Source organism: Miniopterus natalensis, chromosome 1, assembly GCF_054644295.1.
Source record: "Miniopterus natalensis isolate mMinNat1 chromosome 1, mMinNat1.hap1, whole genome shotgun sequence".
In the NCBI taxonomy this organism is placed as follows: domain Eukaryota; kingdom Metazoa; phylum Chordata; class Mammalia; order Chiroptera; family Miniopteridae; genus Miniopterus; species Miniopterus natalensis.
The window spans coordinates 98,402,414-98,463,361 of NC_142081.1; the positions used below are offsets into that span (position 1 = coordinate 98,402,414).

The 60,948-nt window shown below is 47.7% G+C and overlaps 1 protein-coding gene across 4 annotated transcripts; it reads right to left on the minus strand.

Annotated features, from left to right (window-relative positions):
• Window positions 1-14,974: 14,974 nt before the first annotated feature.
• Window positions 14,975-55,289, minus strand: CD276 (CD276 molecule). 4 transcript variants are annotated; one of them, XM_016201642.2, is made up of 10 exons: window positions 54,996-55,289; window positions 34,138-34,257; window positions 25,872-26,213; window positions 25,386-25,700; window positions 24,469-24,807; window positions 24,005-24,301; window positions 20,494-20,628; window positions 19,405-19,446; window positions 17,951-17,986; window positions 14,975-16,407 (listed from the first exon to the last, which is right to left on the minus strand). In XM_016201642.2, exons 1-10 carry the CDS (start codon window positions 55,060-55,062, stop codon window positions 16,385-16,387), a joined length of 1,716 nt encoding a protein of 571 aa, XP_016057128.2. In that variant the 5' UTR covers window positions 55,063-55,289; the 3' UTR covers window positions 14,975-16,384. The 4 variants fall into 4 exon arrangements, with proteins under 4 accessions (XP_016057128.2, XP_016057116.1, XP_016057107.1 ...); XM_016201630.2 differs by lacking the exons at window positions 25,386-25,700; window positions 25,872-26,213 and adding an exon at window positions 39,746-39,884 and having other exon boundaries at window positions 54,996-55,281; XM_016201621.2 differs by lacking the exons at window positions 25,386-25,700; window positions 25,872-26,213 and having other exon boundaries at window positions 54,996-55,281.
• Window positions 55,290-60,948: the final 5,659 nt, after the last annotated feature.

The following is a 60,948-nucleotide window of genomic DNA, read 5'->3' on the forward strand; positions in this document are numbered from 1 at the left end:
TCAGAAAAGTGGGAATAGAGAGAACATACATCAATGTAATAAAGGCAATATATGACAAACCCACAGCCAACATCATACTCAATGGAGAAAAACTACAAGTGTTCCCATTAAGATCAGGAAGAAGACAGGGGTGTCTGCTTTCACCACTCTTATTCAACATAGTACTGGAAGTCCTAGCCACAGCCATCAGACAAGAAGAAGAAATAAAAGGCATCCAAATTGAAAAGAAAGAAGTAAAACTGTCATTACTTGCAGATGACTGTATATAGAGAACCCTAAAGATTCCACCAAAAAACTACTAGAACTGATCAATGAATTCAGTAAAATAGCAGGATACAAAATAAATATCCAACAATCAGTTGCATTTTTATACACCAATAATGAACTATCAGAAAGGGAAACTAAGAAAGCAATCCCATTCACAATTGCTTTAAAAAGATAAAATACCTAGGAATAAATTTAACCAAGGATGTAAAAGACCCGTACTCGGAAAATTATAACACACTGAAGAAAGAAATAAAAGAAGATACACATAAGTGGAAGCATATACCATGTTCATGGACAGGAAGAATTAACATCATTAAAATGTCTATACAACCCAAAGCAATCTCTAAATTCAACACAATTCCTATCAAGATGCCAATAGCATATTTCACAGAACTAGAACAAATATTCAAAAAATTTATATGGAACCACAAAAGACCCCAAATAGCCACTGCAATCTTTAGATAGAAGAACACAGTTGGATAAATCATGCTCCCTGATATCAAACTATATTTCAAGGCCAAAGTAATCAAAACAGCATGGTACTGGCATATAGGTCAATGGAACAGAATACAGAGCTTAGAAATAAACCCACGCCTTTAAAGTCAATTAATATTTGACAAAGGAGGCAAAAACATTCAATGGGATAAAGATAGTCTATTCAATAAATGGTTTTGGACAGATACATGCAAAAATGATACTAGACCACCTTCTTACAGCACACATAATAAACTCAAAATGGATTAAAGACTTAAGTGTTAAACTCAAAACCATAAAAATTCTGGAAGAAAAAATAGGCAGTAAAATCGACATTTCTCATAATGATATTTTTTCTGATATATCTCCTTGGGCAAGGGAAACAAAAGAAAAAGTAAACAAATGGGACTACATCGAACTAAAAGTTTTTGCACAGCAAGGGAAACCATCAACAAAATGAAAGACAACCCACATCTGATAAGGGGTTAACATCCAAAATTTGTAAGGAACTTATAAAACTCAACACCAAAAATCCAATCCAATTAAGAAATGGGCAAGGGACCTGAATAGACACTTCTCCAAAAAGGATATACAGATGACCAATAGGCATATGAAAAGATGCTTAATGTCACTAATAATCATAGAAATGCAAATTAAAACCACAATGAGATGTCTCCTCATACCTATCAGGATGGCTATCATCAATAAAGCAACAAGCAAGTGTTGGTGATGATGTGGAGAAAAGGGAACCCTAGTGTACTGTTGGTGGGAATGCAGACTGGTGCAGTCACTGTGGAAAGCAGTATGGAGTTACCTCAAAAAATCAAAAATGGAACTGCCTTATAACCCAACAATTCCACTTCTGGGAATTTATCCAAAGAAACCTGAAACACTAATTTGAAAGAATATATGCCCCCTATGTTCATTGCTGAGTTATTAACAATAGCTGAGATTTGGAAGCAGCCCAAGTGCCCATCAGTAGGTGAGTGGATAAAAAAGCTGTGGGACATTCCCACCATGGAATACTATGCAGCTATTAAAAAGAAGGAAATCTTACCCTTAGCAACAGCATGAATGGACCTGAAGAGCATGATGCTAAGTGAAATAAGCCAGGCAGAGAAAGACAAATACCATATGATTTCACTCATATGTGGAACCTAGTGAACAAAATGACCTAACAAGCAAAATAGTGACAGCTTCATAGATAGAGAGCAGGCTGACAGCTGTCTGGGGTGGGTGGTCGCTGGATGGGATTTTGGGGGGACTGAGCAAAAAAGAAAAAATAGAGAAAAAACTCATGGACAAGGACAACAATGTGGTGGTTGCTAGGGCGAGGGGCAGGGTGGGGGGAGGTATAGGGACAGGACAGAAGCCTGCTAGACTGGAATCAAAACAGGAAACCTGCACTGTTGAGGGGGGCAGGGAGGTATGGCTCAAGTGGTCCCTGGAGCTAGAAGGGAAAAGTGGGAAAGGTGGGGTGCAGAGGCAGGCAGATTTACCTCATCTCTGAAGACCTTGGGACACTCCCGTGTTGAAAGACCTCATACCAGACAAATGGACTGTTGTCCCAGGGTCTAGTCCACAGTTGGATCTGCCTGCTGCCTCCGCTGACTTGCAGCCTCCTGCTGCCTCCATCCAGTGTTGCCTGTGCCTCACAGTGGGTCCCAGCGAGGGACAGGCCAGGCCTGCCCTGCTGACCAGGGCTCCTCAGCTCTCTTCTCACTAAGTAAGACCCCTGGGGGTGTGGCTGTGGGAGGGCCCTGAGTCTGATCTTTCCTGGAGGCCCAGAGAGCACACCTAGCCCCAGGTTGTGAACCCCCACTGCCATCTGGTTGTCAGGGATCTGCAGGTATGTAATGAGAGCCCCTTTTATTAAGGAATAAGGAGCTTCAAGTTCCAGGAAATTACCTTCCTCTTCTCTCTCATTTCTTCCTCCTATTCCCCCTCAATTCATCAGATGCAAAGCAAGCATTGGCCAGTCATCCTTCCCCAAGGAGCTGACTGACACTGCTCTGCTTTTTTAAGATGTGTGCTCTGGACTATGGACAGCGCCATAGAGAACTGCTATGTTGAGTGAATCATTCTTTCACTGATTGCTCAGTGATCAGTGGAATTCCTAGGATGGCTGGATGAGATAAAGGCTCAATCTCCATTCAGAGTTAGAGCTCAGGGAGAGGCCAAGGACAGGCAGGACTCAGTCTGTAACCTGGGTCAAAGTTCAGTCTGCTCTCCCTGACTCAGCCCTCCCCCCCCCCATCTCTAGTGTAAACCATTCTTCACATACAAAATGCAAAACAACTTGCCACTTTCCTGCCATAAAACCTTCTATGAAACAAAACATCAATGGTTCGTCATGACCTTTAGGATTCAAAACAGGACATAGTCTGGTCTCCACTGCTTTCTGCCAACTTGGCCACTCCCATCCGCACAGCTTTAGTTCAAGGCAGACAGCTGCTCAGTCCCTGAAGCTTCTGGTTCCTCATGCCCCTGTGTTCATCAAGGCTGTTTCTCCACATGGGACTGACCCTGCTTCTCCTCAGTGTTGTGTAGTGTTTAGAAGCTGGAGCTCTAAAGTTGAGCAAAGATGAGTTCAAACCCTTGTTACCAAACAGAAAGTTTGTCTACCTGGCACTGGCAGAGCCAAACACTAAACACCAAGAATTGCAGTGGTATTATGAATGGTACTGAAGCAGGATAGTAAGAAGCTAGGAAAATTCCTTAGCAAGTGGAATGGGGAAATTGAGACAGACAGCTGAACTGGCTGAGCAATTTAGAGCAGATATGGAAGGTCACCTCCCTAGAGAGAACATGTAGGCCTCAGTTGTATTTCAGCTCCAGCCCAGAAAAGCAGCAAAACCAGGTAGGCAATGCCAGGACCAGCTGCAATGACTAATGACCCCCTGCCCTGACACTGACACTGGCCAATCAGTAGAGACAATGACCCTGAAAGGGCACACATGGAAAGCTGATGAATATTCTATTGAGAATTGCCCTAAACTCCCAGCTTTTTAAAACCCTCAAAACAAAGAACTTAGCATAGTCTCTCCTTCCTGGGAGCATGCCCTCGACTTTCCCTTCCCCTTCATCTTCCCCCACAGGCCTGCATCTCCTAAACTCTAAGGGTCCCCAAGATACTTGCAGCCAGGGTGCAATGAGCAGCAGCAGCTCCTCCAGGGCTAACCCCCAAACCTGTCTCCAAGGCCCCCTTTTCCCCAGCCGGGGCTCTCATGCTGCTTCTTCTAAGCTAAGCCCTTCCTTGTTTCACTGTCCCCAGCTTTAATAAACGTATACCCTCAAAGTCACCTGGACTCGTGTTATGAAGTCTCTCAAAGTCAAGAACCCACCCACTACTGGCTGGCCCTCTGCAGAGCTGCTCAGGGCCAGGTCCCCTGTCCAGTAACAGTGCCACCCAGGAGAATGGGAAGCTAATACTCAAGTCTGAACTCCCCAATGGTTTATAGACAAGGAGTTTTATGGAGTAAAATCACAAGTCATCATGAGTAAGGGGTTTGGGATCATGGGTCTTGCTGATTGGTCAACAGTGAGGTAGGGGAAGTAATTCATAATTTCAGGTCTGGAGGTCAGCTTAGGTTTCCCACAGTCAGGTTTCATGGGGATGTGGCCAGGAGTTATGCTTTAGGGCTCAGGAGCTGAAACACAATTTAGGCTAGGATGTTATCTTTAGCTTAACAGAAATCAAAAACTTGTGACCCTTAGTCAAGGTCTGGCCATTGTTTCTGGCTGTCTCAGGGTGTAAATGACTAGTAAGGGCAAGGGCTGAGGCTTACAGGGCATGCTGTGAAGAAACTGAAGAGAGGGCTGAGGATATGTGTTAAATCAAAAATCATACATTAAGTCAGGGCCCTTGGTTTCACCCTGCCACTCGCTTGCTGTGGGACTTAGCAAATAGCTCAGCCTCATCTCAACATAGGGCACAGTTACGACACCCAAGCATAGGCCAGGGTGAAGCTCCCAGGGTTAGCCCACAGGCAGGTTTTAACGCATGTCACTCATTGGAATCATTCCTTGTTCCCCATTGCATTTGACGCATCTGATTAGCACTCAGCATCCCATTCCTACCTCCTCCTAGTGGTCTTTCTGTGGACAATGACTGTGGCCAGAAAGCTAAAAGCAACACTTCCCGGCCCCCTTGCAGCTGAGGCTCTGTGTGTGAGCCAGGTTCTAGCAATTGGAGGCACTTTGGCAAGACTCAGACAACATTTGGGAGGCTATCTAACTGCTTTTGACTGTTTTTGGCCAGCAACGCTGGTTGTGGGAATGCAGCCATACTTCAGTGTGGAGCCTCCAGACTCCCAGGTATGGAGAGGCAGTGACGGCAGGGAGTCTTTGAACCCAGTGGTTCCAATGATTTCTCCCCTATACCCCAGACTCTTTTTGCTACTATAGGGGATTGCCACAAACTTTGAAGCTTAAGACAACTCAAATGTATTCTCTTAAAACTCTGGAGGTCAGAAGTCCAACATCAGTCTCACTGAGTTAAAATCAAGGTCAGCAGGCCTGCATTTCTTCTGGAGGCTCTGGGGAAAATCCACTTCCTTGCCATGGCTCCTTCCTCCATCTTCAAGCCAGCTCTTACTCCTATCACCTCAGCTTTCTCCCCACCCCCCACCCCCACCCCTCTCTGCTCTTTGGCCTCCCTCTTATAAGAACCCTTGTGGTTATATTGGGCTCACCTGGATAAAAATGGGGTAATCTCCCCATCTTAAAATTATTGATAATCACTTCTGCCAAGTCCCCTTTACCGTATGAGATAACATTCGCAAGCTCCATGAGCATTCAGTCTACCACAGTGCCTTTCTGATCATAGCCACAGTACCAGCCCCCTGGCTCATCAGTTCTGTGGTTTCTGGGAAGTCACTCGTCAGACCCAGTTTCAAGCCTGCTCTTCAGCCATTCCAAAGATTTTGTAAACCCCTAGTACCCTGTATTCAATCTCTTTCTAAAGTACAGTGGCTTCTGTTTCCTGCACCCAACAATGACTAAAATACCCAGTATCCTTCAGGACTCAGTTCAAATGTCATCATCTTTGGGAAGACGTCTCCACTTCCACCAGGGTTCCTGCTGCCTCCTCTGGAGCCCACAGCAACTCCAAATCAATATATCAGTGTTCATCTCCCTGGTGGGTCATGACCTCTCCACCCAACTATAGCACAATCTAGCATAAAAAAAGGCTGTATAAAGAAATGAACCAGAGGCCATCAGCTGAGAGCAGCTTCCTGAGCACCAAGTCTTGGATGCAGGTAGAGGCAGGCATGCCCTGGGAGGATGGGGATCAGCGAGGGTGGAGGCGGGAGAGGGCAGCAAGCAACACAAGGGGGGGGGGGAACCTGGGATAGGATGTCATTTCAACCTCACAAACCACCCAGGCTCAGAGGAAAAGCAAAATGTGAAATAGTACATTCTTTAGCTCCATGGCTGCTGCCCAACCTGGGGCTTAGTGGCCCTGAATCCAGAATGCAGAAACTAACGTGTGACAGAAGGGACAGACAGGCCCCATATACAAGAGACTGTGAAGAGTCAAATCTAGAAAATAACCAATGAGCAGAGAGTAAGTCTCCCTTGACTGGAGGCTGAAGAGGCAACAAGCTAAATGGTGTCCCATTCACGGTAGGCCCTGACTCAGTTCACCAATGGTCTAGCCTCAGAACCCAGAGGAGCATACCCATGTCTGGTTGTAAATAGAGAAATAGAGCAAGGGAACTGTTCCTTAAAAGTGTCAGATGCATGCAACAAATCAAAGAAAACTTTGAGAGCTGCATTAGATGACATGTATATGAAGAGGGGACGCAATAGGGAAAAACAGCCCTGCAGAAGGCCGCCTCTGCTGTCAGGCAAGAATGAAAGAGCCCTGAGCTGGAAAACCTGAAGGTTCTGCCCTGCCTGTGACTGTTGCATGCTGTGACACTGTCAGACCTTCTGCCCCACCTGGGCCTCAGTCTTCTCCACCTGTATAGAGGGAACAGTAGACTGTTGCACCAAAGGGGCTCATGGAAAGATGGAAAACAAGTAAGAACCGTGCAATCTGAGGGGTCAGCAAGGGCAGAGGAGTGAGAGGCAGGTTCTGGGCCATGGCAAGAGAGGGGCTGGTGAAAGAGGCCTGGGAGGTCTAAGGAGTCACTGATGAGGTTTTAACAGACAGGATTGGGCATGAGTGAACTGAATGGGCTGCCCTCCTTTATCTCAATTCTCAGCACACTTCAAATTAATAATTAAAACAGTTCCTGTCAGATCCAGCCCAACATGTAGAGCAGCTCCAGGCTTTAAGCAATGGCGATGAAAACAGCTCTTGCTAGAAAGATACTTTTCTAGGGGTGAGTGGGATGGGGATAGAACCTTCCTCCCCAATGTTTCCATCAGATGCTCCCCTCCATCTCCTCTCCAGAGAGATAGGACAGGGCTTCTCCTCTAGCCTGGGGAGGGGTGGGGGTGTAGGCAGGGGCATCCACTTCCCCACCTGCACAGAAGGAGGTGGGACAAGGTGCCATTCTAGCTGATGGGAGCAGGCTGCACAGGGATTTGTGCAAGAAGGGAAGGCAGGGCTCCTTGGAATTTCAAAGACCATACAGGGGGCCAGCTGCAGATCCTGAATCCTACCCCCAACATGTGCACACAAGGCGTTGCTATCATAGCCTTTCCTCTTAGGGCTGCTGGGGAGGCGCTAAGCTCAGCCACCAACTGTTTAGTGGTCAAGGGACCCAGGCCCCTCCACACCAGCCCATGATGTCCACCACTTCTTCAGAGCACAGCCTTTCCCCATTCCCATCAAGGAGATGGGGCACTCACCCAGGAGTCCTGGCTCCCAGCTCCTGGGCTTCTCAGTTGCCTAAGGGCAGAGCTTGGAAGTGCTGTCCATGGTTCTAGAGAAACCTGCAGTTTTCAGGCTCCTCCCTTGTAAGATATTCCAGAACCTCACTGGTCTCCTCACTCCCTTGACCCCTTCCCTGGGAATCCAGTCATTGAGCCCTGCTCAGTTGTCACATCTCCTCACCTGCCACCAAGCCTGCCCTCTCCTGCAGAGATGAAAAGGATCCCCACTGCTTAGATCATTAAGGGAGAGCCCCGAGTGCCCAACTTGGGGCTTCACTTTGTGAGCTTGCCCTGAGGAGCTTGGGAATCAGAGCTCATGCCAAAGTTGCCTATCAGAAGAAGAAAATCATTTTAAAGTAATGTTGTGCTGCTTCACTGAAGTTGCTTCATAAATATTTTAAAGGTGTTTATTAGGAAGACCACAGGAACAGAGAAGTGGCTGCTGAGGCTGGGAGGAGAGGCCTCCGCTGCTGCTGCCATAAAACCTTTACTCCTTCAGAGGTGGGCTGTGGGGGCTGCAAAAAGGAAGAGCCCTCTTTGTTGGGCTGTCCCACTCCTCGCAGGGAGAGGCTGAGCAGATACACATTTCTCTCCTTGCACTGAACCCAACAGAGCGATGTAACAGAGTCCTATGGACATGGCACTGAGTCAGAGCAAGGGCTTTCTGGGTCCTCCTCTGACTTTGCTCCCAACTGTTGGGCAGTTTCTCCCCTTCTCTGAGCTCAATGATACAGTGGAGAAGAGGCCGGCGTTTCTAAATTTGTGGGTGCTGTTCTTTGCTCTCCTCTCCCACTCCCTCATCTCCTACCTGTCCCCCACTCAGAACCACCTGGGGCTATGTCGGACCAGGAACAGCAGAGTCAGAGCAGGTACACAGAGCCAGACAAACGTTTCCAGGAGCATCTTGGCCACAGGGAGAGCCGGGCTAGGGGCCTGGGGAGGGGTAAGGAAGGCATCTGCCTGCTGCCTCATCTTCCCTCTGATGGGGATGGGGCCGGGAGGGAGGCACTGTGGCTGTCTCTGACGCATATCCTCTCCTTGGAAAGAGCCTCTTTCTCTTCTCCAAGCCAAAGCCAACAAGCCAATTAAACCCTGAGAAAGCAGAATGAATCTGCAGGCTATGGGATGACATTGATCTGTTCTGCTGGTACTCAGGGGCCACGGTACCCAGGGGCCATGCCTGCTTCTGTGTGTGCCTGGAGCTCCTCTATTGCCATCACCTTCTGAGCAATGAACCACCCTCCCACCCCCATCTCTATCCTACTCACCTACCCCAAACAACCTGTCTCACTGCTTATCCCCTCTCTGTCTCAGGGGAAATCTCTCTACTTTGTCTGGGTTGAGCTTGATGCCATCTGCTCAGACCTATCCCTATCCATTCACCCTGCGACACAAGTGCAGGTGGGGTGGCCCCGCTGAGCCTCCATCCCCTGGGTAATCTCTTTCCATCTCAGTCAACCAGGGAAGGGGGTATGACTCTTGACCCCATTTTACGGATGCTGCCTGTAAGGTCTCAGAGCATTCAGCTCCCCAAGGGTTAGCAGGTAGTGTCTCTCACACAGAGCGCAGGGTAGTGGGCAAACAGAGCTTAGGGAACCTTCTCTGGTAAATATAAATTGAGAATAAGTTGCAATTACCATATCAATTGTTTATGGGCAAATGAGCACTTCTGAGAGATTTAAAATAGTTTAGTGCTTTAAACAGGCTAAGCACCCTTTGGCAGCCTCATTTCCGTTATTCCCTTGCTGGGAAATCATGTTTTCAAGGGGTAGTGCAGCTGTAAACTTCAGACTGGTCCTTTCCACTCAGAGCCTGGATGAAGGTGGTTTGGATATTCCCTGCTTGCACTGGGCTGGCAGGGGGCAAATGCAGACCTGCTCTGGGGAAGAGACGAACTCCCAGAGGACAGCGAAGGAGCCAGTGCCTTGTTGTGGCTGTGAAACACCAGGTGCAGTCAGAGACCAGAGTGATTCACGGAGGGCACGTGTAGGATTTGCATTGGCAGAGGAGGCAGGGCAGATCCATGCGCGGAAGAGCTTGAGCAAAGGCTTATGACCAAGATTGAGTATGGTCCATGCAACTTCTGCCCTCCACTGGTCACCTCTGTTCCCTTCTCCCTTATCACCCATCCTCTGACAGAGCAGAATGCACTCCTCTCCCAGCAATGCAGAGCCCATTCCACAAACACCTGGGGTCCAGAATCCCTGGTGCTAGCGTATTCTCTTTTGGGGCTGACCCAGATCCTCCTGGTTGTAGTGGGCAGGGGGACACTCAGAAGGACAGCATGGAGAGAGACACCAAGGCAATCAGCACCCCTGCCAGGCCTCCTGGGTCGCCAAGGCCCTTGGCATGATCACACAAGGAGGCTGAGCTCCCTCTGCAACCTGGCCAGCTTTGGGTGCCCAGAATATGTGCTCAAGCTGCCATCATGAGTGCACAGACTTCAAAGCAATTATGGAAGCTGGACGATCAAGAAGCAGTGCGCCCATTTACTAAAAGCAAATTACACTAAGATATCTTAGCAAATGAGGCAGAATGTCAGTTCAGTGGCTGGCAGAGATGCATGTCGGTGCTTCCTGCCAGCACCCTAAGGCTAGGGATCACATTCTGCAGAAACTGTTTAGGAGGGAATATTGAAGCACAAGAGGCAGGATGGCAGCCTGACGGCCTGTGAATTACGAGACTAAGTAGGTAAACCCTGGCTAGATACATTTTGAGACCTGAGGAAAGACTAGAGGCCAGAAACCTGCAGGAGGGCAGTGGGTGCAGCGGTAGAGGAGAGAGGCTCCGCTCTGATACTCTGGATATGGCAGGTCTGCAGAACAGTAGAGGCCCCAGGATATCCTGGAGCAGAAGCAAATTTGAGACAGGGAGGGAAGAAAGCAGGAAGACTGTGCAGGCTGCTTTCTTGAGCCTGGTGCACACACACAGACTGACAGCTGCAGGGAGCAAGACAGGTGGTCCTCGCCTCATGGAAAACACGGTGCTAGAGGGAGGGAGGGAACCAGAACCAGCCACATAACTGTGCACATCTGGAGGCCTGGGGATGACATGGGAGAGAGACAGGGAGAAAGGGATGGGGGAGGGCCCCTCATTTCCTATACTGAACTGAAAGGGACTAAGCAATCATCTATGCCACCCTTCCTCACTCCACCAGAGCCTGGGTACCTGGTCTGACCAAGGGCAGGGACTCAGGGTTTCTGCTCTCCCCTGCACCCCACAACACAAGGAACAGCCCCCTTCTTCTCTGCACCAACTATGATTGTGTCCCTCAAACTTCCTTGCACCTATATTTTCCGTGCATCCTTTAGTGAGAAAACAAACACCTCTTGGACTAGTCAGTGATCATTGAGAAGAGCTGGCTTATCTCAGGTGCCTGGTCTCAATCAGGGTTGTCCTCTGAATCTTATTTTGCATTAACTTTTAAAGCTGGCTAGAGCCCTTGGGGTATGGACATGAAATACTTAGCAAGGATCTCAACCAACTGTACCAGAACTTCTAGGTAGGGAGCCCAGGTACCTCTATTATTAAAAATCTCCTAAGTGATTCTAATGTGCAGCCAGGGTTAAGAACCACTGGATTAATGGGATACAGAGCTGTATGACTAGGAGCAGGGCACACAAGATCAAGGAGGTGAGAGGCTGAAATATTACAATCCATGCAGGGCCTCAATCTAAAAGGGCAATGATGAAACAAACATGTCCAGAAGATGGCAGGGGTGGGGTGGAGGTGGAAAAATCATGTCAGCTGAGTGAGGTTGAGGGGAGGGAGCTATTTTGCTGCTCAGATGCTGGGGAAAGGCTGAGGACCAAGGCCACAGGCACTCTGTTTGCCCCATGAGACCCAGGGTTTCCTGTGCTGTAACAAGTACCACCTCATTAGTGATGAAATAGTGTCACCATGATTACCTGGAGCTGGTGGAGCCAAATGGCAGGTTAGGAATGTCCTCAGACACAAGTGCAAGAGATTTAACTTGCTCTGAGGCACCTGTACCCAGGGAGGTGCTGATGAATCGCCCCCATCCATTATGGTCAGGTATTCCAGGTGTAGGATGCAGGGCTTAGCCCAGCCCCAGCACACACTCAGACCACCCCATCCAGCAGGGGGCATAACACTCACCTCCAGGACTGGCATCCCAGAAACGTGAACATAGCTTCCCGGAACTGAGGCAGCCACCGCCACAAGGCAGATGCTGAAGGGAAAGGAAGCATGTGGGAGAGGAAGAGATGACCACAGGCCCATCCACTGCTGAGTTAGGCTCCACCCCTCAGGTCCCTGACCCGCTGGGGTGGGAATTCCCAGCACCCTTCCTGCCCTGTCTAGAATCGGTTTTGCTCGTGGTCTAAATGTTCTTTTTTTACACATTCTTGCTGCCACAGGGACTGGCTATAAAGGCAGCCCAAACAAATGGTAACTCTACCAACACTTAAAATATATTCTAGAACAGTAGTACATGAGATACTATGTAACTATTTAAATAGAATGAGGGAGGTCTTTGCAAGAAGCTAGACACAAAATAGTATATACTAGAGGATTCCACTTATATGAAGTTAAAGAACAAGCAAAAAGAATCTATGGTGAGAACAGCCAGAATAGTATCTCTGGTGGAGCTATTGACTCGGAAGGGTGTGTGGTATGTGAAAACATGGGCCCCTTCCCAAGCTCCAACTCCCCCTCTGACCCTATGGGAATATGATGAAGGCCATCTGTAAGTGGACTGGGACCAACCTTGGGAGCCTGGCCAGCTCCTCAGTCAAGAAACTGCCAAAGAGAAACTGCTTCTAGATGTGAGCCGGGGCTATAAATTGCAAAGAAACAGCTAGCATTTTGATCTCACACAGCTTATGTGCGAGCACGTGCCCCCGTATGCCCAGTTTGCTTTGTTTTCTATATTCTATATAACCGTGTGCTGAGAAAGCCTATGTCTCAGAGACTTCACTGGCTGGCTGCCAACTGTGCACACATAATAAACCCATGTCTTTCACAGCCAGTCCTCTGTGTTATTTCTTTGGAATCCACAAGCAGTAACAAAGGGGCTCTGGGGAACTTTCTGGATTCTAAGCGTTTTATATCTTGACCTGGATGATGGTTACATGGGTAGAGATACTTGTGTGAAAATTCATGGAGCTATACACTGAGAACTAGTGTCTTTTAAACACTAGATAGATGTTACACCTCATTTAAAAAGTAAAAAAACAGAACTGACTTGGGAGGATGATAAAGAAAAAAACAAAAAAGTTGCAGAATACGTATGACTTCATTTTTGTAAATACACAACCTGGAGAAAAGTCTGGAAGGACAGCAAACCTTTAATAGTGCTTCCCTCTGAGTAGGGGGACTGGAGGTGAGGACAAACACTTTACACATTTCTCTATTGTTTGCATTTGTGGCATTTGAATCTGCTGCCCCCCACTGCCATCCATTCTGGCTCCTCACTTCATGTCAGCCTCCAGCTTCTCTGTGGGTTCCCTGCCCTTGAAGGCTTGAGGTATGGGTACTTGGGGCAAACTTTGGCTCCATATCTCAGTTTAAGACTTGGGCTTTGCAACAGGATATGTGGACATGGCCCAGCTCAGGTCAGCCATGGTCTCTGCTCACTGGCCCACAGGACCAGCATCCCACTCAACTGCCTCCTGGGATGAGCAAGGTCAGGTGCTTCCCCCTGAACTGACCCCTTTGGAAGGCACCATTCACGTCTGTGAGCAGAAGTAGAGCACGCTGAAGAAGGAATAAGCAGGTTGAAAGGTAGGACTCAAGGCCCCTGGCCATGCTGTTTTCACTCCCACCCAGTGTCCTCCGAGTGGTCAGATACACTAATTAGTCTTCACAGCCTTGGCTACAATTGATCCTGGAGGTGAATTCCGGTCACACCTCAAGCTAGGCAAATGAACCCTTGCTCTGTTCCCCCTTTTTAATATGGATGTGACACCTGCAGGCTACAGCTTGTCGCACTGTGAGAATTATTTCTCCATTAAAATGCAGGAATTGGAGCTTTGCCCAGAAAGGGAAGCTAAAAATACTGCTCTCTGGGGTACTTGTCACTGGGGACTTAGTGGCCACCTTCCTCACCCCCCACCCCCACCCCAGGCAAGTCTCTTACCTGCTGGGTTGCTCCCAGAAGCACTTAATACAGTGTCACCTCTAAGCCTTAACACAGCCCTGTCAGAAAGAAAAGGCACTGGTAATTGTACCTGTTTTACAGATGGGCAAACTGGTTCACACAGCTTGTTCTGGGCCATGGCACTTTATCTACAAAATCGCCTAGGGAGCATGAATGTGCAGCCTCATCTGCAGGGGAGGAAAGATAAGGCCGCCTGTGTGCCCAGCACTTTATAGTTTGCAGGGTATTCTTACCCACTGCCTGTCCAGCCCTCACAACAGTCCTATGAAATGAACTACCATCATCCCACCTTATAGACGGGGTTGAAGCCCAGTGAAGTGAGCAGACTCGAAGTTGGGGATGGGGGAAGCAAGGCAGAGACTCTCATGGACCTTTTGATTCTAAAACCAGTGGTGGAACTTCAATCAAGGTGACCGTCTTACTCCCAGGACCACCTACTTTATAACAAGTGCTCCAGTTAGTAAAGAATGTCACGTTCTTTTCAGAAGAGGGCTTGTCACCCCTACTTAATAGATAAGAAAATTAAGGTTCAGAAGTATGAAGGACTTGGTCACAAGTTAGTAGCAGAGCCAGGAACAAAAGTCAAGTGTCCTGACCCCCAGCCCTGGCTCCTCCGGCCACCCCAGGGCCTGCGGAGCTCTGGGGCCAAATGGCTGGTGCTGAGATTCAATGCCCCAGGGGCAAATGAGCACAGTGTCCCACAGCCCGAATGTGGTTCTCTGGATGCCTGTTTGCCTGCCACGTTCACCGCCCCCTTCTCAGTCTTTGGAAGTGCAAAGTGGTGGAAACCTCAGGCCCACTTTTCATATAACAAAAGTAAGGCCCAGGGGAGCCAAATGCCTTGCTCAAGGCAGAACGAGGTCCTGGAACTCTGACTCAGGCCTGGTGCCCATTCCACTGGGTCAGCCAAGAACAGCATGCAGAACTCCTTTCCTGGTGTCTACTTCTCACTGGGTCTTAGCTTCTCCATCTGCAAAATGGGGCATTAGCAGAGGCCCTAAACAAACCTAGGGTTGGAATCTTCTGAGACAAAAAATTAGGGGGTGTTTTAGGAGTGGATGGAGCCCTACACAGTAACCAAAGGGACTGGTTTTCTGTATGGCAAACTTCACTTTACCAAGAGGGAAACTGAGGCCAGGGAAGGAGCCACATGGCTCCGGAGACCCAGTGCTGTAAAGATGGTGTGAGAAAGGAGATCCAATCCAGCTGCGATGGCCAAGAAGAAATCCTTCCTGCTGAGTCCTGTTGCCTGCTCTGTTTCCATACACTTCACAGAGGAGCAGCTTTCTACAAAGGCATTTATTTTTACCCAAATACACCCCCAGTTAACAAAATTCCTCTGAGTCCCACATTTAAATGATAAATCCCCACATCTTCCATTTCTGGTGAAGGGATATGTCAGTGGGTGGACATTAGAATATCAGAAGTTTATTCTAGCAGAGGTTAGGGGCTGGCCAGAGACAGGCCAGGAGATGTCTGCCCAGCCCCAGAATAGCACCATGGTGGGGGGGCTATATCCGGCCCCAGAGGCCCCAGGTTTCCTCTTTGTTGGGCTCTTGGGGTCTGTTGGGCCTTGCTTGAGTGCCCACCTGCTCATCCTGGAAAGACACCTTGGGGACCATCAGCTTCTCACCAGCTGTAGCGAGAGGCTCCATCCCTTTCTCCATGTTTCTACCCACCCCCCTGCCACTCTGGGTAAGACCTAGGGATGGAATGGGGGGTGAGGTACCTAGGTAGCTGGGGCATAGAAGAGGAGTACGGTAGGGAGCAAGGCAGAAGGCCCTCTCATGAACCGCTATTTCCTCACAGGTTTCTAGCTGAAGGGCAAGCTCCTTGAGGGAGCAGCTTGTCTTTTCAAGGAGGGTTCACCACACCTAACACATTGCCCACACCCCATGGGTGCTCACTGAACATTACTTGAATGGGTAAACAAAAGGCAGAAAAAGCAGAGGGACAGAACCTGGCCCCCCTGAGACCCAGTGTGACCAGCACATGTTTCCCGTGGGGACAGTGGGCAGAGGAGGACTCACAGGGTACAGACCAGGGCATCATGGAAAGAGATTGGACCAGGGGAAGTCTGTACATGTTCCAGCACGTGCACCTGTGTGTCTATGCATGCCTGGGGAGGGGACCTGTCTTCACTTAGTAGGGGAAGGAAAGGCCAACCTTGGGCGCCAGCATGGGAGAAAGCAAGAGGAACACCACTAGACTCAAGGAGATGCTGAGGCTGCAGTGCCCTAGTCTGAGGACATGGGATTACAGACAGGTCAGGGGAAGGCTGGGAAGTGATAACTAGTGTATCAGGGCCACTGGAGAAACAAGGCAAGGGGTGACTATATGTCATGTCTTTGGAGAAACAAGGGAGGGGCTCAGTCTGAATATTGTGTGCTCTAGAGAAAAAAGACAGCCAGATGGTCCATGTAGCATATCCACTGGAGAAACAAGGTGGTTGGGTGGTCTGTGTATTGTGTCCATAAGAAATAAGGCAGCAGGATGACTTGGGAGTCATGTCCATTGGAGAAATGAGGCTATGAGTGGTCTATGTATCGCATCCTTTGCAGAATGAGTAGACCCGCCAGGGTGGGAGCCATCTGTTGGGGGCAGGGAAGCCCCAGCCCAGGGATCACACTGAGGCCCCAGCGCAGCCAGAGCGGGAAGCCCAGGACAGGGACAGCAGCTCCCTGGTCCTTCTGGTCAGGCTATTTCTTGTCCATCACCTGAATTTCATTATGGGAAGAAAAGGGGGAAAAGCATTAAGTGCAAGAGTTCCACTCTTGGGACAATGCCAGAACCCCAGGCACATGGTCCTATGCTTCAGGATGGGGAGTGTGTGTGAGAGTGGCCACAGAAGTCCAGCTCGCAACCCCCTGTGCTAAGCACTGCCCTGAGGCCCAGAAAGACATAAACACAGGAGCTGGGCATCAGACAGACCACAGGGCACCTGAGGGAGACTGCCCAGTCCTCGCCAGCCTTGCTCAATCCCCACGGGTCCACTCATCCCAAACACTTCCCTCCCACGGGTGCCTTTGCCTGGCACACTTTTCCCTTCCCATCTCTCCCTGCCTGGTTCACTTCCATCCACTAGCAGTAAACCCTTTCCAACTTCTCTTTCCCACACTGATTTCCCTAACAGCCATGCTTTGGTGAACCTCCTTCCCCCTGGCTTCTTGTCTCCATGTAGAGGGCACCTCATGGATTCACAGCCCTGGCCTCACCCCACTCCATGGCCTGAATGGAGAGTTTAGAAGGAGGGCAGGGGCATGTGTGACCCCACCCTTCCCTCTTCCATTCTTTTAAGGTCTGTCTGTCTGGGAAAATAGCTCTCCCTCCTGGGGACTGCCCCTGTGCTTACCCAGCAAGTTCAGAGCCCGGGGCCCAGAGGAAAGCTAAACACAGGGATGAGCATCCAGGAATTTCTAACAGGGACACCAACATGACTTGAAAAAAATCTAAGGCTCCATAACCTTTGGCAACCAACCTTGATTTTCTAGGTGGAAGTCACTCAGATTTAGTGGCAAGATTTTGCATCAAGAAATATTTTGTTCAAAATACACACAGAAACACACACAGAGATGCACATATTTATACACAAACATACATACATACACATAGATGTGGCTGTTGGTTACTCAAGAAGAAAGAATCTCAAACTAACCTCCAACCAACCATTTCCTAATGTAACTTCTTGTTATAATAACGTGAATACCAATGATTGTTAACATTTACTAACCACCTATGTACCAGGTGGCTGCCCAGCTGAAAACCACATTTCCTAGTCTCACTTGAGTTAGGGATCATGTGATAGATTCTGACCAATGTGATGTAGACAGAAGTGCCATGAGCTATGTCTCAAGCCCTAGAAAAAGCCATACTCCCTTTCTTCTTCCCCCTCTGCTTTGGGGCCTTGGGGCAGGTGTGTGGGAGCTGGAACAGCCATGTGGACTTGGGGACAGAAGCATCAAGTTGAAGAGGGCAGAAACCAGGTAAGTGGAAGCTGGCTCCAGGACATTGGTGGCCTTAAAATCACCTATGCTTAGACTGTTACAGGAGAGAGAAATAAGCTCTTGTCCTAGTTAAGCCTGTCATATCTGTGTCCTAATAGAGCAGCTGGGACCTTGGTTACTCCACCCTCTGCCACTTTACTGGGGTGAGGGGAGCAGGTCACTAGTAAGGGGTGATAATCTCTTCCCCATGACCCTCTCTGCCTCCTACGCACAGGTGCGCACACACACACACAATCTCAAGCACCACATGTCATACCTTCTTTGTTCTCAGAGTGTTTCAGAGGCCTCAGGACTGCAAAAAAGGAAGGAGCACATGGTGAGGGGGGCACTGTGGAAAGCGGTGGGGTAGAGGGTGGGGTAGAGAGATAGGAGCTTAGGAAGCGAGGGTCAGAGGGACTGGGAGGAGGAGGCAGGAGAGTGGGGGGAACATCATAGCACCAGGGAAGGGGCCCCAGGCTGCTGTCCCAAGTTCCAGCTCCACTCTGTGGCTTATCACTCCCCTCTCTGGGCCTCAGTTTTCTGCATCTATAGAATGCGAACAACTACTCTGCCCTCCAGTGAACTAGAGATGTATCTGCTCCACAAATACAGTGAAGTAAGGAGCTAGAGGGGGCTGCAGCTGTCCCCAGGACCATGTGGAACAGACACTGACCAAATCTCTAAGCCACCAGCTTCTCTCCTCCCTTCTGTCAACTACATCTGCCTCTGAGTGTGAAAAAAGGAGGCTTGATCCCAGAGCTGTGTCCACACCCAGACACCAAAGGCAGAGAATTAACTGGCATAATTTATAGCAGTCCCAGGTGTCAAATTCTTGCCTTTCCTTCTATGGGTGTGGGGAGGGAACTGGTGTCAACTGGCATCATCCCAAACGGCTCAGCAGGAACATGCCTCTCCCAGCCCAGGAGCCAGAAGAGAAGGCAATGAAGCCACCATGGCCACAGGACACTAGCACCTTTGGCACCCAACCCTTTCTGGGCTCCCAGTTTGTGTCCCCACAGCACCATGACCTTTGCAAACCCCTTTCCTATCCAGTCACTCCGGAGAGATTCAAAACAAACTTCTGGTGTCATCAGGTTACAGATAGGAAATTGAAGCCCGGAGGAGCAAAGCACTTTGACCAGAGTTACCTAACCTCTGGCCAGAATGGGACTATCTTACACTATGTGCCTAGTAACAGGATTCCAAGGTACTGAGCACTTACTTACTAGGCACCAGGTATGATACTAGGCCATTTATAAACATCATCTCATCTAATCAAACCCACACAACCAATGAAGGGAGGCAGCTATTATGAGGAAACTGAGAGAGATGAGGAAGCTGAGGCCCAGAGAAGCATAGCTCAAGGCCACTCAGCTTATATGAGCAGGAGCTGAAACTGAAACTCAGGCTGCCTTATCCTCTGAGCCCTTCCCCCTCCCCTAGGAATCCACCAGACCCCACAGTCCAGGGTCTCTAGGGGTGGAGCTGGCTGGCAGATGGATAGAAGTAGGCAGGGGAAGTGAAACAGCACCTGGGAAGGAATCAGGGGAGATCCATCTCCAGGCCTAATGCTGGGCAGAGACTAGACTCACCTGGGTGGGGAGGCCTCAGTTCACAGGACACACTTCATTCAACCTCAGGCAAATGTGGCTCCTTCATGTCCTGAAGTCCTCTCCCCTGTCCCCATGTCCTTTCCTCAGCCAATAAGGCCAGCTACAAGCTTAGACTTACCAGTCTTAGATCCTTCTCCATCCCCATCCTGGTCTTCGGCTCCTGGAAGAGCAAACAAAAACTTTCTCAGCCCCATATCCATAACTGCACTTCCCTACCCGGGGTGCAGGAGAGGGGGTAAATGGGAAGCAGGGATGACCTCTGATAAAGTGTTGGATCAGAGTCAGAGCTTGAGAGCAAGTAGAGCAGAGCAGGGCCCTGGGGCAGGATAAAAGAGCTCCCAGCGTGGAGCCCATCACTCACCTAGCCAAGGACCACCTACTCACCTGCAGCAGTCTGCGACCCATCATCTCACCTATCCCCTCACCCCCCAAGCCAGTCAACCACCACCCTCCAACATGTACCCCCACCCATCTACCGTCCACTCATCTTCTACCAGCCCTCCAGGCCCTGCTGCACAGGCAACGCCTACCTGTCAACCGACCAGCCTCTTCCCTAGTCACATACTCACTGTCCTCCTGACACCGTCATCTTTACCTCTCACCATCAACTCTCATGTTTACCCAAAAAAACCTCTGTTAACCTGTGTACCACCCATCAGGGTCAACTCACCCATTCACCAATGTCCACTCCCTCACCTGCCACTCAACAGCGTCAACTTACTCACCTACCAAGGTCAAGCCACCCATCTACTGATATACCAACCCCAGCCCAGCTCTGCTCCCTTGAGGCAGACACACCCTCACATAGTGACCCCAAACCCATGAACATTCACACTTGTGCTAAATTTCCATGTTCTAAACCTGTGCTCTCACTCACAGACACACCAATGGGAGTTATACTCTCACAGTCACACTTGTTAGCACAGACATATCTATCACCTCCTTACCCTTCTGCCTTACACATCCACCACTCACTTCCAGTCACACTCATATACACACTCAACTTGCTATACTTGCACACTCACAGGCAGACTCACTTGTTTACACACACAGGACATATTCAGCCTCAAGGTCATACACACACAATCTAGCCCCACTGGTGCACCCACATTCATTCTGTCACTGGAAAGTAACACTCATATTGATGTCACAGGCACACCGGCATACCCAAAGACATGTGCACGCACATTTGCATACCCCCTCTCACCTGCATTCTCCTCTTCACAACTCTGCTTGATCTTTCTCCAGCACACGAAGGCCAGGGCCACCAACAGTGCAACAAGACAGATGGAGAGTCCCACCGTCACCCACAGGGCCTCAGGGGGGAATGTCATGAGCTGTCCTGGGAGGGGCAGTAGAGAGAATGGGGAGAAATCATCATGCTTGGCCCCACAGCCATGAGGACAGTACCCTCTGGCTCCAAGGTGTAAATGGGGGAGCTCCCGCCCTCTCTGGACCCCAACACTTATGCACAGAGCTCACTTAAGTTCGCATGCCTCTCCCCTGCTCATCCATACACCCTCCAAACCCTAACACAGCCATAGCTGGTGTGAACATGCCTCAACCTGGCGGGGTTAAAGAGTCTGCCACTGGTGATGCTTAAGAACTTTCTATGGCTCCCTCCTGACCTGAGAATAATGCTTTGATCTTTTTCAGATGATTCAAGGACCTTGATAATCTAGCTGCTGCTTACCCTCCCCAGCCTTTGTACCTAATTCCACTAAAGGAACCTCTGCTCCAGCCAAACAGGTGTCTGACCATTCTTTGCAGAGACAACCGGCTCCCTACAGCCCCCATACATTGCTGTCAGTTTCCCTGACCTAAAGAGTGCTCACAAGCTCTCCACCTAGCTTAAGTCCACCTCCTCAGGAGGCCCTCCCTGACTGCTCCAGCCCCACCTGGTGATATTCCCCACCCTAGAGATCAGGAGTCGGCAAACTAAGGCCTGTCAGCTAAATCTGGCCTATGGCCTGTGTTTGTATAGCCTGTGAGCTAATTTTTGTAAAGGGTCACCAAAAAATGGAAAGGGCAGAACAGAAGGAGATGGAAAAGGAACAGCAGCAAGAGATGGTGCATGGCCCGCAAAGCCTAAAGTATTTACTATCCAGCTCTTTACAGAAAGTGTCTGCAGGCCCTGCATGTTGCTGAGGATGGGCACTGATGGCGCCAGAGTGAGGAGCTTGCCATGGTGTGAAATGCTGAGGGCCTTCTGTTAACGCTCTCAAGGCAGACGGAAGGAGCTGGAGTGCCCACACCTGGGCGAGGCCAGCCGCTGCTCTGAGCGTGCCATCCTCCAGCCCAGGCCCTGGGCCCCTGCTGCGTCCTGGGAAGGTACGACAAATCTAACCAGACACAGTGCTGCTTTCCTGTGCTCTCTGGAGAACAGAAGCACCCCAGGCATAAGCAGCCTGGGGGCCAGTGGCTCCTGTGAAAGGTGACAGCTGTACCGAGAGCAGTGCCCTGAGCAGTGGAGGTCCTGGCATAGACACGGGCATTTGCAGTAGATGGGCATTTGCAGTAGATGTCACTTTCAGCTGGCATCGCTGGCAAAGTTGCTGTTCTGGGCATTGGAAGCAAAGGAACTCATCACCCGATAAGCAGGAGGTGGGGACAGCAGCTGATATGAGGGGTCAGGAGGGCCAGTCTATGAAACCCCTGGGGAGCCCAGGGAGGGGCTCCTGTAGCAATGACAGATTAGAGCCAGAGAAATACCCAGGGGGACAGAGACACTCTTTCTGTGTTCACCCTAGGCTGGCGCCTGGAATACAGGTCAGAGTTGCCCTCATTCAATCAATAAAAGAGCAGGGCTCAGATCTGTGTCTTCAGGCTCCACATACAGTGCCTGCTCCATAAAGGCCCTGCACACAGCACACTCAACTTCACTAACCTTCAGGAGGTGTGGAGAGACTAGGCTACAAGACTGAAAGTCTGAATCCCAGAATGTTTTACAAGGCACAAAGCTGCCCAAAGCAAAATACAGGCCAACGATCCAAAGTAGGCCAGACCTGCTCTAACAAAAACAGGAGGCTGGGTGGAGCAGAGGAGAGAAAATTAGACTGAGAGGCTAGGAGTTGAATTCTGGTCCTGGTTCATCTGCTCACTGCAGGGTGCTGGAGCCAAGGTTGACAGACCCCCAATGCATGAGTTTAGAGGGGCCACACACCCTCAAAATTTAAATGCAAACTACTGCATTTATCATTTATCCAATTTTCAAAGAGATGCTTAACCCCCAGAAGAGCCAGAGCCACTGTGCTAGTCTGTGGCTTGGGGAAAGTCCTCTCTTCTCCCAGAGCTTCAGTTTCCTCATCTGTGAATGAAAGCACTTTGAATGTTAGTTACTAAAGTTTTAAGTAAAGATTTTTGTCTTTAGTGGGATAAACATTCTCCCTGCAATTACATTTATACTGACAAGGCCTTTCTGCACAGTGTGACAAATACCCAATTCACCCGTGTGCAAATTACCAGGAAGCCCACCAATCCTTCAAGGTCCTCTCAACTCCCACCTGTCCCTGGAGAATTCTCTTGACCAGTCCAGTCAATCTCACTATCTGATAGTTCTGATTCTCTCCTGCAAACACACCAGACAATATGCTGCTCTTTAAAAGGTCATGGAGACCCCTCAGAACATCCAAAAGCTTGGGGCAGTGACTGCCACACAAAGAGCAGCAACCCAGGGGGTCTCCAGGAATAGGGTGGGGTCAATCTTGGGGAGGGGCTGGGCAGAGGAAACACAGCCTTGAAGGAAGGAAACACCTGAAAGAGAAGGATTGAGTCTGAATGCCTAGAAGATAAGTGAAGGCCTTGCAAAGCCCAGGTTCGCTAGGGAGGAGAAGACAGACAGGAATAAGTCAGCGAATCTTGAGGCTTGTGCAGAAACTGGGGACCAGGTGCAAATCAGGACTTGGGTGGGCTGGGTGGGAGAAAACAGGACAGAACCTGCTGTGCTGACCCCAGAATATGTGGGGAGGCCCCTGGGAAAGGTCAACTGGCCCATGGGGAGGAAGTGAGGAGCCAGACTGAGATTCAAACACAGATGGAAGACTGCCCCTTTGGCCTGCGTGCAGGCCTGAGCCCACTTCACATCTCCAGGCACAAGGGATGCCCACTGAGGTGGGTGCTCAAGGAAGGGGAATGGTGTCTGTGCTAGGACCTCCAAACCAGAGATTGTGGCATCAAGCTAGTATTTGACCACATGGGAGCAGCAGAGAGAGCCCCAGCCATTCCAACGGCTGCCTGGGTTGAGAGCTCAATTATAGAGGAGATGACATTGATGGGTTGCTGGGGACTGACCACCTGTAGAAGCCCACCTCTCTCAGGGCTTCAGAATCAGATGGCGCCCATGGATGCAGCAAAGCCTTCCCATCACCCAGAGAAGTTCCCATAGGAAAACACTCCCTTACCAGGTCCCTGGACCATGCCTTGGGGCCGTCCCAGAACTCCCATCCACACCTTGGATTCCAGGCAGGTACTTGGTTCCCTGTATAAGAAGCATAAGTGCCACTAAGGTGCTCCTAGGAGAGCAAATGACAAATGCTTCTTATCAGCTCATTAAGACAAGTCCCTTAAGGACTTCTTGGGGGAGAGTTTGGGACACCTAAAATGTATGAAAATGATCTTTCAAGTCTTCTGAGCATCCGTACTATCTATATTCCAGTCCAGGGTCTAGAAAAGAAGGGGTGGGTCCCTCCATCCTCCCCAGCTGTTCATCAGTCCCCTACCTGTGACAGTGACGGAGCCGTGAGAGTCCTGCTGCAGCACAGGGTTGCGCACCAGGCAGCTGTAGGTGCCATTAGCACCCAGCACCACTCTCAGAACACTGCGCACATCAAACAATCCCTGCTCATTGGCCATCTGCGATGTGGTCACATTGCCTGTCACAGGTACACCCTGCCCGTCCTGCCAGAACACCTCGGCCTCAGGGTAGCCCCGGTAGCTGGAGCACGTGATGGTCACTGTATCCCCAGGCCGCAGATCCTTGTTTGGCTCCAGGGTCATGCTGGGCTTCGAGTAGGGGGCTTGAGGGAGGCAAAGAGCAGAGGTCAAGAAAAGGCAAGGGCAGAGGGGCACAGTGGAGGAACAGGGCACCTGGGGCTATAACAGGGTTCGGCACTGGGCAGTAGGTAAGAGGTCAGGGAAATAAGAGAAGTGTGTCAAGGGGAGGGCACCCCCTTCTGGTGCTCACCTGCCACCTGCAGGCTGACAGCAGCACTGCCAAAGTCTTGGATGCTCACGAAGCAAGTGAAGCTGCCCTCATCAGCCACGCGCACGTGCTGAAGCCTCAGGGATGCATTACCCTGCGCCAGTAGGTCAGGGAAGAGCGCAGTGCGGTTGGCATAGGCGCTGCCCTGGTCCCGGCCTTGCGTGAAGCTGTGCACCAGCTGTTTGGTGTCTGTCAGCTGCCAGATGAGGCTGAGCTGCGCCAGGCTGAAGCCGGGCTCAGGTGAGAAAGAGCAGCGCAAGGTAGCATCGGTGCCCACCAGTGCCACCACAGGGTCTTCAGGGACCTGGACATCCACCGCGCCTGAGGGCAAGGTTGGAGGAGCAGGGTAGTGAGGAAGGGTGGCAACATTCTAGGTTACCACCCTGTAGCCTCCCAGATCTCCTCCCCAATCAACCCCAGGCCCCCTTCATTTTCCCATCTTCTCCCTACACCCAAAAGCAGATTGAGTCTCAGGACTCCCAGACATGGAGTCTTCCTAATCTGACAAAATTCACATCAGGTTGGCCTTGGCCTGACAAGGTCCATTCCGGGGGGCAGACTTGGACCGCCTCTGGTCCTAGCAAACCCTTCCTCCCAGCTAGGACTCATTTCCCTCGCCTTTCCTTCATCCCTGCTGAGATCTGAATGCTTCTCCATCCTTCCAGAAGTCTCCAGAGCCCTGAGTCGGGAGACCCAGAGAGCCAAGAAGGCCTGTCACCATCGCCCTCACCACCTACCACCATGGTAAGGTCTCCACTACCCACTCTATTTCTCTTTCCTGTTATTACTAGGTATGGCACTGTTCTGGGAGACTGAAAGTGGGGAACTAGATTCAAATCCTTTGGCCCCTAATAGGGCCAAGACCTCCCTCCCTCAGGGGGACATTAAAGCAAAAAAACCTGCAGGACTTCTGTGGGATGTGATGGTGACGGAGCCGTGAGAGTCCTGATGCATCACAGGGCTGTGCACCAGGCAGCTGTAGGTGCCATTAGCACCCAGCACCACTCTCAGAACACTGCGCACATCAAACAATCCCTGCTCATTGGCCATCTGCGATGTGGTCACATTGCCTGCCACAGGTACACCCTGCCCATCCTGCCAGAACACCTCGGCCTCAGGGTAGCCCCGGTAGCTGGAGCACGTGATGGTCACTGTATCCCCAGGACTCAAGTCCTTGTTTGGCTCCAGGGTCATGCTGGGCTTCGAGTAGGGGACTTGAGGGAGGCAAAGGGCAGAGGTCAAGGTAAGGCAAGGGCAGAGGGAGCACAGTGGAGGAACAGGGTGTCTAGGGCTGTGAATAACATGGGTTGGCGCTGGGTAGCAGGTGAGGGGCTAGGGAAGTGAGAGGTGTGTGCTAATGGAGGGCACCCCCTTCTGGTGCTCACCTGCCACCTGCAGGTTGACCACAGCACTGCCAATGTCCTGGATGCTCACCAAGCAAGTGAAGCTACCCTTGTCTTCCACTCGTACATGTTGAAGTCTCAGGGACACGTTGCCTTGTCCCAGTAGGTCAGGGAAGAGCACAGTGCGGTTGGCATAGGCACTGCCCTGGTCCTGGCCCTGTGTGAAGCTGTGCACCAGCTGTTTAGTGTGTCTCAGCTGCCAGATGAGGCTGAGCTGTGCCAGGCTGAAGCTGGGCTTGGGTGAGAAGGAGCAGCATAGGGTAGCGTCGGTGCCCACCAGGGCCACTATGGGGTTTTCAGGGACCTGGACCTCCAAGGCAATGCCTGGGGGCAGAGTCGGTGGGGTGGGGTGGGGTGGGGTGGGGAGGTCAGGATGGGTGGGAACACTCTGGGCCTCTCTAGTCCCCTTCTCCTTCTGAGTTAACTTCAAGCCCCATCCACCTATCCTTTGAGGCCTGAGACCTAAAGTAAGTTTATTAATTGTGGTCCTCAGTCAATCAACACAAACACAGTAAGCACCTACTGTTTGCCAAGTGTAAGAATTAGGAATGCAAGAGAATAGGACCAAAGTCACACCTATACAGAGCTGACATTTTAATGGAAGAGAAGGACACACTAGCCACAAATTCTTAATAGCGTATGATTAGAGATAGGAAGGAAGAAAACATGCCAATGAATTAGAAAGTATGGTGGTAGCTTTTCAAACACCTGGTAGATACTCAACACCTGCCTGTGCTGGTTTCATTTTCCCATAATTATATATTATCTCTATAAATTTGAAATGGGAGTCTAAAAAAGTATACACTGAAATGTTAATAGTGGTTTTCTCTTGATGAGAAAGGATCACAAGTGCTTTTTCTTTTTTAAATGGACATGATTAGTTTTTACACAAGAAAGAAAAAATACCCATACTTTTAAGTATGGTTGTAAGGTACATTCTTAGAGCTATTAAGCTGAGATTTAAAGGGAATGAAAAAGAGCCTGACGCACCAGAGCCCCACTAAAGCAATCCTGTTCCATAGGGTGGGCCCCTGCATAACAGCTCCTTCATTGTAGTCATAGCCAGTCCTCACAGCAAGTCAGCCTGAGCGTCAGTCCCTCCCAATGACATGCCAACAGCAATCAAGGCTCAACTACAACAGGAGGGCACACACAATCCACACAATGGACACATCTGGAGTACCTGGCTCAGGTGACCACAGAGAATATGCCACTGGGCCCCACAGGACACTTACAACATAGGCCACTCTATCAAGACTGGGAGGCATAGCAGCTCTACCTAATACACAGAAACCAATACAGGGAGCAAGCCAAAATAAGGAAACAAAGAAACATGTCCCAAATGAAATAAAAGAACAAAACTCCAGAAAAAGAACTAAACACAATGGAGACAAGCAACCTACCAGATGCAGAGTTCAAAGCACTGGTTATAGGATGCTCAATGACCTCAGTGAAAACTTCAACAAAGAGATAGGGAACATAAAAATGGAAATAGAAAACATGAAAAAGAACCAGTTAGAAATGAAGAATGCAGTAAGGGAATCAACAGTAGAATAGATGAAGCAAAGGATCAAATCAGTGATTTGGAAGATAAAGCAGAAAACACCCAATCTGAACAGCAAAAAGAAAAAGGAATCCAAAAAATGAGGATAGTTTAAGGAACCTCTGGGACAACATCAACTGTATCAACATCTGTAGCATAGAGGTACCAGAAGGAAAAGAGAGCAAGCAAGGAAGTGAAACCTATTTGAAGAAACAATGACAGAAAAATTTCCTAACTGGAGAAGGAAATAGACATACAAGACGAGGAAGCACAGAGACTCCAAAACAAGATAAACACAAGGAGGCTCACACCAAGGCCCATCATAATTAAAATGCCAAAGGTTAAAGACAAAGTGAGAATCTTAAGAGCAGCAAGAGAAAAGCAATTAGTTACGTACATAGGAGCTCCCATAAGGCTGTCAGATGATTTCTTAATGGAAACTTTGCAGGCCTATAGGAATTGGAACAAAATATTCAAAGTGATGAAAACCAAGAACCTACAACCAAGATTATTCTACCCAGTAAAGACATCATTTAGAATCAAAGGATAGATAAAGAGCTTCCCAGACAAGAAAAGCTAAAGGAGCTCATCACACCAAACCAGTATTACATGAAATGTTAAAGGATCTTCTTGAAGAAAAAGAAGAAAAAAAGATACAAATTGTGAATAATAATATGGCAATAATTACATATCTATCAACAATTACTTTAAATATAAATGGATTAAATGCTTCAATGAAAAGACATAGGATGGCTAAATGGATAAAAAAACAAGACCTGGCTGGTGGTGTTCAGTGGTTAGAGCATCGGCCCACATCCCAAAGGGTTGAGGGTTTGATTCCCAGCCAAGGGCATGTACCTGGGTTCCAGGTTTGAACCCTGCCCCAATCAGGGCACATGTGGGCAACCAATAGATGTGTCTCTTTCACATCAATGTTTGTCTCTCTCTCTCTTCCCCCCGGCTCGCCCTCCCTTCCACTTTCTCTAAAAATCAATGGAAAATATATCCTTGAGTGAGGATTAACAAAAAATAATAATAAAAGAAAGGAAAACAAGACCCTTACATATGGTGCCTTAAGAGATTCACTTCAGATAGAAAGACACACACAGATTGAAAGTAAAGAGATGGAAAAGGATATTTTGTGAAAATAGAATTGAAATAAAAAGTCTGGGGTAGCAATACTTATGCCAGACAAAACAGACCTTAAAACAAAGGCTATAACAAGAGACAAAGAATGACCCAGCAATTCCACTCTTTGGGTATTTATCCAAAGAAACCCAAAACACTAATTCAAAAAGACATATGCACGCCTATGTTCATTCTAGTATTATTAACAATAGCTAAGATATGGAAGCAACCTAAGTGTCCATCAATAGATGAATGGATATAGAAGTGGTACATATATACAATGGAATATGACTCAGCCATAAAAATGAATGAAATTTTACCATTTGCGACAACATGGATGGACCTAGAGTATCATTCTGAGTGAAATAACTCAGAGGAAGACAAATACCACATGATTTCACTTTTATGTGGAATCTAAAAAACAAAATCAATGAACAAGCAAAACACAAACAGACTCACAGATAGACACAGACAACATTCTGATGGTTGCCAGATGGTAGGGGGTTTGGGAGGCTGGGTGTAAAAGGGAAAGGGATAAAGAAGTCCAAATTGGTAGTCACAAAATAGTCATGGGGATATAAAATACAGAATAGGGAATACGGTCAATAATATTGTAATAACTTTATAGTGTTAAAAGTGTACTAGATTTATGGGGTGATCACCTCATAAGTTATATATATGTCTAATCACTATGTTGTACACTTGAAACTAATATAATATTGTATGTCAACAGTAATTGAAAAACAAAAATTATTTTAAAAAATAAAATTTAAGAAGAAGGAAAAGAGCCTGACATACAAAGAGCCACATAGAGGCAACAGCAAGTGAGAAGGGCCTTAGTCAAGATTCAGCTTACTATGTGACAATATCAGGAAGCAGTCAGTGTGCATCAGGATGGGACAGCTTTGTGGACCTGTAAGTAATTTAGAGTTTTTGACGTGCAATGGGAAGTGATCCAGGAGGTTTTAATCAGATATAATCTGGGTAACAATGCTTAAAACTCACTCTGGCTCCTCTGTGGAGGGTGGACTAGAAGGCTATTTCAGTGGTCCCTGTAAGAAGTGATGATGGTTTAGCTTTAGAGGGTGGTAGTGGTGATGGAGAGAATGAGACAGACTCAAGGTTTATTTAGGAGGGAGAATGAACAGGGCTTACTGATGGAGTCTGGGTGAGGGGAACACAGGAGCAGGGATCTCAGCAGCCAACTCCATCCCCAGGGGCAGGACCCAGGCACAGCCGGAGACAAACCTCCTGCTCCACCCCTGCCCTCCATCCTGTGGATCTACCCTGTAGCCTCTCCACCTCCTCACCTCTGTCTCCATTCCAGCTCTTCTTTTAGAGCCCTGGAAAGTTAGGAAGGGATCCCCAATGCCTTTTTGGGGGGAGGTGTGCCCATACCTCAAATTATTTTAAAATGCCATTCTTGGGTCATAGTTAGATTGTGTGCTTTGGGTCCTAGCCAAACAGGCACACTCAAAAAGTATAAGAATCAAACAGTCTTACAAAATTTACTGAACACAGCACTCATAAAGGTTTCTTGAACTTAGAAAAAGGACATTTTTGTAAGAAAATATTACAAACAACTATATGCCAACAAATTGGACAATCTGGAAGAAATGGAAAAATACCTAGAAGTATACAGTCTTCAAAAGCTGAATCATGAAGAATCAGAGAATCTGAATAGGTAGATTACAACTAGTGAAATTGAAGCAGTAATAAAAAAAATTTAAAAAACACTGCCCAACAAACAAAAGTCCTGAACCAGATGGCTTCACAGGTGAATTTTACCAAACATTCAAAGAAAAACTAACACCTATCCTTCTCAAACTATTTCAAAACAAAACTATTCCAAGACAAAAGGAGGGAAGACTCCCAAGCTTATTTTATGAGCCAAACATTATCCTAATTTCAAAACCAAATAAGACACAACAAAGAAAGAAAATTACAGGCCAATATCCCCAATAAACAAAGATGCTAAAATCCTGAACAAAATATCAGCAAACCAGATACATTAAAAAGGTTCTACACCATGATCAAGTGGGATTTATTCCAGGAATGCAAGGTTGGTGCAATATCTGCAAAACAATAAATGTGATACACCATACAAACAAAATGAAGGATAAAAACCACATAATCATATGGTTTTTAAATGCAGAAAAAGCACTTGACAAAACCCAACACTCATTTGTGATAAAAACTCTCAGAAAAGTGGGAATAGGGGGAACATACATCAACATAATAAAGGCCATATATGACAAGCCCAGAGCCAACATCATACTCAATGGGCAAAAACTACAAGTGTTCCCATTAAGATCAGGAAGAAGACAGGGGTGTCTGCTTTCACCACTCTTATTCAACATAGTACTGGAAGTCCTAGCCACAGCCATCAGACAAGAAGAAGAAATAAAAGGCATCCAAATTGAAAAGAAAGAAGTAAAACTGTCATTACTTGCAGATGACTGTATATAGAGAACCCTAAAGATTCCACCAAAAAACTACTAGAACTGATCAATGAATTCAGTAAAATAGCAGGATACAAAATAAATATCCAACAATCAGTTGCATTTTTATACACCAATAATGAACTATCAGAAAGGGAAACTAAGAAAGCAATCCCATTCACAATTGCTTTAAAAAGATAAAATACCTAGGAATAAATTTAACCAAGGATGTAAAAGACCTGTACTCGGAAAACTATAACACACTGAAGAAAGAAATAGAAGAAGATACACATAAGTGAAAGCATATACCATGTTCATGGACAGGAAGAATTAACATCATTAAAATATCCATACAACCCAAAGCAATCTCTAGATTCAAAGCAATTCCTATCAAGATGCCAATAGCGTATTTCACAGAACTAGAACAAATATTTGAAAAATTTATATGGAACCACAAAAGACCCCAAATAGGCCACTGCAATCTTTAGATAGAAGAACACAGTTGGATAAATCATGCTCCCTGATATCAAACTATATTTCAAGGCCAAAGTAATCAAAACAGCATGGTACTGGCATATAGGTCAATGGAACAGAATACAGAGCTTAGAAATAAACCCACGCCTTTAAAGTCAATTAATATTTGACAAAGGTGCCCAACCGGGTGTGGCTCAGCGGTTGAGCGTCGACCTGGGATCCAGGCAATTGGGGTTTGATTCCTGGTCAGGGCACATGCCCAGGTTGTGGGCTTGATCAATGACTCTCTCACCATTGATGTTTCTATCTCTCTCTCCCTCTCCTTTCCTCTCTCTGAAATCAATAAAGATATATTAAAAAAAAAAAAAATTTGACAAAGGAGGCAAAAACATACAATGGGGTAAAGATAGTCTATTCAGTAAATGGTTTTGGACAGATACGTGCAAAAAATTATATTAGACCACCTTCTTACAGCACACATAAGAATAAACTCAAAATGGATTAAAGACTTAAGTGTTAAACTCAAAACCATAAATATCCTGGAAGAAAAAATAGGCAGTAAAATCTCAGACATTTCTCATAACAATATTTGTTCTGATATATCTTCTTGGGCAAGGGAAACAAAAGAAAAAGTAAACAAATGGGACCATATTGAACTAAAAGTTTTTGCACAGCAAAGGAAACCATCAACAAAATGAAAAGACAATCCACTGAATGGGAGAAGATATTCATCAATACATCTGATAAGGGGTTAATATCCAAAATGTATAAGGAACTTACAAAACTCAACACCAAAAATCCAATCCAATTAAGAAATGGGCAAAGGAACTGAATAGACACTTCTCCATAGAGAACATACAGATGGCCAACAGATATATGAAAGGATGTTCAACATCACTAATAATCAGAGAATGCAAATTAAAACCACAATGAGATGTCACCTGATACCTGTCAGAATGGTTAGCATCAATAAATCAACAAACAGCAAGTGTAGGTGAGGATGTGGAGAAAAAAGGAACTCTAGTGCACTGCTGGTGGCAATGCAGATGGGTGCAGCTATTGTGGAAAGCAGTATGGAGTTACCTCAAAAAATTAAAAATGGAACTGCTTTATGACCCAGTGATTCCACTTCTGGGAATATATCTCAAGAAATCTGAAACACTAATTCAAAAGAACATTTGCACCCCTATGTTCATAGCAGCATTATTTACAATAGCCAAGATCTGGAAGCAGCCCAAGTGCCCATCAGTAGATGAGTGGATAAAAAAGCTGTGGTACACTTACAGAATGGAATACTACTCAGTTGTAAAAAAGGAAATCTTGCCTTTTGCGACAGCATGGATGGACCTGGATATTATTAAGTGAAATAAGCCAGTCAGAGAAAGACAAGTAACACATGATTTCACTTATATGTGGAATCTAATGAACAAAATAAACTAACAAAGTGGAGACAGATTCATGGATACAAAGAACAGAGTGACAGCTTTCAGAGGGGAGGAGTTTGGCTCCTGAGTGAAAAGGGTGAAGGGATTAAGGAAAGAAAAAAAGAGACTCATAGGCACAGACAACAGTATGGTGATTACCAGAGGGAAAGGTGGGATGGGGGGAGGTAGAAGAAGGGAATGGGGAGATAAATGGTGATGGAAGGATACTTGACTTGGGGTGGTAAACACACAGTACAATATACAAACGATGCATTGTAGAATTGTATACCTGAAACCTGTATAATTTTATTAACCAATGCCACCCCAATATATTCAATTAAAAAAAGAAAAATAAAGAAAACAGTATGGTAATCGGGGGGAAAAGGAAAAGAATATTTTATGGTAGTATTTTTACTGTGAATTACACAGAGAGGGGGGTATCATAATCTTTGCAGTGCACTGAGATCTCTCCCTGCAATTCCAGATGCCACAGGCCAGCTCTGCAACTGGAGACCAACTGGACCAGGGTGCCCCTTTTAGGGCGCATTTGGGGAATGAAACCTCAGGAATCACCCAAAGTCCTTTCTCTAGAGAAGAGCAGCGTTGGGTATAGATGCTTCCTCTTTATACCACCAGATGGCACCAGAAACTAAGTTTCGTATTCACCCAGGGAGGAAGACCGCGGTCCCTCCTCAGAGCACAGGTACTGATTAGGATTTGAAATACAAGATGAGAGTATTGTTATGAAAGTAGTGGCCATTGTTGAATGCCAACTCTGTGCCAAGCTCTATGTGGGAAGGTTCACATCATTTATTCAACATGGTGTATGAGCACTATTATGTGGCTGGTACCAATCTTGTTCTCCAAGAAGACAAACAATAAGAACTAAACATACAATATATCAAGTGGAGATAAATGCTGAAGAAGCATGAAGTAAGGTCAGGGAGGGATGTGCTGTTTTATACAAGGTAGCCAGGAAAGCCTTGCTGAGGAGGTGACATTTGACATATTAGTGCTCACAATGCCATTTTATAGAAGGGGTAATGGAGGCTAAGAAATGCAAAATAAGTCGCCTATTGGATCCTGGAGGTGGAAATGAGCACGGACAGGGTACAGGGGAGATTGGGAGGAGGCTCAATAAACCCTCCCCATCCCTGCTAGGCAGAGAGGCTCCACAGGACCCATGGTGGGAGTACGAGTCCCTCCCCCACCTCCAGCCCTAAAACCACACCCCTCACCTGTGAAGCAGAACCACAGCACTCCTAGGGTGGTGGCCATAGGCACACCTGGGCCAGGACTGCCCATCTTCCTCTGAGGCAACTGACAGCTGGGCTCTCGTGGCGGAAGGCTGCCCCTGCCTGTGAGGAAGAGGAAGTGAAGCCTTTGTCTCAAAAGGTCCTCCCCAGGCATACTCACCTCATCTCCCCTGGACCAGCTTGGGGCAAGGTTGCAACTGCCAGCTGAGAGATCCTTCTTCCCACACACCCACAAGGCTCTCTGCTGAGGGAATTTCTGAGAGATGCTGGCAGGAATTGAGTCACTGGGGAGGCTAAGCTGGGGGAGGGGGGAGTGGTAGCTGGGACCCACCCTTTCAGAACTAAGATTCAAATATAAGAAAGAGGCAAGTAGAGGCAAGGTCAGCCTGCTCAGGGCAAGGATGTGCTCAGATCGGTTTGGGGAGAGGAGCTGAGGCTGGAGCCAGACTTAGACATAGACTAAGAGGTCCGGCCTTTACCCTGAAGGCAGCTGACAGCCACCAAGATTCTGGAATTGAGGAAAGGATATGGTCCTAGCTGTGCTTCATAAAAATTACTCTGAAGGCATCTGCAGGATAAATGAGACAAGCTGGACAGAAGAGACGAAGCAGGTCTGGGTGAAAGAGACAGGACTGGAGGATGTGGGGACAGAGAAAGGGAGTAGTCAGGGTCCATGGTTTTGCACCCAGTGACCAGGTGGGGTATTCATTGAGACGGAGAAGAGTTCAGTACAGGGCACATAATGTTAGCAAAGTTTGTGCAAAAACTTCCAGGGGCAAGTTCTAGGAGGCAGCTGGGTATATGAGTATGGGGCCCAGAGAGAAGGAACATTTGCTAGTTTATTACATATAGATTGAGTGACCAAGATGATCAGAAATGTAAGGAGCTGACCTCTCGTGGCTGACCCCCATGGCTGGAGGCAGGACTAAGTGAGACGCAGGTGTGTGGTCTCAGGTCAGACCTCAGCAGGGGGCCCAGACCTCCCGGATCCAGCTGCTTCCAAGCCTGGCTGTACCCGAGGTATCTTACTTGGGCAAGCTGCTCAAACCTTGTATCTGTGTCCCACAGCTGCTGCCTGGTTGTCCCTGCCAAGCCACATAGCCAGTGTCAATCTATACTATCCAACACTGATAAGCACATCTATAACCAATTTCACGTTCTCACAGCCCCCAGGGGAGACAGGCTGAACTACTTGATCCCATTTTGTAAAAGAAACAAAATTAAAGCCCAGATAAGTGAAGTGACATATTAATGTGATGTAATTTGCCAGTTAGCACAGCTGAGAAGTATTTGGGTTCCCAGCCACACCTTCCTGCCCTTCCACAGAGCAAAACCCTACAGCCATTAGCATCAGTTCCAGTCACAGGCAGCTGGCTTCAACCCTTCTAATCCCAGCCAACCCCCACATACCCAGAAGCTGGGCTGAGGGAGTCCCTCAGTTTAACCCAGTACCTCCTGCCAGCCCCCCCTCCCAGCTGTCTGCAGTGGGGAAGCCCTGAGCAGCCACTTCCTTCCTAGAGGCTTCCGGTCCAAACCTGGTGACCCAAAGCCACCTGCTGAGTCAGCAGCCTCCCACTCCATTCATAAAAGCATTCTTGGCAAGCATCACATCCTGCCTACAAGAGCCACCACAGCCCACAGGAAAAGCTAGCAGCCTGCCATGCCTGCCTGCCCCACTAAGGATTAAGAAGCTCCCAGATTCCAAGTCTCCCTTCATCACTTTCACCCTCAGACAAACCAAGGCCTGTCTGTTCTTCCTGGACCCTTCCCTCACTCTCTCCCTGCTCCTCTTGCCTACAATCTCCCACCCTGACTCTCCTGCCACCCTCCTCACTGGCCCTGCTATCTCTGCTCTGTCCCCAACAATAACCCCATTCTCTACAGTGCTTAGGACCTGCTCATGTCCTTCCCCCCGCTCAAGAGGCTCCCATGGCTCCCCATTTACTACTGAAGTTAACCCACAGTCCCCTGCCCAACACTCAAGACCTTTCTTAATAACTGTCATCTCTATACATCAAGTTAATTTCTGCCACTGGGGTTTTACTCTCCAGGGTCTCTTGGGAATGCCTGCCACTTCTGTGAATGTGGGGGATCAGGGAGCACCTTTCTCCTGATCAGACCTCTCAGGGCTCCCCAAGGGCTGAGCTGTCCTTCCCTCCAGTGGAAGAATGGGGGGTTCCAGGGGTGGGTGTTGGGTTTGCTCCCTTTGACTCCTTTCCTAAACTCTGAACCCAGGAAAGTTCCCACCTTTGTGGCTCACCCTGGGAAGAAGACTGACAGCACAGAACTGAGGAGACCTGAGAATCCCACAGCACCAGTGGCTCCACCACAACAGCTGGGCACCCAAGAGCAGAGGGCAGAAAGGAAAAACAAAGCTGGGAGATGGGGAGCCTGACAGAGAACAGAAAGACAATCACTGCCCTTGGGGACAGATGAGCGCCTCAACCCCCAGGCGGGACCTGCCCTGTAGTCAGTATGTGCTACTCTCCCAGTGAGTCACCAGCCAGTCATTCCTCCCTCCTCTCCCTTCCCCCTCCCCATCCCAGTCCTGGCTGAATGTGGGAACTCCAAGGAGTTCTGCCAGGAGAGACCAGAGTGCCTGGGCTTTAAGAAAGAAGCAGGAGTTAGGACCCAGGCCACATTTAGCCTGAGAGTACAGCAGGCACATCCAACCTGCAAGAGGTGGAGCCACAGGGAAGCACCCGAGAAATGACCCAAGATGTGACCCCCATAAAACCCAAACCAAAAACAACAAGGGCTGAGACTGGGCTCTATACCAAGATGCCCTGGACTTGGGGGTGCCTAAGAGGGACTCCTTGACACAACCATGGCCACCAGCAGCGGCCCATATTCTCCAGCCTCCTCTCAGCCCTTGCAGGGGCTGCTTGGGCAACACTTCCCACAAAGAAGGTAAGAAGGGTCAAGCCATATAGCCAGTGTCAATGTCTGCTAACCAGCATAGTACAGAAGCAGGGCTTCTAAAAACAGCAGTTAAGCCTGAGGCAAGCTGCTCACCTAGACTGCCGGGATACTTCAGCCAGTCTTTTTTTTTTCTTAATCCAGTTTAAGTTAAGTTTTTATTACCTGCAATTGAAGGAGTCCTCAAATATACATTCATTCATATATTCAGTAATGCATTTAACTATTAGGCAGGTACTGGGGAAAGAGAGATGACTAAAATCTAGGAGCCTGTATTCCAATAGGGAAGGTGGGCATGAATCACTGCAGTTCAGCATAGGGTACTACTTAAGGTGCGGTGAGGGTCACTTGGAGGCACCTCAGAGACATGATAACCCTGAGTCCTGAAAAATGATTAGTATTCTTCGGGTAGACAGACTGGGAAAGGTGGCCCCTCCCCAGCCTCAGTCCTCCTGGCACTGCCTGTTTGCCTCTCAACTGAACTCTTTGAAGAGGTAGAAAGTTTGAGGTGCTAGTTCTAGCTCTGACACTTTACTGTGCAGTCTTCACAGGTGACTTCCCCTCTCTGAGACCTATGTTCCCATCCATAAAAGAGCTTTGCTGGATGCTATTATAACTTTGCTAGTGTGTTAAGCCTTAGTGTACTCGTATATACCTAAGGTTAGCCAATTAGCTGCCATGCAGTTCACAGTGAAATGTACAAAACCACTGTGCAGAAATGACGAGCTTTGCTATTACACCTAATCTCTTCTGTAGAAGTTTTAGTTAGGCACATGGCCACTCAGCTAGACTACAGATCCCAGCCTGCCTTGCAGCTGGCTGTGGTCACATGACCACTTTCTAGCTAATAGGAGGTGAGAACAACAGATGTATCCAACTTCTGGGTCATGCCCTTAAAGAGAGAGCATATACCTGCTCTTTTCCCCCTTCCCACTGGCTGGAACTCAGATATAGGGAGCCATCTGGGGCCATGCTGCCAAAGGAACACCCTAGGGACTGCAAAGCAGCAAGATAGAAGGCCCCTGAGGGGCTGCAGTATCAGCCCTGGACTACCCAGACTATCACATGGGAGAGAAATAAGCATCTATTCTAGCATAAGTCACTGTTGTTCTGGGTCTTTCTTACAGCACCTGAAGTAACTAATTCAGGGAGCCATCCTTTCCTTACTTTCCCTCCTCTCCCCACTCTGCTCACCCCATGAAAATTGCCACTGCTCAGAGCAGCAAAAGAAACCACATCTAAAATAGATATTTCAAAATAAGAACTGGACACTATCTCATCAGGGTCACTTAGTGGTGCCTGGCCCAGATTCAATTTCAAAGGTAGACTTGATGGGCTTCATTGTTTGTTTGGGAGGGAAGGGCTGAAAGAGTCAAGGTTGTACTGAAGGCTTGGACAAACATGTGGACACACATAAGATGAGGATGCCTGGAAATGGAGCATGTATAGGGGCAGAACAGTGTGGATCACCATGCCAAAATGTGTGATGGACTCCTGAACACACAGAGATGGAGCTCAGAACAGAGGGGGACAAGAGAGCTATCCATGCATTGGTGGTAACAAAAACCAAAGTTGGGATCACTGAGGGAGATCACAAAATGAGAAGAGGTCCCCCAACAAATTCTGGAGAAACTGCGGAAGTTAATGGTCAGGATCAGAACAGGGAACCTCTCTGGCCACCCCCAAAACCTCTGTTTTCCCCCTCCACTGATAGACACCCACTACCTCCCAAGTCAGTGTGCTAACTTTTGGGCAGCTCCCACTGGTGGAAAGCTCTGTTATATTGAGCCAAAATCTGTCTCTCAGCCCATGTCAGTCCTCATTCGACCCCTTGGACCACGCAGAACAAGTCTGCCCTCTCTCTTGTAACAACTTTGCAAGAATTCAATCTTCCTCTCTCTTGATGAGGTCACCAATGGGCAGCATGCCATATTGTTCACCAAAATGACCTAAAATAATAGACTATCAAAGCTATGGCCAATGACCATAAGTTGTTTCCATGTATTGCTGCTGATCCACGTGTGGATGACAAAAGAGCCACATACTAAACTGACAAGCTCGGAGGAGGTCAGCATGGTGGGTCCTACAAACTCAGAGACCTAAAGTAACTATATAGGATGGTCTGAACATAAAAATTCCTAACTAAAAGCAGGTCATGGCAGGTAGTCCCATCCTAGGCCTGTAGTTTCCTTAATAAAGGTCAATCTTTACCTGCCGTGAGCCTGTGTATGGTCTTTTTGCATCTAAGATAACATACCTTTGAAAAGTCAGAGTGATCTCCTCTTCCAGACCCCTCAGGGCACAGCCTGATGGAACAAGGACAGGAGACCACAGAGGCCCTCACGGTTACCTCATTCCCTGCAGACCGTCTCTGCACTGGAAATGTTAGCTACCCTGTACCCTCCGATGTAGAAGAAGTACGTGTCTCAGCTTTACTCTTTATCCAGTCTCAGAGGTTTCCCTGCCTTGCTTTCTCTCACTCCCTTAATCTACCACCAGTGGATTTCATGCCTCTCCCCACTTCTTTGATTCTAATGCATAAAATAAGCTGCAAAACTGCCATTCTCTGGAGCATTTTCTCAATCCATTGAGATTTTGCTTTCTGGCAACTGTCATCAGTTTGGCTCAAATAAACTCTTAAAAATTTTCTACAGATTTGGGTGTTTCTTACATCGGCATACTTCTCTGCCATCCTCTTCTGAACAATTCGGGGAAAAGGTGGAGCTTTATAGGCGGTTTCAGTTGTTACTGGTACATTTCGTCCAGTTAAGCTGAGGCCATCATTCCAACTGCCATGATCATTTTTTTAACTGTGGCAAAATATAACATAAAGTTTACCATTTTAACCATTTTAAATGTACAATTCAGTGGCATTAAGTATAGTCACAGTGTGTTGTAACTATGCCTTGATCTTCTGAAGTACTGTTTTGACAGTCATTGGTATATAGAAGGTGCTCAATAATTTTTTAGTGGATGAAAAGTAAAGATCGAATGAATGTCATCCAAAACAGCTGCTTTCCTCTCCCTGCTTTGTCTCTTGTGCCATCAAGGTCCTCAGGGAGAAAACAGGAATGGGAAAACCCCAGAGCACTAGGGTCTGCCCTGGATCAATGTCCTCCAATATTTAGGGCTTGTGAGTCTTCCTACTTGTGCCACCACCCAGCTGCCAATCTGCCCATCTAAGCCCCAAGGCTGTCATGGGATGCGTCTTGGCTTTTGGTAGGGTACCAGTCACATGGAGAAGATCCAGAAAAAAGGTTCATTTGAAGAGAATAGACTGATAATTTGTTCCAGGACTTTGTCAGGGATTAAGGACAAGATCACCAACGTGTTGTTCCCACAACCTGCCTTCTTCCCCATAAAACTGGTTATTTGCCCACCTCAAGTCTCCCAGCACTCATTTATCCATTCATGCTCCCAGGCGCTACAAGCAGAGATGGAGAGACAGACATACAAACGTACGATCATAAATGATCTTGGTCTTCAGCTGGGTTGGGTTCGTCATTAAGTTTCATAAGTTACCCATGTTACTATAGTCAAACCTCAGTTCTCAAATGTCTCCCATCTCGAACAATTCGGTTCTCAACCAAGTTGTTCATGGAAAAAATGTCTCGGTTGTAGGAAAAAACTTCAGTTCTTGACCCAACAACCCTTTCAATCTGCTACCAGCATGATCAGTTATGTGTTTCCCAGGTGACAAAGAAGAGAATGCAAGAATACGAGTGTTTACCTCTAAACCCCACATTGTTAACATGTCAGGAAATTGTGCTGTGAATGCTGTCATGTTTTTGCTTTTTCTTTTTTTTTGCTGCTTATTATTATTAAATACATACAGTAAGTCACCATGGGTCCTAAGAAGATTAGTGATAGCAGCGAAGTGAAAAGGAATGTTGTGAGAATGATGATAGAGCTTAAAAAGAAATAATTGCAAAGTATGATAGAGGTGTCTGATCTGGTTACTGAGTATAGCATGGCGAAATAGAGGATTAGCACAATTTTAAAACATAAAGAGGCCATAAGAGGATATTTAATTTCCTCACTTGCTTGAGGCTGATATACAAAGCATAGGGGGAAGTGTCTTCCCAGACCATGCAATCAGGTCCTGGATAATGCTGCTAAGGGTGTGAAAGTGTTCATGAAACAACGATCACAGACAATTGAAGAGGTAGAGAAACTGTTGTTGATTTGGATAAACAAAAAGCAGTTAGCCAGTGACAGCATTTCGGAGGCAATGATATGTGAAAAAGTGAAGAGGCTGCATGCTGACCTGAAAGACATCCCTGGAACGAGTGCTGAAAGTGATTCGTTTAAGGCTAGTAAGGGGGTGGTTCAATAAATTTAAGAAAACAAATTGCATTCATAGTAAAGTGAGGCATGGAGAGGCTGCCAGTTCTAACAAAGTAGCCACTGGTAACTACGTGACAGAATTTCAAGAATATGTAGAGACCTAGGGATTTGCTCACCAACAAGTGTTGAGTTGTGATGAGACAGGCCTCTTCTGGAAGAAAATGTCTACACCACACAGGAGAAGTCACTGCCAGGACACAAGCCAATGGAGGACAGGCTGAGTTACTGCTGTGTGGGAATGCGAGTGGGACTTTAGACTGAACCTCTACCCACCTACCATTCTGAAAACCTGCGAGTTGTCAAGAAAAATGTCATAAAAAACAAGGTGAATGCAATGTGGAGGACTAACAGCAAAGCTTGGGTAAACAGGCCATTTTTATTGAGTGGATTCATGAAGTGTTTGCCCCAAGTGTGAAGAAATACCTCTGGGAAAAACAATTGCCACTCGGGGCACTTTTCTAATGGGCAGTGCTCCTGCCTACCCTCCAGGCTTGGAGGCTGAGCTGGTGAAGGAGAACAGCTTCATCACTGTGAGGTTCTTGCCACCTAACACAACGCTTCTCATCCAGCCCACGGACTAGCAGGTCATTTCTAATTTTAAGAAACTCTCCCCAAAGGTACTGTTTCAGAGGTGTTTTGAGGTGACCTCTGAAATTAATTTAACCCTCAGGGAGTTCTGGAAGGAACATTTTAATATTCTCACTTGCTTGAGGCTGATAGACAAAGCATGGGGGAAAGTGTCTTCCTGGACTATGCAATCAGCCTGGAAGAAACTGTGGCCTGAGTCTGTTGCTGGAAGAGACTTTGAGGGCTTTGAGGACGAGCCAGTGTCTGCTGTGGAGGATACTGTGTCTCTGGTCAAGTCCCTGGATGTGGAGGTGGAGGTGGAGGGTGAGGTGGAGGAGTTGGAGGGGGACCACAGCACTGAGCTGACCACACCTTCAGAGGGAGCAGCAACAGACGGCAGCTGAGGACCTCCCTTCAAAGGAGGAGGAGAGAAGGGAGGATACTCCTACCTCACTAATCAAGGAAATGCTTAGGAATGGGGTGAAACGCAAAGTTTGATTAAGAAATATCACCCTGACAAAGAAGTAGCAAACCATGAGATAAACCTATTCAATAATAAAGCAGTGTTTCACTTCAGGCAAGTGTTAAAACGTCCGCAAAAACAAACATAACTGGATAGGTCTTTAGTGAGACAGAGGCCAGTAAGCTCAAAGCAAGTTCTAGCGAAGCAAAGAGACAAAAGAGAGAAAGAACCCAGGAGAACAGCTACCTTACATTTTCATGGAAGAGGACACCTCCATGAAAACACCTCCATGCTCTCAACATTAAAGGTGATTCCAGTATGTATGTAAATTTTCATTTTTTACTGTACATTTTATTTCCTTTTTGTTAAATTTTCATTTAAATTTCATGTTGTTTTTGTTTTGTTTTTTGGTTTTGTTTTTTTTAAATTTATCTTCATTGTTGAAAGTATCACAGGTGTCCCATTTTTTCCCCCCAATTGACCCCCTCCACCTCGTTCCCACCCCCTCCCCAGGCCTTTCCCCAGTAATTGACTGTGTCCATGGGTTATGCATATAAGCATATAACTTCTTTGGTTAATCTCTCCCCACCCTCCACCCCCCTTTCCCTCTTTCCTCTGAAATATGATCATCTGTTGCATGTGTCAATGTCTCTGGATCTATTTAGTTCGTCAGATTCTTTTGTTCATCAGCGTCTTGTTAAAGAAGACCCTTCAACCTTTCCTGTAGTGCTGGTCTGGTGGTGATGAACTCTTTTAGCTTTTCCTTGTCTGAGAAACTCTTTATCTGACCTTCAATTCTAAGTGATAGCTTTGCTGGGTAGAGCAATCTTGGTTGTAGTTCCATGTTTTTCATCACTTTGAATATTTCTTGCCACTCCCTTCTGGCCTGAAAATCTTCTGATGAGAAATCAGCTGACAGTCATATGTGTGCTCCTTTGTAGGTAACTAACTGTTTTTCTCTTGCTGCTTTTAAGCTTCTCTCTTTGTCTTCAACCTTTGGCATTTTAATTATGATGTGTCTTGCTGTGGGCTTCTTTGGGTTCCTCTTGTTTGGGGCCCTCTGTGCTTCCTGGACTTGTAAGTCTATTTCTTTCCCCAGGTAGGGGAAATTTTCTGTAATTATTTTTTCAAATAGGTTTTTAATTTCTTACTCTTTCTTCTCCTTCTGGTACCCCAATAATACAAATGTTGGGCCTCTTGAAGTTGTCCCAGAGGCTCCTTATACTATCTTCATATTTCTGGATTCTTTTTTCCTTTTGCTCTTCTGGTTGGGTGTTTTTTGTTTCCTCATGTTCCAAATTGCTTATTTGATTCTCAGCGTTCTCTACTCTACTCTGCTGTTGATTCCTTGTAAATTATTCTACATTTCAGTTTGTGTAGCCTTCATTTCAAATTGGTACTTTATTATGTCATCGATTTTCTCAGTTGTTTTCGTAATACTCTTACTAATATGCTTGAGCATCCTTATAAACAAAATTCTGAACTCTGTATCTGTTAGCTTGCTTGGATCTATTTCATTTAGTTTATTTACTACAGATTTCTTCTGTTCTTTCCTTTGTGACACGTTTCTTTGCCTCCACATTTTGGCTGCTCCCAGATGTTTGTTTCTATGTATTAGGTAGAGCTGCTATGTCTCCTGGAATTTGTAGAGTGGTTTTGTGTAGTAGGTGTCCTGTAGGGCCCAGTGGCTCAGCCTCCCCAGTCACCTGAGATGGGCCTTCTAGGTGCTCCCCTGTGTGGGCTGTGTGCACTGTCCTGTTGTAGTTGAGCCTTGGTTGCTGTTGGTGTCACTGGGAGGAACTGACCCCCACGCCAATTGGCTGTGAGGACCAGCTGCAACTACATCCAAAGAGCTGCTGTGCTGTAGACACCCCTATGGAGCAGGATTTACTTCAGTGGAGCTCTGGTGTTCACCAAGTGCACCCCTTAAGTGTGTCACTTGTGGCTGTGGTAGGGTTGTAATCCAGCATGGTTGATTCTGACCACCAGGTACACTGTCTCTGAGGCCTCCCGGGAGGTGCAAAGTCAGCCTCTGCCAGTGCCTTGCCCAGGGCCACCCAGCATGAGCTACACAGCAAACCGTAGTTGGCTGCTACTTGTGCTGGGCTTGGAGGTGTCCAGGAGAGGCCAAGCTATGAGCCAATGCAGGCTGCCCCTAGTGCCAGGCCTGGGGCCACTTATCAGGCCGTATGGGGCCCGCTGCTGCTTGTTTGAGAGATTTTAGGAAAGTCCTAAGCATGAGGCTCAAGAGGCCACTTGCACAGAAAAGCCACTGGAAATGGCCTGGATGAGCCTGCAGGTGGGGAGGGGCGGGGCCTCCGGGAATCACCAGGGCGGGGCCAAAGGTGTGAGTCAGGTGCTGGAGACTCAAATATGGTGTCTGCCTGCCGGCTCTGTGCAGGAAGGGCTCGCCAAAGGAGCAATGGCCTCTGCCAGCTCTTCTACCTGGGAGAAAGCTGCCCCTCCACCTCTCGCCCCAATTTTAGGCAGGTTAGTTCCTTCCTGAATGTCCCAGGTTCCTTTCAAGCTGCTGGTCACTGGGGCTCAGAGGGAGTGCGTCCCAGTGACTCTATGCACGGGCCCTTTAAGAGAAGCTGCTGGGGCTCCTGCAGCCTCCACGACCCTCAGGGACAGTCCCCACTGGTTTTCACAGCTCGAAGTTGTGAGGACTTCTCTTCCCGGCCCTGGAGCCCTGGGCTGGGGGCCTGCTGTGGGGCTGGGACCCCTCACTCCTCCAGTAAACCTCCATCCCTGAGATATCCCTCCGGGGTTTAACCCGCAGCACCGGGTGTGGGCCTGCGGCTGAATCTCTGAAATTCAGCCCTGATCTGCCCGCATCTCCGCCCCTCCTACCCATCTGGATGCTTCTTTAGTTCCCTGGTTGAAGGGCCTCTGTTCAGCCAGATTTCAGGAGGTTCTGAGTAACGGCTGTTCTATATTTTAGTTGTAATTTTAATGTGGTTGAGGGAGGCGGCAGGTACAGCTGTTACCTACGCCGCCATCTTCTCGTTTTTGTTTTTAAAGTGTATATTTATAAACAGTACACTAGACATGTACTGTATATAAGAAAGGTTAAAACGAGGAATCACTTGGGGGTCTGGAACGGATTAATTCAATTTACATTATTTCTAATGGGAAAAATGATTAGGTTTTTGAACAAATTGCTTCTGGATCACCCTTTTAGAACAAATTAAGTTCAAGAACCGAGGTTCCAGTGTACATTATTTTGTTTGCAACAAATAATAATAATAAAAGTCAAGTGTTGAATGCCTGCTATGAACCAGGTTCTGTTCTACATACTCTTGCACATATTAACTCCTTTAAGCCTCCCAACAATTCTAGGCACTATTATTATCCCATTTCACAGATGAGGAAATTCAAGCATAGATTTGTAACTTTCTCAAGGTTACAGGGCTGCTAAATGGCATATTTGAAATACCGCTTTTTAAAATGTTTTTATTGATTTTCGAGAGAGAGAGGAAAAGAGAGGGAGAGAAAAACATCAATGTGAGAGAGAAACATTGATCAGTTGCCTCCTGCACACACCCCAAGACCAGGGACTGAACTTGCAACTGTGCATGTGCCCTGACTGGGAATGGAACCTGCAATATTTTGGTGCACAGGAAAACGCTCAACCAACTGAGCCACACCAGCCAGGACAAGTACCACTTTTATAATAAAAATAGAAAAAGGGTTTGGGGGAAAATATATAATTAAAATAGAATATGACAAGTACTTTGATGCAGGTTTATATCAGGTATTGTGAGAATAGAGGGTCAAGCAATCTGCTGGAGGAGTGGGGAGGATTAGGAAGGGCCTCACAGAGGAGGAGAGATGGTTCGCTATCTAACAGAGGGGCAACATAAGCAAGGGTGTGGAGGAGGGAACAACCACAGGAAGATAGAGACTCCTAGGGGAGGATATCAGGAGGTGAGGCCGGTCAGTGAGGGGTCAGTTAAGGACACTGAATTGATCCTGGAAACAGTGGAAAATTGTGAAACGCTAAAATCTACACCTACACTTCTCTCCCTCCACTGTCTATCCCAAACTGTCCTGAGATATCCCTGACAGATCCTCAGAGATCTTATTTCCAAGTTCACTCAGCACCAAGACAGGAGATCCCCATGGCCAGAAGACAAACCCATTTAAAGCAGATTATCATATCCCCACCTGGGAGTCCCTTCTTCACCTGGGAGAAGCTTCTGGTCCTTCTTTCCCTCACAAAGAAGCAAAACATGCTGAACAAATCTTCTGTCTTCAATCATTAGTCTTTTTTGTTGTTGTTGTTCTTGTTTTTAATATAATTTAATATTTCCATCACCTTTTATCCCCTCTGTGCCCTCTTCCACCTCCACCTCCACCCCTGCAATCACCACACTGTTGTCCATATCCATGAGTTCTCTTTTTGTCTTTTCTGCCCAATCCTTCCACTCCCTCAACCCTCCACACACACACACACACACACACACACACACACACACACACACACACACACCAGGAGTTATCTGCCTAATCAAAAGTCAGTGGGTAGTCTTGATACTCTTATTCTGCTGCACAGCCTCTCTCTGGTTCTAGATTGGCTCCTTCTGATAACAGGGCCACTTTCCTGCAGGGAACCCAGTCCATCTGATGCTGGTGGGGCTGACCCCCAGCCTCAGGTTTCAGCATGTGACCAGACTTGACTCACTGAGAACCTCTGCCACGCCCATACACAGTGATTGGCCTAAGAATGGGCCAGTGAGCCAAGCCACACCCAATCAGAGACATCCCAGGGTGGCTGGGAGTCAACAGAAAAGACTCTTTCTTGCTGAGGTTGCTAAGAAGGAGATATGCTCTGGGGCAGTTAGCAATGACTCTATCACCTACCAACAATATAAAAAATTCACCCAAACAAATAAACAGGGGCAGAGAGGAAAGCTAGAGGGAGCCCTGAAAACATCATTTAAGCTCCTATGCCTGCCTCAAGCTGCACACCTACATTGTCCAGGTTCTTTTTGTTTTTCTTAAGCCAGTTTGAGCTAAGTTCTATTACCTACAACTTGAATATACATTTGTTTATGTATTCAGTAATTTATTTAACTATTCACTGAGTGCCTGTTAGGCAGACCCTGGGAATAGAGAAATGTGTGTCTGTCCTTAAGGAGCCTGCATTCCAGTAGGGAAGGTGGGCATGCACATGCATCACTGCAGCCCAGTATACTGTGCTACTTAAGATGCAGTGATAGCTACTTGGAGGCACATTAGACACTTGGTAATCCCAAAGCTGAGCACTGAAACTGACCCGAAGCTACATAGGTGGTCAGGTTGGGAAAGGCCATTCCAGGCAGAGGGAGAAACCCATGCAAGGACACTGAGATAGGAAGCAACATGGCAAGTTGGAGGAATTGCAAGCAATTCAGAATGGGCTGACGTGAATTGTAAGGTACTGATCACAGGACGGGGAGAAGCTAAAAGGAAGTCTGGGACTAGAGCAGGAAGTTTAATTTGGACTCTGAAAATGATGAGGAAGAAAGAGTTTGAAGTAAAGGAGTAACATGATTGCTATAGGTAAGTTCAACCTTGATTAACTGATTAATATGTAATGTTAACTTTGTTGAGGAGGTTTAAATTTTAAAGGAAGATGTATAAAAGGGCAACAGTTTATTCAAAATAAGAATGAGTTGATGGTGGAATTTGAGGAATTAAAGAATTTTTTTCAAGATTGTACCCTCCTGGAGCTGCTCAAAACACTCCACTCCACCCATGTGTGGACCTACTACTGGTCCTGGATGTAGGATCGAGTCAGGCAGGGGTCAGCAAAGATCCAGATAGAAAATATTTTAGGCTTTGTAGGACATCCAGTGTCTGTCACAACTACCTACTGTAGCAGGAGAGCAGTCGTACATAATGTATAAAAGGATGAGAGAGCTCTGTTTCAACAGAACCTTATGGACACTCAGATTTCAACTGCATATAATTTTCATGAATCACATGATTTTTTTCCAACCATTAGAAATGTAAAAACCATTCTTATCTGTGGCTATACAAAAACAAGCAGCAAAAGATTTGGCCCATGGCCGTAGTTTTAGAAGCTGCTTTAGCATCACTGTGAAGATACCCAGATAGCAGCAAAAGTGGGAAACAATGGGGAAGTGATACATTAACTACGGCCAATCTAGATAATGGAACAGCATACAGCTTTTCAAAAGAAGGCATGGAATTAAGTCCATGACATGTTGTTGAATGAACAAACTATATTTCTATGACTTCATTTCTGTGTTAACAAAATGTCCTATGGTCTCAGATCTAGTCACCCAGTCTCTCTCCATCTATCACCTGTATTTCATTGCAGGCCCTTCCTTCTCCAGCACTTCCTAGCATCTTCTAGGCTCTCTCTTCAACTCTCTATTCTTTTTTTATTATTTTATTTTTCAACTCTCTAGTATTTTTTCCCTAGATGATTTTATCCACTCCCAAGGCTTTAAATATCATTTATATACTCGCAACTCCCAAATTTACTTCTTCAGTCTACACCTTTCAGCTGAGCTCCAAATTTAAACCCAACTGCTTCCTAATGTCTGTTCCAGTGACTTACAGGCATCTCCCTCTTTGAATGTCTCTCTTCAAACTCTTGATTTCTCCCCCAAACCTGTTCCTCCCCATCCTTTTACACTTGGTAAAGACACTACTCTCCATCCTCTGTTGAAGCCAGAAACCTGAGTTTCTCTCACCTCTACAGTTCATCACCAAGAAAAAGCACCCCAAAATATATATCAGGGGTCTGCAAACTACAGCAGCTTGAGTACCAAAGCCAAGTCACCACCTGTTTTTGTTCAGCTCACCAGTTAAGAAGGGTTTTACCTTTTAAATGATTGGGGGAAATCAAAAAAAGATTTTTTGTGATACAAGGAAATTATATGAAATTCAAATTTCAGTGTCCGTAAATAAAGTTTCATTGGCAAACAGCCACACTTCATTCATTTGCATGCTGTCTGTGGCTGCTTATGCACTACAACAGCAGAAAAAGTAGTAGCAATGCCTCAAATATTTACTTTCTGGCCCTCTGCAGAAAAAGTTTGCTGGCCCAATATATCTTTACTCTCTCTCTTCCACTTCTGCTTCTCTCTGCCTGGCCAAGTCACCATCAACTCTTGCCTGCATAACCACAAAAGCTGTTCACCAGTCTCCCCACTTTCTCTCTTGTCCCCCACCCAGTTCTATACCCCAATCTACAATCTATACTCTACACAGCAGCCAGAATAACTGCTATGAAAACACAAATTGCATCGTCATCACTTTTAATATTTCAATATTTCATCCCAAGACTGTTCCTCTTACTTGGGATAAGATCCCAGCTCCTCCATGGCACTATCTGGCTTGGCGCCACCCACCTCCCCAGACTGGCCACCCCCCACAGTGGGCCTTCCAGTTCCTTATTCCTAGATAAATGGGTAACACCTCTTTATCCTGACATTCCACCTTGGCAGAAAACCTGGGTCAGAGGTCCACCACTCGAAGGTAGTCCCTGTTATTGCCCAGTTTGTTTTCTTCTTGTCATATTGGAACTTCCCTAAGCAAGAAACACATCTGCTTTATTTACTATTGTATCCTTAATTCTAGCAAAGGCTTGGCAATAATAAGTGCCCAGTGCATTGTTCAGTGAATGAATTAATGAATGTGTGTCCCTTTTTCTGATAATCTCAGTCACTGGGCACTGCTCCAAGCCCCATGATCCCACGCAAGAAAAGAAATAAATTCTTCCTTTCAAAGTGATTTCTGCGTGAGTCAGGACAGCAGTATGCCATCAGGGCCAGCCCAGCAGAGCCACGCCAAAGTTTCTTGGCATCTTCTGCCTGCTTCCCTCGTGGCTGTAGGAAGAAAGGAGATTAGGACAGAGAATAGCCCTTAGCCTTTTCAAGCCACACCATCCCCCCCACAGCACCCTCTCCACACTGAAGGCATGGCATCAGAATGGGAGGCGGCAAAACTAGAGAGAACCCAGCCCATCTCTGTGGGTCTGAGAGCATGGTGAGACTTTTACTGCAGCAGCTGGTCTGCTTTTCATACCCTCTTCTAGGTAGTACAGTGATTTTCAACCAGTGTGCTGCAAGAATTTTTAAAACATGTAATACCTATTTAGTCAGGAACACTGACCTCTTTTCCCTTAGATTGTCAAATAAAAAAGTGACAACCAACACAATAGCTGTCCAGTGTGAATGAATAAAAATTATATCTTTTTTTGTGAGATTGGCAAAAAATATATTTTTTGGTGTGCTACAGAATTTTAGTAATTAGTTTATGTGTGCCATGAGATGAAAAAGGTTGAAAATCGCTTGGCCAGGGGGCCACCCAACATGAGTTTGCATCTTCTAGGACTCAACATCACTTGAAAAGGCAGTGTGACACCATCTCAGAACTTGAAGTGTTTGCAGAGGCCATATGCACACATGGGTGTGCACGTATGTGCACACACACACAAACATACATACACATCACTGGAGGTACAGAACCCTGAAAAAAGTAAAATTACAATGAGCTCAGAAGAGGTCCAGCCAGAAGAAAGAATGGGAATAGGAGAATGGAGAAAGAAAGGAAAGAGATGAGGAACTGCAAAACCAAATCAGAGCAGGGTTCCTGGCAGGCTGCAACAGCAGCACACACATCTCCATTCATTCAATCTGTGTTGAGTCCTATTAGGTGCACGCACCTTAAAGTGTCTGGAAATCCTATCCTTTCCAGAAGACTTTCCAGACTTCACTCAAGGAAGAACCCACTTTCTCCAGATGTGTTCTGTCTAAATGCCTCCCTGCTTCCAAATTCTTTAAGTTTCCATCCTGAAAGAAGCTCATCCTAGTAGAACACCACCAACCGGTCTACCTAAGCACCAGGCTCTCCAGAGATTCCCCCTCAGGAGTGTAGCCAGCTCCCCCAGTCCTCAGAGCTTGAAGGCCTCTTGGAGTTCACCTGGTTGTGTCCACCTCCATGCCCATTGCACAGATGAGAATCTGAGCCCAGAGGAGGGCAGGCTGCTCAAGGGCCCAGGCTGAGTCATCAGTCACCATTAGAGGCAACTGAGAGCTCTTAAGAGGCCCCAGGGCTTGATTCCTCACCTGTCAAATGGACTCATCAGGCTGCCTTGTCTGCCCCAGGGTACAGCCTGGGCTCAGACACAGGCAGGCCTGAGTTCAAATTCTGACTCAGAAGCCTTGCTACACACATGACCAGGTATAAATGACTTAACCTCTTTGAGACCTGATTCTATATCTCTAAAACAACGTAACAATCCTTACCCCACAGCTACTATTAGAATAAAATAAGACAATATACAGAAGACTTAGGAAAGTACCTAACACCCAAACAGTGGTAACAATTATTACTATTATTGTTATCACTGTCATGGTCATGGGGACAAGGCTTCCTGGGCCCCTCTGCACTGAGCCTCCTCCTTCCCTCCCACCCTACTTTCTGCAGCCAATACTCCCCTCTGTTAAGCTATATATCCAGGTCCCTGAGACCATTATTCCTCCTATGACCCCCTTTCCACCTAGAACCCCACCAACACCCCAGCTCCAAAGCAGGGAATGCACAATTTGGCTCCATCTCTGTGTCTGGCTCACCCCTGGCAGTCCTCTACCCCTTTCTCCTTCCAGAAGACAAGTCACAGCACCACATATCATGGGCTCCAGCCCCTACTGCCCCTGCTGCTGCCACGTCCCCCTACACAGAGCCTCTCCCCCAAACACACATTTCAGTGTCTCCCTGGGGAGTTCCAGTTCCTCAGATCCGATGCTGACTTTAAGGTGACCTGGGAGCCTTGCCTCCCAGAGGTAGTATCTCTCCCTGCTTCAAGGCTCCAAGGTTCCCAACAAAAAATGCTTCTCACCCCCACTCCTAGCAGGTTTCCCTCCAACATACTCTCCCTAAGCCTTGGGAAGGCCAAATGTCTAAAGGCATAAAGGGTGTGGAGGAGGCAGAGCACTGGTCAGAACCAGAGGGTATAGAAGTGGCACCTGGAAGTATGGGTATGCTGAGAACCAGGCCTCCAGAAGAGCAAGCACTCTCAGCAACGGCCCTAACTGGGCTGCCAGGATGACTAGTTGGGGATACCTAGATCAGGCCTGCCCTCTCCCTGGCTCCCCAGATGAGTGCTCTCTGCCTTGCTGCGGGGACACTTAGCACATCTTGCCAGGCTACAGAACAAGGGGTGAAGCCTATGCCTGCCTCCAGAGTGCCAGAAAGAGCCAGTCCTGGAGACAGACTGCATCCTAGCTCCAGCATTTGCCAGCTGTGTGTCTTTGGGCATGTGACTTCCCCTTTCTGAGCCTCAGTTTTGCCATCTATACAGTAGAGCCAATGATACCCTACCTCCTAGGACTGCTATGATGATTAAATGCAATATTTATTGAGCATCCAGCACAGCTCCACCTCCAAAACCTGAAAACCCAATGCTCTTATCTGGAACCTCATATGGCAGGTGAGGCAGAACTGGGGATGGCAAGTGAGGGAGGGTTGCAACAGCACATGTAGCCCTCTTCCAGATGTTTTTGTTCCATTCTGAGCCAACAAGACCAAGGGAAATTTCTCAAGGATCATATGTGCCCTCTCCCCTAGGTCCAAGCTATGACTTCCCTCTTTTGTTGGTGGACCTCCCTGTCACACCTGCCCTGGGGGTACGGGAAAAGGATAGCAATGAGAAGTTGCCACCCACTCAGAGGATAAGCCATGGGCAGTGACATCATCCTGCCTGCCTTTCTTCTCCTTCACATGACCCTATGATTCAGGACTATACTCAGGCCCTATATAGTCATAAACTTGGAGGCTGCTTGGACTTGGGTCTTTTTCATCACCCGGCCCAAACCCCACATGTCTAACTGAGAACCAGTCGGCAACAAGCCAGATGCCTGTGCTACACTTTCTAGGACTCTCTCTGGGTGCTGTGGAGTCCCAACTCATGACTCTATGATCCCACTGCATTTCTGACCCCAAAGAGTATTGTCCAGGTCATTGTGAAACCCAAACCCGCTCCAAAGAATGAAGATATGTGACTCTGGAGAAGGCCACAGTTTAAGGATGGGGAAATTCCCAGAGGAAGACTCAGAAGTCACCCCTACCAGTATAAGGACATAGCCTCCACAAAAGGGACAACACTTCTCTAACTGTCCGTTCCACAAACATTCAAGCATCCAGATGTCAGGCATCTGAGCATCCCAGACATCTAGGTGCCTTCTCCCATCAGGTGCCTGGCAGAGCTGAAGAGGACCAGGGACAGGAAGGAAAGCAGTCCTCAAATCTGGCACCCTTCTCATCCTCAGGCTTACACTGACACAGGCTGCTCACCCCTAACAAGCTGGATGGTCTGATTTCTTGGAGCACAAGGGTCCTGAAGTAAATTGGAAAGCTCAGAGCAGGCAGGTAGGAGAAACTACCAATGAGGTCATTGAAGAGGGAGAAGAACTCCAAGGATCAGCCATGGGACCAACAAAAGCATCGCTGAAGCCACTAAGTGAAAATATCACTCCAAGAGTCCCCTTGCCTTATAACCACTTAGCAAAACCTGATGCTCACAGTGCTGATGCAGAAAAATGAGTGTTTTGATGTCAGATTGTGCTATATATAATAAGGGGAGAAAGACTTCCATGCTCAACAGTTAGAAGTGTTAGTGCTTAAACCTGAAAACTTCAGATGTCAGGGAAATGTACTCACCCAAAATAGTCCCATTCCCAACAAGCTTAACTACAAACCACCACTCAGACTCTACAGCCCCACAGCTCTTCACCCTTCCCTGCCACTGAGATCAGCCTGAGCCATCCCACACGTTTAAACTTCAATTTCAAGTTTAGACTTCAAGTTCCCTCAGCCTCCAAAAGCACCCGACTTATGGTGCAGGCCCCCGAACAATAAGGAGGGCGGCACAGCATCAGATTTCCTAGGAATTTCTGGGAGGCCAGAGAGGATTAGCCAGGAGTGGAACTAAATAAAGAACCCTCTTAAAGACAGATGCTTCATTACTTTCTAAAGCTGAAGCTAACTGCTCAAGATGCCTGTAAGAAAAGGACTTGGGGCCTTACCTAAATGACAAAACCAGATTCATTTACAATTATCCACATCCCATTTTAAGGTAGTTTTTCTCAATTAAATCAAACACCCCTCCCAGCCCCTCAAATTTTTTGCTTTACTATTTGCTTGACGTTTTCTCTCAATGACAGATCCCGTATCTGAGTCACCCATCACACATTTCTCATTAGAGCAGGCTGTCCTTTGAAATAAATCCACTTTTCTTGCAGTTCACTGCCTTAGGCCCCCAAACCTGTCAATGCCCTGGATGAACAGCAAGTGAGGGTCTTGGGACCTGGGATTCAATCCCCTCCCCTTTAGTACCCCCCTCCCTATCCTGCCTTCCCTCCACGGGTCCCCTTCTGTCTCCACCCAACCTCACTCACCATCTCCCTGAGACTTCCCCAGCCCAAGCCACCCCACCCCTGTGCTTTCCTGTTCTTTGGCGTCCTTCTGCCTCCTTCCCTCCAGCGACACCTATTCACCGGTCACCCAGGTCAGCTGTACCTACCTGTTCTCAGAATCTGTCCCCTCAGGCCCACTGCAGCCTGTAGAAGTTCTGCCGTCATCCACTCCATCCTTCCAGCTCAAGCAGAGTGGACCCTAAGCACTCGCCCTTCCCTCCCAGGCAGCTCCTCCTCCTCCGAATTCGTGGTCAGGAGGTTCTGCAACAGGGCGCGGGGGACTGCCAAGCCCGCAGCTCCAGCGGGCCGGTGAAGCTTCTCCGAGTCACCAGCACAGTGACAGACCCGCCGGCGGCCCTGGCACACCCGGACCTCCGCCGTCGGAACCACCCCCAGCCTCCCCCAGCCGCGTCCGGGTGAGGGCAGGTCACGCGGCGCCCCGGCCCCTGGACCAGAGGGAGGGGGAGGCCAGGCTGGAGGCGGGGGTTGGGTTCCGGCCACCCCCGGCTGCCGCGGCCCCCTGCGTCGGGGGTGCGCTCAGGTTCCCCCGGCTCGAGGCGCGGAGGCCGGCCCGGGACGGAGAAGGCCGAGCGGGGCGCCTCCCCTGCGGGCTCTCGCGGCCCCGCAGCTGGCGTCCGCCGCAGACAAAGGCCGCCTGCGGCCGCGCCACGCGAGCACTCACCGCGCCGCGCCCACTCCCGGGATCCGGACCCGGAGCCACTGCCGAGTCGCCGCCGCCGTCGCCGGAAGGCCGGAACCCGCCGGGGGTCTGGGCGGCCAGGGAGTCCGAGGGGCGGGGCGGCTGGAGGAAGCGGCGGGCCCGGAAAGGCGGCGAGTGCGCCCAGAGACCCGATTGGCCCCGCCGCGGTGGTGCGGCCAGGCCCGAGCTGCCCGGGCAGCGCACCGGGTCTGCACCCCGCGCCTGGACCCAGCCCGACCAAGCAAGGGGGCCCGGCGCCCTGGGACGGGGGCGCGGGTCTAACCTCTGCCCCTCCCTCACCCCGTTCGCACGCTCCCAGAACCCGAAGTTTATTTTCTGCGAGGGGGACAGGTGGCCAGTCCCCGACCGCCCGCCGCCCCCCACGCTCCCCAGCAGGTTGCTGGCGGCCCAGCGGGAACTCCGGTCGCGCTGTCTGACCCCAGGCGTGTTTCCCCCCCCCCGGCACCGGGTTGGTACCGCGGCCTGGAAAGGGTTAACTCGGCTGTGAGGAATTAAAAACTGCTCTATAAATACAGCCTCGTGGGCGCCTGAGCCAACCGCAGGGTAATTTCCACCGAGCTGGTTTTCCTCTTTTCCTTCCACCCACGGCCCCCTGGCCAGCCCTGCCCCCAGACGCACACCAGGCTATGGCCAGACCAGGCTGGATCCAACGGAGCGAGCAGCTCTGACCCCCAGGGCCTTGGGCTTTGTCATTAAAATTCCCAGCTCCAGCCTGGGAAAAAATGGGGGCCAGACTCTGCCTTGGCTCATCCTCCCAGCACCTGTTCTGTGACCTTTTCTTCGACAATTACAGACAGTAGTTCTAATATAACAGGCTTCTGTGGGCCAGGGTCTTTCCATGCTGGGCCTCTTTGGATCCTCACAACAGCCCACCAGGTAGGTAATATTATCCCTGTTTTACAGATGAGAAAACTGAGGCTCTAATCCTGTGCTTTTGCCAGGCCTACCACCAAGTGGTAGTAGATGTATCCCTGAAGGGCTTAGGAAATATGCATGAATGAGTGCACTTCTGGATGTCAGCCACTCTTTTACAGCTCTGTACCACTTTATCTCATTTCATCTTCACAACAACTCAGTAAGGTAAATGCTGTTATTATCCTCATCTTTATGAAAAAGGAAATTAAGACACAAAGAGATTAAGTAACTTGCTTGAGTATATCCAGCTAGTAAGTGGAGGAACCAGGATTTGCCCCCTTGAATTTAGTGAATTCAAATTTAACTCTGGTGTGTGTGTGTGTGTGTGTGTGTGCGTGGTCATAGTGCATGGGCATGTGTATTTGTAAACACGTGAGCAACTCCATTTGAGCCTATGTGCACATGTATTTTGAAGTATAAGTTTGATGGTGGCTGTGTCTGGCTGGATGCTCCTAGGGATGGGAGGAGGGAATGGGGCATCAAGGCCAGGCCATCTGGTCCAGCGTCCCTGGAGGTCATCAGCCTCCCCACCAATCCTCACTGCTCCCCCTTCCCTGTCAGGCCCTGTGCAGCCTAGGCCTGGCCTCTAAGGTCTCAGAACGAGTAGCCCCCCACTCGGCCCCACAATATGTGGAGAAGCATCCAGGGAGAGGCATCCCTGGGCAGAGAGAGCCAGAACCCTTGAACTAATCTAGAGGAATTAACTCTTCTTCCCTGTCCAAAAGTCAGTTCTGTGCTTTGTGCCTTGCTTTGGTGACACAGGTTCTGTCCCAGAGGACTACAGTCTGACAGGGAAGGCATGACTCAGCTGTAATGGGCAGTGAAGGAACAGCACAGGGCAGTTGAGTGACTTTTATCTTCTGATAAAAGTAAAAAAACAATTATGATAAAATTGTTCAAGAGAACAGGTCAAGAGGTAAGGAGATGAGTATTGGCTCTCATTCCTGGAAGCAGTGGCTTGAGAGGGTGCTGATCCCCCAAAAAGGGCAAACACCTGGGGCAGCAGATAGACAGTATGTCGGCAGGACAGACTCAGCTAAAACTCAGATACCTGCTGTGGTGACACAGGTTCTGTCCCAGAGGACTGCAGTCTGAGAGGGAAGGCATGACACAAACAGAGTGACTGTCACAGCACACAGGAATTGCCTCAGTTCAGAAAATGTTTGTTCTATGCTCAGTTGAAAATACATCCTTTCTTAGACTCCCTTGCAGCCAGAGGCGATCACATGACCCAATGTGGCCCATGAGATGGTAGTGAAGCTCACTAATTGGGGCTTTGGGGAAAGCTCGTTCAAGGGGCAGGCTTACATTATGGAAAACAGCAGGACAATTCCTCAAAAAATTAAAAATAAAATTACCATAGTATTCAACTATCCCACTTCTTGGTATTGTACCTGAAAGAACTGAAAACAGGGTCTCAAAGATATATTGTACACTCCTGTCCATATCAGTATTATTCACAATAGCCAAAAAATGGGAGCAACCCAAGTGTCCATCAATGGATGAGTGGGTGATGGTATATTCATACAACAGAATATTACTCAGCCTCAAAAAGGAAGGAAATTCTGACACATGCTACAACATGAATGAACTTTGAAGACATTATGTTAAGTGAAAGTCATAAAAAGACAAATACTGTAGGGTTCCACTTATATGAGGTATCTAGAGTAGTCAGACTCATAGAGACAGAAGGTAGAATGGTGGCTGCCAGGGGCTGGGGGAGGAGGGAATGCAGAATTGTTTAATGAGTTCAGATGGTCAGTTTTGTGAGATGAAAAGAGTTCTGGAAATTGGTTGCACAACAATGTGAATGTACTTAGCACTACTGAACTGTGCACTTAAAATGATTAAGATAGTAAATTTTTATGTACATTTTAACACAAATTACTTTTAAAAAAGGAGCAGCCTGCCCTTGCCAGGTGGCTCAGTTGGAGTATCGTCCAGTGTACCAAAAGGTTGCAGGTTCGATCCCTGGTCAGGGTGCTTATGGGTATGGAAGGCAACCAATCAATATTTCTCTCTTGAATTGATGTTTCTTTCTCTCTTTCCCTCCCCCCTCAACTCAATGAACATATCTTCAGGTAAGAATAATAATAATAATAATAATTTAAAAGGAGCAGGCTTAGCTGGCATGTGTCTTTGCCTTTTGCCTTCCTCTGGCAAAGGAATGGGGGCAGTGTAGGGGCCTGACCCTCTTATTACTTTCCCCAGGATAGAAAGTTTGAGTTCATGGTGAGATTCAACTTCCTTTCGCCTCCTCTCACATATCAAAGGACAAGTGCCCCCTCATTGATTGAATACACTTCAATCAAGCAAACTAGACTCCAGAGCCCAGTTTTAGAGTGGGGCTTTGAAATCATGTCAGCTCTTTGGAGCAGCTAAGCAGCCCATCTTTCAGAAAGGAGCTCACAGATATTGGCATGCCTGGCTTAGGAATGACACTCAAAATCTATTTGTTTCTCTCTAGCCAGTGTTGCTCAGTGGTAGAGCATCAGCCTGTAAACCAAAGGGTTGTGGGTTTGATTCCCAGTCAAGGGCATATACCTGGGTTGCAGGTTCATTCTCTTGGGGCATATTCGGGGCACGATGTGTCTCTCTCACATCGATGTTTCTCTCTCACATCGATGTTTCTCTCTCTCTCCCCCACCCCTCCCTTCCACTCTAATAATCAATGGAAAAAATATCCTCAAGTGAGGATTAACAAAAAACAATCTATTCATTTCCATAAAAAAAAAAAATTTACTCTTGGCAGTGGTGGGAGTTTAAGGCCCTAGTTGGGCTTTTTTCAAGGATTCCTGTGACACCAATTATCTTGGAATTGGCCTCCCTCCACTCAGGCTGGTTCCTGTACATTACCTGTTGAGGTGTTTGCATTTTCAGGCCTCAAGTCCTTGACATCTTGGCAAAGGCCACTCCTACCCTGCCCACTCATGTAGGGATCACCAGGCTGCCATCTGGAGCCGTCCATCCAGCCCATACTGTCTAAGGCAACCACATTTTCTCCAAATGATCAGATCCAGTGTAGGGTTGAATATGGTGTATAGTGACCACTGCAGGTTCCTTATTCTCAGTGCTTGAGTGTTGGAGTAGATTTCAGGTGTCTAGATCCAAGTAGGTCCAGCTGGAAGCATCTGGCTGGCAATGTAACAGGAGCAGCCTGAAAAAAGGGAGGAGCCTCCAAGGAGGCTCACTGGGAAACACCTCACGCCCTCCCCAACACATATCTCCCAACAGGACTTGTGTGACTGGCTGCCTCTGTCCGACCCGCTATCCCCTCTTCTTCCTTGGTCACCCTCATTGTCTGCCCTCCTCCCCTGTCCTTGGTGGAACCATTCAGCCCCCACCTCCCTTTCCTCTTCCTTCACCATAGCTGAGGCTTACAGCACTCCCAACACCAGGAATCCATCTTTGAGTCTGTGTCCTGCTGCTGGAGGATCAGGGTGGCCCTCCAAACAAGACCGTTGGGACAGTTAAAAAGAAAACAAAATAAAAGCAGCCCCATAGTGCCAGGGGAAATTGTGCATATAATGGGAGGTTGTTTTGTCTAATGAATTCTAATCACATGCAAATAATTGAGGTATTAGCACTTGCTAATAACTGAGAGTGAGAGCCTCCTTCAATGTTGTGCCATAGATGCTTGCTTCACCCTAGCCCTGGTCTAAGACAGGCTCAGAGAAGAGTGCGCAGAACAGACTTAACAGTTCCAGCAAGAAGAATAGGGGCGAGTGTCCCTGGCAGGCAGAACAAGCAGTCCAGCATCAGAAGTCAGCAGTGGATAAACCACTTGAAATCCAGAAATCCTAAACTCAATCCAGATGCTAAATCTTTAGTACTAATATTGCTGTTTCTACTCACAGGTTCTGTTATGGTCATTTGATTTTAGTTGGGCTTGAGACACTGCCCAGGTATCTTCAGGACATCTGACCATAGTCCTACAAGGACTATGGGACACAAGGAAGGCTTAACTGCCCAATGGTGAGAACAGTATATTCAGTCCTCCCAGTGGGGTGAGTTCTTCATGTCAATGCCTAATTTCTGAGGCGGGATCTCTGACTACCATTCTTATACCCCTTTCCCTCCCTGGCTTCTCTCAGCCTACTGTCCCTGTCTTCTGGAAAAATAGAGTGTGTGATGGAAGTAGCTCCTCTTGGACCATGTCTTGACTGCTGCTAGGTCTCCACTCAGGTCACTGCTCCTGGGGAAAAGCTTGGTCCAAGATCGACAGGCTGTGTACACTGCAGCGTCCTCAGTAAGTGACCAAGGCTCAGTCTTACAGTATACCTCCACCCTGCTTTTGCCACCAGAAATGGGGCTCCCTACCTACTGACCCACTTCACCCAATGTTACTACCTCAGATCTGAGGTGTTATTCTTATTGGCTTAACTGCTTTTTCAACTTTGGGGGCTAGCAGTTGCTAATGAATA

Coding starts and splice junctions, on each gene's coding strand:
- CD276 (XM_016201642.2), bottom strand. CDS start 55,062: ATGGAGTGGATGACGGCAGAACTTCTACAGGCTGCAGTGGGCCTGAGG. Junction 24,302..24,468: donor TGTCAGCCTGCAGGTGGCAG/GTGAGCACCAGA, acceptor GCCTCCCTCAAG/CCCCCTACTCGAAGCCCAGC. Junction 19,447..20,493: donor TTGTGAAGAGGAGAATGCAG/GTGAGAGGGGGT, acceptor TTGCTCTTCCAG/GAGCCGAAGACCAGGATGGG.